The 72,089-nt window shown below is 34.1% G+C and overlaps 2 protein-coding genes, 3 long non-coding RNA genes and 2 pseudogenes across 8 annotated transcripts; 5 read left to right on the forward strand and 2 right to left on the reverse strand.

Moving 5' to 3' along the window:
- Positions 1-12,028: 12,028 nt before the first annotated feature.
- LOC144573821 (uncharacterized) lies at positions 12,029-12,815 on the forward strand. Its single transcript, XR_013518090.1, has 3 exons — positions 12,029-12,188; positions 12,287-12,349; positions 12,704-12,815. It is a non-coding gene; the product is annotated as an uncharacterized LOC144573821 (long non-coding RNA).
- A 575-nt stretch (positions 12,816-13,390) lies between these two features.
- Positions 13,391-17,553, forward strand: LOC144574279 (2-methyl-6-phytyl-1,4-hydroquinone methyltransferase 2, chloroplastic-like). Of its 2 annotated transcripts, XM_078324211.1 has the most exons (4): positions 13,391-13,583; positions 13,678-14,263; positions 14,757-15,063; positions 17,082-17,553. In XM_078324211.1, the coding sequence occupies exons 2-4, from the start codon at positions 13,731-13,733 to the stop codon at positions 17,235-17,237; spliced, it is 996 nt and encodes a 331-aa protein (XP_078180337.1). In that variant the 5' UTR covers positions 13,391-13,583; positions 13,678-13,730; the 3' UTR covers positions 17,238-17,553. The 2 variants fall into 2 exon arrangements, with proteins under 2 accessions (XP_078180337.1, XP_078180338.1); XM_078324212.1 differs by lacking the exon at positions 13,391-13,583 and having other exon boundaries at positions 13,594-14,263.
- A 4,231-nt stretch (positions 17,554-21,784) lies between these two features.
- On the reverse strand, positions 21,785-25,053 carry LOC144573776 (methyl-CpG-binding domain-containing protein 7-like). Its single transcript, XM_078323525.1, has 7 exons — positions 24,901-25,053; positions 23,837-24,043; positions 23,506-23,601; positions 23,076-23,207; positions 22,826-22,936; positions 22,397-22,543; positions 21,785-22,148 (listed from the first exon to the last, which is right to left on the reverse strand). Exons 1-7 carry the CDS (start codon positions 25,051-25,053, stop codon positions 21,936-21,938), a joined length of 1,059 nt encoding a protein of 352 aa, XP_078179651.1. The 3' UTR covers positions 21,785-21,935.
- Positions 25,054-27,595: 2,542 nt separating this feature from the next.
- Positions 27,596-28,814, forward strand: LOC144574340 (uncharacterized). The gene is made up of 2 exons (XR_013518190.1): positions 27,596-27,821; positions 28,361-28,814. It is a non-coding gene; the product is annotated as an uncharacterized LOC144574340 (long non-coding RNA).
- Positions 28,815-29,204: 390 nt separating this feature from the next.
- Positions 29,205-30,205, reverse strand: LOC144574339 (uncharacterized). Its single transcript, XR_013518189.1, has 2 exons — positions 30,010-30,205; positions 29,205-29,743 (listed from the first exon to the last, which is right to left on the reverse strand). It is a non-coding gene; the product is annotated as an uncharacterized LOC144574339 (long non-coding RNA).
- Positions 30,206-33,142: 2,937 nt separating this feature from the next.
- LOC144573715 (cysteine desulfurase 1, chloroplastic-like) lies at positions 33,143-41,560 on the forward strand (annotated as a pseudogene). The gene is made up of 11 exons (XR_013518073.1): positions 33,143-33,262; positions 37,083-37,316; positions 37,575-37,711; positions 37,783-37,941; positions 38,157-38,343; positions 38,667-39,356; positions 40,082-40,154; positions 40,243-40,317; positions 40,413-40,507; positions 41,121-41,273; positions 41,401-41,560. The product of XR_013518073.1 is annotated as a cysteine desulfurase 1, chloroplastic-like (transcript).
- Positions 41,561-51,214: 9,654 nt separating this feature from the next.
- Positions 51,215-56,658, forward strand: LOC144573716 (2-methyl-6-phytyl-1,4-hydroquinone methyltransferase 2, chloroplastic-like; annotated as a pseudogene). The gene is made up of 3 exons (XR_013518074.1): positions 51,215-51,393; positions 53,290-53,610; positions 56,230-56,658. The product of XR_013518074.1 is annotated as a 2-methyl-6-phytyl-1,4-hydroquinone methyltransferase 2, chloroplastic-like (transcript).
- Positions 56,659-72,089: the final 15,431 nt, after the last annotated feature.

Here is a 72,089-nt window from a genome sequence, read left to right on the forward strand (position 1 = left end):
TATTTTCAAAGTTTTCAAAGTCCAAACAGTCGATCCAAACCGTTCAACATAATGGATATTTTAAAATGTGCTTGCAGATCAAATTTTACATTTTTAAAATTTTTTTTACTATTTATTAAGATGGGTACAAAAATTCAATGGTCTGAATATAGCGATTTGGTTAAATACTTAATAAATAGTAAAAAAATTCAAAAAATTATAAAATTTTATATGCAAACACATTTTAACATATATATTATATTACTAGTATCGTGCCCGTGCGTTGCAACGGGACGAATTATAATATTTAACATAGAGATAATAAATAATAATAAAAGAAACAACAACAAATGATTGTTTTAATACGACAATATTATTTGCATGTCAGTGCATACATATTTTTTTACAACACAAATGAAAATATATACTTAATTTGAAATTTTAGATTGAATATCAATCCTCCAATCAAACTGTCTTCCTTCTTATTATTCAATGTATCTTTTTTATATTCTTTTATACGTAGAAATCTAAATTTAGTTAGACATGTACTGTCTATATAATATAGTTAGAATAAAAATTAAATAGCCTTAAATTTGCAGTGCTGCAATAAGAAAGCTATTGATGCTTTACCTTTTTTGTTTTCCTTCAATTTTTTTTTTTTAATCCTTACATCAATATATATAATCTAACAAATAAAAATGATATAAATTAGATTGCTACATTTGACATTGTGAGATGTAGTATTTCCTAAATTACCTTACAAATTTATTCACAGTGAAAAAAAAAAGAGAACAATGATACTGAAAAAAAGAGAGAATAAAAACGAATTTGCAATAGTTTAATTAAGATATTTTCAATATTTTCCGATTACAATATTTTCTGATTACAATATTTTCCGATCTTCGTTTCTTTCTTTTTTCAAATCTTCTTTCCTTTCTTATGCTAATCAAATTATTGATCTCCTTTGAGAAACTGTGCGCCACAAGAAAAAAAATAATAAAAATCTGACAATATTAGCAACTATTTTTCAAGATAACAAATGTACACTTCTATATTTGTCCGTCATCAAAATATAATTAATTGTTCATGTCATTAAGCACATGAATTATATGCCAATTAAAGCTGGAGATATATGGTAAAAAAAAATTTAATGCTAATTTCATTTGTTCAATTCTTGATATTACTTGTGACAATACGTGTGGCGAGTGCATCTCTAACTAAATTTAGACTTCTACACGTAAAAAAGATGCATTTAATTAAAATAAGACATATAATTTAATTGAAGGGCTGATATTTAATCAAAAAATTAATCTTTTAATCATAACCGTTGGCGGATCAGGACATCTACGTGCATAATATAAGAATGGAGATATATACATATATTATATTATATATACATATATATACATATATTATATTATATATACATATATATACATATATTATATTATATATACATATATATACATATATTATATTATATATACATATATATACATATATTATATTATATATACATATACATATATTATATTATATATACATATACATATAGATATATTATATTATATTAATTTTTCTTACGGCCATAAATCCGGATTATTTGTAGCAGTCTTTCGAATAAATCAAATTATATAGTATTCCATCTATTTAAAAAAAATATATTAAATATTTGTAATACTTCAATACAAAAAATAAATAAATTATAAAAACTGAAAAAAGAAAAAAAAATCCGAAAAAAAAATTTCGGAAAAAAAAAATTCCTAAAAAAAAAAATCATAAATCCGGAAAAAATTATTCCGGATTTAGGAAAAAAAAAATTCTAAATCCGGAAAAAATTATTCCGGATTTAGGAAAAAAAAATTCTAAATCCGGAAAAAATTATTCCGAATTTAGGATCCAATTTCCGGAAAAAAAAATTTCGGAAATTGGTATTGAAATTGGAAATTTTTTTTCCGATTTGGGTAGTTTTCGAAATAAACAAGAGGTTTGGTTAGTTTTTTAAATTTATATTTTTTTTGGATATAAATAAAAAAATCGGGTATATATATATATATATATACATAAAATTGAGAAAATGTTTCTGTCCACTGAGTTCTGTCCACCATCTGTCCACAAATCTTTTCCACTCTCATTTAACTAATTTTAACGGCTTGGTCCCACCTTCCAACGGGTATTCAAATCTTTTTCCAAATTTCGCTATTTAAATATTCATTATTCTTCCAATTCGATCATCTCTTTCTTTTTGTAATCTCATTTTCAAAACAAAACCTCTCATCTCTCCTCTCTCTCTCTCACCTCTGTTGATTTTGCTTTCAGTTTACCATGGACAGAGGAAGGACGATTTGAATTTACCTTCTCTCCTGAAGCTCCGATCGTGCGGTGCGAACCTCACTATTGTCTTTTTGATCTTGACGGAATGAATCTGATGGCAAGGAATTAATCTCGCACCCGATTTGCATTTGACTCTGATTATTTTTGTATCAGCGCCTGTAATCAAGACTTTTCCTTATCCTTCTCTTTTTTATTCTTTTTGAACTTATTTGGCCATTCCTCTTTCTGCATCTCCTTTTTTCTTAGGCCGATGGGCCTAGACTAATCTACCTCTTTTGCTCTCCTCCCTTGCTTTCACCCCACAGCTCCCTCCCGATTCTGATCACTTTGTCTGACAGTGTGAGCAGATAGTGGTCTCTTACCTCCTGGACACCTCTCGCCTCTCATCTCTCCTCTCTCTCACCTCTCTACCGACGGCCGCGACGACAACGAGAGTGGATAAGAAAGAGATGATCGGATCGGATCGGATCGAAAGAATAATCTGGATCGGCTGCGACGGCAACGAAATCGTAATTGTTGTTTTTTGTATTTACCTTCTCTAATTCATTTTTCCTTTGCAATGTTGATTTTAATTGAGATTATTGACTCGATCTCGTTTTTTATACATGATTGCAATGGAACCTTCAATCATGGAGCGCGATCGAATAGAAGTTGTTTTTGTTGAAGAGCAAGACAAAATTAAAATCTAGTAAGTTATTTCTGTTGAATTTGTTGTTTTCGTTGTATGCAGTAACAGATCTAGCATTTCAAATGAAATCTGGAAGAAAGAGATGATAGAGAGGCAATATAGAGTATTGATCTGTTAATTTTACTGTATTGCCCCGTTAATTTTACAGTATTCATCTTGTCATTTTATAGTATTCATCTTGTGGAAATATGGAGGAAATAGATGATAGAGAGGTGATATGGAGTATTGATCTGTTAATTTTACAATATTGCCTTGTTAATTTTACAGTATTCATCTTGTGAAAATATGGAGGAAAGAGATGATAGAGAGGCTTCTTACTCATCCGAACAATGAACACAAGAGGTTTTTAATGTAAAAGTTATTTGTTCATAGGTTTTTGTTGCTGTTATGCTATTATGAATGTTGCGGTGAATATTTTTATTCTGTGTTGAACATATGTTGTTTGTGGTGAACATATGTTGTTTTGTGGTGAACAGATTTTTTGTGTGATGATGGATGTATGTATAGATTTAGCAATTTTAGAGTATACATGGTATTATTTTATGGTTTATATTTTGCAATTTTACAGTATTCATGATTCTTTGTGTAGTTTAAACTGAAATGTAGCATTTGTTACATTTTATCTTACAGTATAGATGGTATTATTTTATGGTTTAGTTTTAGAAATTTTACAGTATACAAGATTCAATTGAAAATTTATAGTATTATGTGAAAATTTTACAGTATATAAGATTCAATTGAAAATTTACAGTATTATTTGAAAATTTTACAGTATACAATATTCAATTTTACAGTATACAAGATATAATTGAAAATTCTACTGTATACAAGATTTAATTTTTACAGTATACAAGATTCAATTGAAAATTCTACTGTATACAAGATTCAATTTTACAGTTCTGCTGATTCAATTTTACAGTATACAAGATTCAAATGTAAATTTTACTGTATAGAAGATTCAATTTTACAGTATACAAGATTCAATTGAAATTTTTACTGTATACAAGATTCAATTTTACAGTATATAAGATTCAATTTTACAGCATATAAGATTCAATTTTACAGTATACAAGATTCAACCCAGTGCGGACGCTAATAACTAACTCTAACTGCCAATAACTTCCTATAACTGTAATTTTCGAAAGTACAGTTTGAAAGTACATTTATTTTGTCCTGTTGTGAAAGTTGCAATCTTTTTCTAACTATCATGGGACCACTTCAAATAGTTGCTGGATGTTTTGTGATTAACTGATATATGTTATGTGATATATTGTATACTTATACAGCATGTAGAAGTAATTTTACAGTATTCGTTTAAGTCAAAGCTGTGGACAAATGGTGGACAATTAGACGCTTCCCATAAAATTATCAAGTCACATCTTTATAATTCCTAAATAAATAAAATTTGTAACTTATATATAAAAATTATTATTGCGAAAATTTGTATATTTATTCAGCTAAGTAATAATGTATTTATTTATTTCTTTACACGAGTCATTTTATTTTATTTTCAAATTCTCATTCTAATTATATAGTTTCATAATTTATTTATATCTCAAAATTTTTAGTTTACATTTTAAATTCATAATATATTTTCTGAACGTAAATTTTATTTTTAATAGGTTAAATCAATTACTTTAAATTGCATAAATTTAATTAATATATGTATAATATAATATATATATATATAGGGTCTGTATAAATTGCTGCTGACAGCATTTCAGTAGAGGTGCTGCCGAGGCTATATTTAGCCGTGTGATGTCCAAACAACAAATGCAAACCGTTAGATGTTTAATCTATATTATAATCTACTTGGAGACTAAATTTTACATTTTTTGGAATTTTTTTACTATATATTAAGCTGGTTTGAAAACCGCTGATTTCAGTAAATTTCTGCAGCATTGAAATCAGCAGTTTTCAAACCAGCTTAATATATAGTAAAAAAATTCCAAAAAAATGTAAAATTTGGTCTCCAAGTAGATTATAATATAGATTAAACATCTAACAGTTTGGATTTGTTGTTTGGACATCACAAAATAGAAAAATGGGCGGCAACACCGCCGGCAGACATGCTGCCGGCAGCAAATTAGCCACAGCCTAATATATATATATATATATATATATATATATATATATATATATATATATATATATATATAGGCTATCGGTTTGGATTTGTTGTTTGGACATCACACGGCTAAATATAGCCCCGGCAGCACCTCTGCTGAAATGCTGCCAGCAGCAATTTAGACAGACCCTATATATATAGAGAGAGAGAGAATGGCTAAGCTCAAATCGTTTGTTCCTGGGCTCAGGAACAAACGATTGGGTTCTCCAATTTCCATAGTTCAAACGGCCGATCCAAACCGTTAGATGTTTAATCTATATTAAAATGTGCTTGGAGACAAAATTTCATATTTTTTGGAATTTTTTTACTATTTATTAAGAGGGTTTGAAAGTTGCTGTTTTTATTAAAATTCTGCACCATAAAAAAACAGCGACTTTCAAACCCTCTTAATAAATAGTAAAAAAATTCCAAAAAATATAAAATTTTGTCTCCAAGCACATTTTAATATAGATTAAATATCTAACGGTTTGGATCGGCCGTTTGAACTTCGGAAATTGGAGAACCCAATCGTTTGTTCCTGAGCCCAGGAACAAACGATTTGAGCTTAGCCACTCTCTCTCTCTCTCTCTCTCTATATATATATATATATATATATAGGTGTTGGGGTTTCGCGGTGCTAACCAAAACCCCTTTTAGGCTTAAGGTGCGGAATGACCGTAGAACAAAAATTTCTATGGCCAACTTAAGCTCAGGATTAAACTGGGTATGTCAGGAAACTTTCCAAGGCGGTCCACCTTCAGTATTCCTTTGGCATCAAAACCCAATTTAATCCTTTTACAGATCTACTCCATGATTGATTTCTAAAACTTTAATCTACTTACCAATTAAATAGATTAATATAACATATTTATACTTTGTTTCCAAATCACAGTTGGAATGCAGACCGAGCGAGTAGAGCCTCACCAAGGAAGGAATCGACTCGGAGTATCACACGTGTGATACCTCTATCGGTTATCCACCAGGACTAACCAGAGAGCGGTTTGTTTCTTCTGCCAGAAATACCGTAAACCGCGGAATTCTGCAAAAACACTATTCACGGGGAAAAAGACGAAAACCCGTAAACACGAATTTTCGGTTGCTCAGTTTCATCAATATGCAAAACTGACATACCGCTAAATTCGGTAAAACACTATTCATTGATCCCGTAAATATACTCCACAACAACCCGCAAGATTATACGTCAAGTACGTATAACTTTCTTTTCTCAACCGAAACACTATTTGGGAGAGAAACCGAGAAAGAGAGAAAATAACGATTCGTTTCTGCACGAAAAGATACATGTGAATGTGCATATATATATATATATCTTTCTCTCTACCCCTCCACCCCTATTTATAGTGTTTAGATTCGGTTGCAAAAGACCAAAATGCCCTCCAAGTTCGGCCTATTTACAAGATATGTCATTGACACCTCATCCTTTTATATGTGAAATGACCAAAATACCCCTTCCACACCCTTCCACACCCTTCCACATTCTTCTCCATGCTTCTACACATGCAAGGTGGCATAGGTGTGAAATGACCATTTTGCCCTTGTGGATAGGATTGATGACATGTCATCTGGATAGGATCAATGACGTGTCATGCGGATAAGGTCGAATCTGAAAAGACCCGAATGCCCTCGGCCCGAACACAAATAATATTCGTATAATTATTCTGAACAATTATATATATATTTTTCTTTCGGTTATTTGTTTCGGTGTCGATGACGTGTCATCTGGATAGGATCGATGACATGTCATGCGGATAAGGACGAATCTGAAAAGATCCGAATGCCCTCGGCCCGAACACAAATAATATTCGTATAATTATTCTGAATAATTATATATATTTTTCTTGCAGTTGTTGTTTCGGTAATTTATACAATGTGTCCTGCACATTTATAAATTAACCGGTTAACTTTTATACAACGTGTCATACACGTTTATAAATTAATCAATGTTTTTGCTTGTTATTTTTACATAACATTTATAATTTAATTATAACATGTATAATTAATTATAACCATCTTATCATTGATCATAACCAATTTATAATCAATCAAAATAACATTCTCCGATTAACTCCTATATGGTGTGACCCAATAGGATCTGTGTTATGTTGGTAAATAGAGTTAAAACCGTTTTAACTTCTATAATCATGGGTGGCGTCTGGCAACACATCATGACCATCCAATTACACAGATGATGCTGTACTGTACAATATCACGATCCAGTAAACAATTTACTTGTGTCTGTTCTTCTGTCTCATAGCTATCAGATTAGTTTCAAGGTAGATGTGTGTCATCCTTGCTAACTTAATATTTTCTTGATCTTGAGCAGATTATCAAATATAATTACTCTTGTAATTATACCGCTAGCAGATAATCTTACTCTATCAAGGGGCCCAGTGATGTTATAGCTCGTATAGAGATACGAGGGACAAATAGTATTCTTGGTAAACTATCACTTCCTCAGCTAAGCTATACATATGGAAAAGCTACCGTTATGACTGCTTTTTACGGACAGCGGTAGATAGCAATCACACATACATATTTCTTAGTGTGAACGATAAATACCTCATACTTTAGAACGTGACACTGAATGAAAAACATTAATGACACGAACACAATTTTATTTAATGTTTCATTCGGGGTCTGTCAAATACCATGTTCCTAGAACATGTATCTATGTGATTAAAATGACATCTCGTGTCAGGTGGTTTGTAAAACTTAACCATCTTTTAATCCACATACTAACCTTATAGCGGTAATTAGTGTTCCTGCTAATTACCTTGGTTAGTGACCTTTTAAGATTAAGAGTATATATCATCTATATTATGGAGTTTCACAATTTCAGTCATGAACTCGAAATGATCCATAAATTCAATAATACTCAAGGCAACAAAATGATATTAATCATCCAATTCATGAACAAAGCTTTATGATAAATTATCGTATTATTGACTTCTAGATTATTACAAACTAACAATAGGTAGGCTAATATACAATCGATTGTTCCTGAGGTCCCGTACAACCAAGTCATTTTCTGATTTTTAAAGTCCAAATGATCGATCCAAACCGTTCATCTTGTTCTCCATATTAATATGTGCTTGGAGACCAAATTTTACATTTTTCTGAATTTTTATACTATTTATTAAGCCACTTTGAAAACCGCTGATCCAATGGTGGCTTAACAAAATAGTAAAATCAGAAGCCACCGTTGGATCAGTGATTTTCAAAGCGGCTTAATAAATAGTAAAAAAATTCAGAAAAATGTAAAATTTCTTCTCCAAGTACATATTAATATGGAGAACAAGATGAATGGTTTGGATCCATCATTTGGACTTTAAAAATTAGAAAATGACTTGGTTGTACGGGACCTCAGGAACAATCGATTGTATATTAGCCTACCTCTCTCTCTCTCTCTCTCTCTCTCTCTGTATATATATATATATATATATAGAGAGAGAGAGAGAGAGAGAGGGAGAGAGATGAGCTACGGTGAGTTGCGAAGTAAAACGCGTTTCTACTTCACGCTGTATTTTTATTTTGGAAGTCCAAACGACCGATCCGAACCATTAGATGTTTAATCCATATTGAAATGTGCTTGGAGACCAAATTTTATATTTTTTGGAATTTTTTTTACTATTTATTAAGCATTTTTGAAAATTGTTGTTTTACTGTAAACAGTGAAAAACAGTAAAATTTTCTGGACCATCAGATCAGCGACTTTCAAAATTGCTTAATAAATAGTAAAAAAATTCCAAAAAATGTAAAATTTGGTCTCCAAGCACATTTCAATATGGAGAACAAGTCGAACGGTTCGGATCGACGTTTTGAACTTTAAAATCATAAAATATGAGCGTGAAGTAAAATAGTCGCTTTACTTCGCAACTCACCGTAGCCCATCTCATATATATATATATATATATAGGGGTGATTAATGAGCGAGCATGAGCGAGTTAGGGTATGCTCATGCTCGCTCATTAAGTAAATGAGCGAGTTGTTAATGAGCGAGTTTAAATGAGCGGATAAATGAGCGAGTTGTAAATGAGCGAGCTTTTAATGAGCGAGTTATGAGCGGCTCACGAGTTATGACTTATGACTCATAACATAATTATATAATGTGCTCACGCATAACAAAATTTGTTAAAAGTCATCATAACAAAATCCAACAAATTATCATAATTCATTTAAATGAGCGAGTTGTTATGACTATTACTTGTTTTGGACTTTAGGCGGAGGTTTTGGTTCTGCCGATTTACAAAAAAAAATGAATATGAAACTATGAATATTAGTATATTATACATGATTAAATGTTACATTACGCTCACTATATTACACAATATTAAATATGAAACTATGCTCACTATCTATCAATCTTAATGAGGCAAGCTTGATGTTACACATAATTACATAGGATTAAATGTGGCAGGGATTAGATGTGGCAAATTCTTAATGAGCGAGTTATGAGCGAGTTGGGACATGCTCATGCTCGCTCATTAAGTAAATGAGCGAGTTTAAATGAGCGGATAAATGAGCGGATAAATGAGCGAGTTTAGGCGAGCTTTTAATGAGCGAGTTATGAGCGGCTCACGAGTTATGAGCGATTTACTCACCCCTATATATATATATATATATATATATATATATAGTGTGTGACTAATATTCATTCGGTAGCACTTCGACCGAAGTGCTACCGATTCATTTTCTGATTTTTAAAGTCTAAATTATCGATCCAAACCGTTAGATGTCATCTCCATATTAAAATGTGCTTGGAGGCCAAATTTTACATTTTTTAGAATTTTTTTACTATTTACTAAGCCACTTTGAAAATCGCTGATCCAACGGTAGCTTCTGATTTTTACTGTTTGGTAAGCCACCGTTGGATCGCTGATCTGATGGTCCTAAAATTTTTACTGTTTTTTACTATTCACAGCAAAACAGCAATTTTTAAAAATGCTTAATAAATAGTAAACAAATTCTAAAAAATGTAAAATTTGGTCTCCAAGCACATTTCAATATGGATTAAACATCTAACGGTTCGGATCGGTCGTTTGGACTTTCAAAATAAAAATACGACGTGAAGTAGAAACACGTTTTACTTCGCAACTCACCGTAGCCCATCTCTATATATGTATATGTATATATAATATAATACATGTATAATATATGTATATATATATACATATAAGATGAATGCTAATGTTATATGTTTATAAGTGAAAAAAAATGTTATATGTTAATAAGTGAATTATGTTATGACATATAAATAATTTCATCATCAAATTTTATACAATTTAAATATCATTAGGTGACATAACAACAACCATCAATTTTATATCATTGAAAGATTCAAATCATTTTATAAACAGTAAAACACACATCAAATTTTATTATTTTTATAAACATAATATAATATATATGCATCACATATATCATACCTATAATATTAATTTGTAATTTTGGACTTGATTATTAAATTTTATTATTTTGGACTTGCATCACATATATCACATATATCATACCTATACATATATCTATAATACATATATTGTAGGGGGTGGGGGGAAATTTTTTTGAATTTTGATTTTTTTTTTTTTTTAAAAAGGTACACGGGCACGGGCACGATGGGCACGGGCATGGTCAGGTACGGGTATAATTCGGTCCGGATATGGTCGGGTTTTTACCCAAAAAACGGGGGCCGGCCCGTTTTTTGCCCGTACCCGTTTACCCGACCTATACCCGGGCTCGGGCACGGGTACCCCGGGCATAGGGCACGTGCTGCCCTAAGCGGGTTTAATCAATACACTAGCCATATCTAAGCTGACAATTGACACGAGAAAGGGGCAGGTCCATAGTTCACCAGACTATGATAGACGACGATATCGGCCCCCAACATTCCAGTTCTGAAAATTTCATGAATCATCTGCCAAATACTCTTTTTTCTGATGCTATTTAAGTAACAATAATACAGAAATTATCGTCATTTCAAAATTTTCATTAGTAATTCATTTGTAAGAGTGCTAGAGGATTATTTTTCCGCCATCATCAAAATTTAAAAAAAAAAAAATTCGGTTAAATTTTATAATATTATATTTATACTTCTAAATTTATAAACTAACAAATTTACTCAATTCTTTAGATCAGGTGATTTTCGACCTATAAAAAAAAATATAAAATTTGATGTCCAAGTATATTTTTATATAAAAATTATTTAAAAATATTCGGATGAATTATTTAGACGTTTTAAATAAAGATATTAGTACAGACTATTTTACGCTTTGTAAATTGTAGCCTTACTCACTCTAAAAATTCTTCTTAGATGCAGTATTAACAAAATTTTAGAATTTCATTTTTTTTTCTTGTCAATAAGAATTCCAAATGTTAGTGTCATTTATTTTCTGAAATCCCGGGATATAAAAAACATTTTAATAAATTATTGTCCGGATTTGAACAATGCACAGTGCAAACATTTTAATAAATTATTGGGGAGAAGTTAGTCTTTTAATGACTATTGCTTCTATATTAGATCCAAGATTCAAAATGAATTTAATCGGATTTTGTTTCAAAAAGTTGTACCAAAGTCATGAGGTTGAGGCTCGTATTGAAGAAGTTAGAAGCAAGGTTGAATTGCTTTTTTAGAAGTATGAAAGGGATTATATGACTTCTAATAAATTACCAATTTTTTCAACCTCTAATCAAGATGGCACCTCTTTAGATACCCCACTCGAGAATGACTATTTTAATTTTGTGATTGAAAATCAAACCGAAGAGAATCCAAAAACTGACCTTGAGGTGTACTTAGAAGAAAAGGTTCTTGTTGTAGGCCAAGGAGAGAATTTTAATGTGTTGGAGTGGTGAAAAGTTAATTGTGTGAAGTTTTCAATTTTGAGCTTGTTTGCTCGAGATATCCTTGGCATTCCAATATCAACGGTCGCCTCTGAGTCGGCTTTTAGTGCCGGAGGTCGTGTATTAGATGATTATAGAAGTTCTCTAACCAAAGATATGGTTGAACTTTTGGTTTGTGGAGGTGATTGGATAAGGGCAAGCTCAACTATCACATTGCACACCTTACAAGTAAGAGACGATGCTTATAAATAAAATATCTATTAATCATTTATTTGAATATTGCAATAACTTTTGCACTTATATTTTTTTTTCCTTAATATTTTCAGCAAGTAGCCAAAGAAGAGGAGAACCTTGAAGTGCAAATACCGATGGAAAAAACTGATTAGAGAGTAAGCTCTTTAACCTAAGATATGGTCTAAAATATGGTGCCAAAACTGATTAGAAATCTGAATCTGAAACTGACCAGAAAAAAAAAATCTGAAACTAATTAGAGAGTGAAACTGATCAGAAATCTGAATCTGAAACTGAAACTGCATCTATCTCATCATAGTGGTGGCCTCTTACTTTTGTCTTCATTTTTTCTCTTTTACTTGTCAGCTGAAATCTGGGTAATTTGGGTAATATTTCTGAAATCTGGGAATGTTTATTTAATGCTAATTTGGGTAATATTTCTGATTTAGACTGTCCTTTGCACAAAATACTAATGAAGAAGATGATCATTCTGTTGGTTGTTTAATTTTCAGGTGGCAATGTGACAGCAAGCAATGTGATCGTTATGTTGGTTGTTTAGTATTAATTAGGGATTGTTTAGTATCAATTTGTGATTGTTCTGTTGATTTAAAGACATGATTTTTATTTAGGATAATATTTGAGTTTGTAATAATTATAAATCTGTAGTGATTGTTCTATTGATATTTAGATTGTACTTTGTTTGTTTTGAAAAACATCTGTGTAAGCATTTAATCGAATTGTTGGATAGATCTAGAAAAGTAATTTTGAATTGCCTCAAGAAAAGCATATGTATAAAAATATGCAGCCTAGTTTAACTGAATTTCAAATCTGCACTGAATTTCGAATCTGTTTCAATTTAACTGAATTTCGAATCAGCCTCAATTTCGAACCATCTGTGTTCAATTTCGAATTGCTGTGTTCATTTAACTGAATTGCTCTCAATTTCGAACTAATTTCGAATCAAATCGAACTAGTTCGAATTATACCGAACCAAATTCGAACTGGCCTTTCAGGTTCGAAATCTATTTCAATTTTGAATTGGATTTGATTCGAAATTATTTCGAATTCAAATTCGAACTAGGACAGATTCGATTTAGTTCGGTTCGTTTGCAGCCCTAAATGCACTTATGCACATCACATGCTCGTTTCAGAGCCCCACGCTCCGCAAGAAAACAAAAGAGAAGGCACAAAACAAATATAAAAAGAAACTGAGAGAAAAGAATCCGCTACTTCACTGAAGTCACACAATCACTGGGTAGCCTCCTATCTGATTTTTTTGTGGTGTGTGTGTATGACCGCTCATCGCTCCTCCCTTCTCACCACGCGCTCTTCTCTCAATTAATCGAACCTCCCTTACCTCTAAAAGTCACAATCTTCTCCGATACAAACGAGGTAGGAAAGAGACCAAGATTATCCCCTCTTCCCTCTTTTGATCTCTCTTTTTTTCTTTTTTTTTTCCAAACTGATGGTATTCTCTAAACTGTAGAGAGGTCCGATTCGAAGTATTAAAGCAAAAATCAGAGCTTTAATCCGAAATCAATGGCTACTTATATGCTCCATGGCACCGAAAACCTCACATTCACAAGGGCAATCTCTCCAACAAACCCCAAATTTTTCTCTTCACGTCGCAGTATAAATTTCGCTATCAAAAGAGCTCCAAAGCTGGTGGGGCTAAGGTGCAGCGCCTCCTCTTCCCGGCCTGCTTCTCAGCCTCGGTTCATACAACACAAGAAGGAGGCTTTCTGGTTCTACCGTTTTCTCTCGATAGTATATGACCATGTCATAAACCCCGGCCACTGGACTGAAGACATGAGAGATGAGGCATTGAAGCCGGCTGATTTGTATGACCCGAGATTGAAAGTTGTGGATGTAGGAGGCGGTACTGGGTTTACCACTTTGGGAATCATTAAGCACATAGACCCAAAAAATGTGACGATCCTGGACCAGTCGCCACATCAGCTGGCCAAGGCCAGGGCAAAGGAGGCCTTGAAGGATTGCACAATAATGGAAGGAGATGCCGAGGATTTGCCTTTCCCGACTGATTCATTTGAACGCTATATTTCCGCTGGAAGGTTGATTTTGGTTCTATATATATTCCCTCTTTTCTTAGTTTATTCGGTTCTAAGCTAGTTCATGAAGTTTGCAGTATTTATATTATATGTGTTGAGAACTTGGCGTTATGAAAGCAATATTATAAGTAATGGGTGTATTGGTCTAGGTAATCATAATGTTATGGATTGTTGGGTGATTAATGGCAGTAATGATTGGTAATGTATCTAATTACTGGGTAAGGAGATGAGACATAATCTGCTTAAAATTGAGGTGCTATTGCTATTTCTTGCTTATTGATACATGATCATGTCAGAATAAGGTTCAACTGTTCAATTTAATGATTAATCAATTTGCTTTATTCAAATTTGGTACTGATATCATATGTACTGGTGATAACTAGGACATCTTATACTGTCAGAACTGAATGCTTTGTATTTAGTATCAGAACAATAACAAAATTTTCATCTAACATGTGCTTATTATAACACTCTTCTTTGTTGTTTTTTTGTGCAGCATTGAGTACTGGCCGGACCCACAGAGGGGAATAAGAGAAGCTTACCAGGTGCTAAAACTTGGTGGAATTGCATGCGTCATAGGACCCGTTTACCCGACTTTCTGGCTCTCACAGTTCTTCGCTGACATGTGGATGCTGTTCCCAAAGGAGGAAGAGTATATCGAGTGGTTCAAGAAGGCAGGCTTCAAGGATGTCAAGATCAAGCGCATCGGCCCCAAGTGGTACCGCGGGGTCCGCCGCCATGGCCTCATAATGGGCTGCTCTGTTACTGGTGTCAAGAGAGAGAGTGGTGACTCCCCTCTTCAGGTGCCCTATCATTTGTTTTCTTATACTGTTTTTGAGTCTATTATATATCCTTCCCTAAAGTATCATATACTTATCTGAAGAAACTGAAAATAGTCTTGTGCTATTTAGTTTTCTATCTTTCTATTTTTTTTGTTTTATTAATTTTTTTCGGGGTTGTGGGGTGCGAGATTCATGGCATAATTGAGTATTTTTTTTCAAGAATTGATCTACTCCGTCTATTTTTTATGTTGGATAACTATATACTTCTAAGGGGATAATACTGTGGGGCTACGGATTCCAAGTATGGTAATTCATTGATTGGTTTGAACTAAAATTTGTATAATCAAACTTTTATTGGATTTGCATAAACATAAATTGAACTGACCAAATAGTTTGATCAACTGAATCACAAACCGAACCAACTTAGCTGAACTTAGCATTAAAATTTCAAATTACAACCGAGAATACAATTACTAACTCGATAACTTGTGTAGTTATATATTAATATTTGTAATATTACAATATTAGCATAATATTTGCCAATTTTGGTTTAATTGGTTTGATTTCAATTGTCAATGCCAAACCATAAAACAAAGATCAAACTACCATTATTTAAAAAAAAAACAGTTTCAATTGTCAAAACGGAAACCAAGCTACCATAAATTTGAAACTGAACTGTACCATAAACAAAACAAACAAACCTATTTATCCAAAATAAATTTGGTTTGGCTAACAACTAATTAGCCGAATGTACAGCCGCAATTCTAAGTGCAACATTTGAAGAATTGAATGGGAAGCTTTTCACTTCAAAACCAACTTAGGAACTGCATGATTCTCTATTTTTTTATTTTTTTGCATGTTCATTATTTACTTCTGTGCTTGTTTATGTCTCTTATGATGTGTGTAGTTTGGGATTGAATGTCATTTTAATTAGTACATCTGATTGTTTTTTTTTTTTTTTTCTGGGTATATGTTCAGGTTATGTTGGGGTTATTTAAATGTCGACCACATAAAAATGTGTGTTGATTTCCGTTGCATTGTATTTGGTAATAGGATTCATTCTTTATCTTGCTTGGGTACTCTCTGGTTGACTTATCAGACCCGGAAAACACACGTGGACCCAAAACCAATGAGATTAAATTTTCTTGAGCAGTCAACAACCAGAACCTCATTAAGCTAACTCTTGAAAAATCCACAATTAGGTCAGACCTATGGCCAACTTGACTCCTACAGGAAAAACAAAGCAAACCCTAAACATGAAGCTGTGTTTGACTGACCAAATTGGTTGACCCAACTCCAAAAAGACTCAGCCACAACTCCAAATCAATTTCCTTGATATGATGAGTAACAAAATTGGACTGAACCAAAAACAGCCAGCACGGGTCAACCCGAACAATCAAAGGCCTGAAATAACCTGGATTCTAAAACCCATAAATCCAAATGACCCAAACCTGGTTTGGCCTGGCTGTGCCACCTCTGCCTAGGGGCTTATCAAACAATCTGGATCAGGTGGTTGCAGGATTTTTTAGGTTGTTTGTGATGTATTTTTGGGTTGGTCCAAATTTTAGTCTTCTGATAGTTGATGTTGGCCAGTGTAGCGGATAAAATTGGGATTGTATTACAATATGCCAAAAATGTTAGCCTTTTCAAGCTACACCATTTAATATATTATTGGCATACATAAGGTGGTTCCAGGGGTGCACTTTACTGGTAATGTGGTAAAGGCATGCACATCTTATACTGGTACACCATCTGACAAGATAATAACAGTGGAAGAGTGATGGATCGGATTTAGTATTTGTTGATTTAGTTATTTCATAATGCATGGTAAGAAGTGATACTTGTCTTTACTATGTTGAGGTTTGTTCTTTTTACCAAACATACCCTATACCCTAAACCCTAAATCCTATTCTAATAAGACAAATGACAAAATGTTTGTTTACTATATGGTGTTTTTTCACTGCCTGGTTTTTCTGCTCTTTTGTATATTTTTTTAATGTGTTGTTTTGTCTCATTTTAATATATTTATGTTTATACAGCTAGGGCCAAAGGAAGAGGATGTGTCAAAGCCGGTAAATCCATTTGCATTCCTGATGCGATTAATTTTGGGCACAATTGCTGCGGCATACTATGTTTTGGTACCCATTTACATGTGGATAAAAGACCAAATTGTCCCAAAAGGCCAGCCAATATAAACAACAAATGAAAGACTCAATCGAACATGAACCGAGGCTCATATGAACTCAACTAAATAATTATAATAATAATAATGTTGATGATTATGTTGTTCTGTTGATTATATTCTAGTGGTATTTGTTTTAAGAGAGCAATTTGGTTAGATACTCTTGTATGTTGATCAGTACTTAGTTTGTCTTGTTAGGTGTATGCATTTTAATTTTGTAATCATCGCGATGTCATGGAGGTAGCTCAAATCTTTGGTTGTATGATAGGCTCCTTGATGTTTCCTTTCAAATGTTGTAGAAAAAACTTTGTTATTAAATCTCGCAAAAATGTAGGACTCATTTGTTATTTGTACAACCTTGGGGGATTGCAACAGGATTACATTCCCTGGTTAAAACGAGAAAAGAGGGTGGCCCACAAGGCAGGTCCTGGTTAGCTGATTAAAGAAGTTGTTTAATTTATAATTGCGAGAGAGTAGAGATTGATGTGATTCAATCGTTGAGTTTGGATGCCGATTTGTAGGATCTTGTGCAAAACATCACCTGGTCCAGACTATTTTTGTTTTTTTTTAGCAAAGCATACTGAGAAAATAGCATATAATAAAACCAAATGAGTCACTGCATTTTGGGGCCCAACTATCCAGTCTTTAAGACTAGTCAGCATTGAGGTAGACGGATTGCATGAAACTTGAGGATACGGATCGAAGATTAAATGCTTATGAATAAAATCGGATATCAAATAGACACATATATAATTGGAATACTTAATTTAAATATTGCAAAATTAACATATTATTCAAAAAAAAATTTATTAGAAAATAAAAATAATAAAACTATGAATCTAATTCGGATATTCAATTATTATGGTAATTTTTCTCATGTTAAACTTGTAATGTCATTACAAAAAATTTTGTCCTTGATAAAATTAATCACTAACATAACCATATTTTTAATAAAAAACAAAAGAAAATTCTGCTCGAAACATATATGATTCTAAAACAAATGAAATTATCGCTATTAATTCATATATGTATCTGCACAAACGGATGCCTGAAAAATAAAATAAAATGATAAAGATAATTGGATAAGAACATTATATGTATCTGCAGAAACGTATATCCAAAAATAAAAAATACGGATACAAAAAAGTATTTGTATTCGTATACCTAATCACTTCTGAAATATGAAACCGTATCCGCAAAATATTCATATCCGAATATCCGCAAAAATTTGAATATAATATCAAATCCACTTGTCTTTCTATGTCCAACATCCTATACAAATTCTTTTTAAAAAAAAAAAAATTATCAGTGACTGCGAAGAAGACCAATACAAATTCGTTTCGGAGCACCTTTATTCCGCAGTGGCAGTGGACTAGTAAAATTAATTCCACAGAAATTTTACAGCTCATGACGACAGTGCTTGCGCAAGCATTCTCTGCTTGATCATCTCCAAGCAGTACCATCCCTCCATCTAACTATATAAGAGTAGGGTTATAATGCACTAATGATTTTGTGTCCTAATTATATCTCATATCTCGCATCTCTATTTCCTCTTTTAAAATTCAAATAATCAATTCAAACCACTCAGTATGATGTCCATATTAAATTAAATTTACTTAGATATCAAATTATATATATATTTTGTAAAAATTTTAAGTTCTTTAGAAATAAGGACAAAATCAGTGCCTCTGGATCAAAATTTGCAAAAAAATATAAAATTTGACATTTTAAACTGCTCACATAGGGTTCTTGTAACTCGCTCGTTAATGGCTTGCTTTAACTCGCTCATTTACAACTCGAGTTAGTTGACTCGTTTAATAAATAAGATGAATCAACTCGCTCATTTATAATTTGAGTTACATAACATGAGTTTGCTGGTGCTTATGTACTAAGTTGTTGTATGAAAAATTGTTGAATTCTAAATTGTTGTTTGCTTTGAGTTGACTTATTATCTACGTGTTAGATTGTTTGTATTTATATAAATTATTACTAGGCCATTTCAATTGCTTGTGTATAGATAAACACATACTAGTGTATAACAATACCTAAGAACTTGACTGGTTAAACGAGTTGCGAGTCAAGTCGAATTGATAACGAGCTGAATTCGAATTGGCTCTACAGCTCGTTATTACCATCTCAACTCGAATTGACTCGCTCATTTATTTAATGAATTTAGTACGAGTTGGAGGTAACTCGCTCAAACTCGACTCATTTACTCACTATATAATTATAATACTAAGTTGGCCTACGGTCAATGTCAAATAAAAATAAAGTTTATGCAAGCAGTGGGACGTTGAGATTTCTTGCTCCGCTTGTCTTTGTGGAATGATTTGGAATAAACTCACTAATCGAAGTGCATCTCAGTTAATCACTTAATTTATTAGAAACATTTAGACACGTTCAACAACAATAATTTGATCTATAATCCAAGTTTTTTTTTTCCAAGTTTTTATTTTAAAGGAGCAATACTATCAAGGACGAACGCATAATTTCTATCAAAAGAGAGGCACGAATCAGATTCAAACTCATTAACTAATTGAGTATTAGATAAAAAACAATAAAAATATTATACTCTTACATAATAAAAACAAGAAAATAATATCATTTTACATATTAGAAAACAACAAATTAAGTTGATATGGATCCATAAATTTCTATAAAGCCAACAAAATTTCTCATTAATAGTGTTTTTGAACTAATCTGTCGGACATTCCAATTCAAAAGAAGAACAAAACAATTTTGATAGAGGAACAAAATGATACCAATCCGTAATTTTTTTCACTTAATTTCAAAATCCAAGGACTCCTGCCTCCTCCCCCGCGGTTCAAGATGGATCTGCCCCTAAATACTACGTCTTTGTAAACACAAAACCAACCACAGAGAACCTGATTAGTCATAGATTCAAGGAGCTGTCTTCATTGATGACCGCATATCATACTTTTTTGAGGGTTAGTGGAAAAATTCTAATAACATGTATATTGATTAATTAATAAAAAAGTATTCACAAAGGACGGCATATAAGGTGAAAATGAGGGTCCATCTGAACCGTTCATCTTGTTGTATCTGAACCGCATATCATACTTTCTCTGTGTTGTATGCATGGCTTAAATGAGGGTCGATCTGAACCGTTCATCTTGTTCTCCATATTAATATGTGTTTGGAGACCAAATTTTACATTTTTTGAAAATTTTTTACTATTTTTTTAGATATTTAGAAAATCACTTGATCTGAAAATTCTGGACCATCCAAAAACAGTGATTTTCAATAAATCTAAAAAAATAGTAAAAATTTTTCAAAAAATGTAAAATTTGGTCTCCAAACACATATTAATATGGAGAACAAGATGAACGGTTCGGATCGACCGTTAGGATTTAAAAACTCGAATATAGAGCCGTAGCACAGTAACAAATCGTAATATGCATATTATCATAGACTCACTCTAAATTCCAACATTTCTTTTTGACAATCAACACTTGTACACTTCTTCCTTATTTAAGCCATGCATACAACACACAGAAATCATATCAATTTCCCACAAACATTCATTCTCAGGTGAAAATGGCAGAAGGTGCTCTCAAACTGTTGGGAACATGGCCTAGTCCATTTGCAATCAGGATAAGAATGGCGCTACAACAAAAGGGGCTGAGTTAAGAGTACCTTGAGCAGGACCTTAAAAACAAGAGCGAGCTTCTTCTGAAACACAATCCGGTCTACAAGAAAGTACCGATACTTATCCCCAGCAATCGAAGTATTTCTGAGTCGTTGGTGATTTTGCAGTACATTGATGAGAACTGGTTTGGTACCGGACCTCCTCTGCTTCCTGCTGATCCTTACGAACGTGCCATTGCTCACTTCTAGGCTGCATATATTGACGATAAAGTACTTAAATTACTAATAATTTAATTTTACAATCAACCACAATATATATGAGTTTGGAGACGAATTACGAAAGTAACAAATTAATATTTCATTTATTTTTCTTGTGCAATTTGTACAATCATTTTGGGAAATCTTGAAAGCTGCTATGGAGGAGACAAAGACAGAAAAAATTGCCGATTTATTTGGTGTACTAAAGCAGTTGGAAGGAGTTTTCAAAAAATGTTCTGCTAGGACTGGAAAGGAATTATTTGGTGGAGACACCATTGATTTTGTTGATGTGACATTAGGTTCCCAATTGGCCTGAATTAAGACAATCGAGAAGATATCTGGGATGAAGTTTCTCGATGAAACAAAAATACCATTACTGATGAAATGAGAAAAATGCTTCCTTGCAGTAGATTTCGTAAAGAACACCCTACCCTGCCGAATGTGGAGCTGGTGAAAGAGTACGGGAGAATGCTTCAAGCCACAACATGGAAAGTTGCTTCGGTCAAATAATGAACCTTTTTGGCAAAGAAATAAATGATTGTTGTTATCTTAGGTAATATTTGGAATGTGTATGAGTGTTATTGTGGTGGCCGGTTGGTGCATGAAATAATGTTTGCAGTGAGAAAAAAATAATATTGAACTTCTTTTGGTGATATGAAACTTACTAATAAATTTACTGGTTTCAGAAACAAATGTTCTGGTTTCAGAAACAAATATGAACATTGATTCCACCATAACATAAGGTCCAATTAGCATTACAATCAGTGCTTCTAGGTTTCTAGCACAACTAACAAAAAATAAAACAAAATTATTTCAAACTGTTAATCTATCGACATTAGTCGATTCAATGGCCTCCTTGAACCCTTGTAGGATCTCCTTCCTTCCTCTGATCCTGTTCTCCTGTGAATATTGTTCCGGTGGGTCCCACGATATCATTTCCACCTTCCATAAACTCATCTGTGGGTCCCATCAAGACCTTGTTGTCGCCTTCGTCAATGGGTCTCTTCGAAGAACGTCCTTTTTTACGCAAATAAAGTCTTCTCGCGATATATTCAGGCTGAGTTTACAATAACATTCTATGATCAATGCTGGATGATGTTACATATAGTGGTAAAAGGGAAGAATAAAAACTTAACAGAATTGTTGTTGTCGTTGTTATTATTATTATTATTTTTGAAATTGGGGCAGGCCTTATTAGATCCTGCATTTGCATAAACTGAACTAAATCAAATTAACTGATTTGGAACTAAAATTATGTTAAAATTAGGCAATAGATGCCATACAAAAAGGAAAGTAATTCATTACCATTTCTTTGTTACTTTCGAAAGAATAGAAATCTGTGACACTCCATTGCGGTTTTGTTGCTTTTTTTGGTACTTCCCCAGTTTGCAGATATCTCTCCACTTCCTTAATAGAGCGGAAGACAATACCAGATTCTGGATCTGTGTAGTACTGGTAAAAGGAAAAGAAATTGAATTGTTGTATTGCATAAATCAACTCTCTTTTTTTTTTAACTTTTGATCATTAGCATCATATTTACAAATCTGTAAAATTTAATAGTGATTAACTTTCTTGTGCACAAGCAATTGAGTCGGTACATGCAACTGATAGTTACTTGTACAAATCACCTGATTTATGTAGAATTTCATGCAATTATAGACACAAAATGTTGTCCTAAATAGTCTATTTATGAAGTTTTCTAAGAGAACAATAAAACGTTAACTTTCAACATACCGGATCTTTTCTTATTCCATTCTTTGATGTAGCATAGTTGTGTCGATATTTCATTTCCTTAATCCACCCATCGGGAAGATTTTCTGGCGAATATGAAAGCTCAGCTATTATCTAAAACAGAAACAAATTTACTTCGTCTCACTAAAATGTAAAAAATCTAATTAAGAACAGGACTGAATAGAACAAAATCGAAATAATATTAACTGAGGTATAAATTGCGGAACACTTTATAAAAATAGTTGCCACTAACATTATCTTCACCCGTTGTGTTGCAGTATAATTTTGTGGTAGAAGCAGGATAGAGAGGCTTCCCCTCCTTTAGATAAAACTGCACCTCCTCTTTGGATGAGAATCTGTACTCTTTTGTAGGATCAACATAAAACTATACAAAATTGAAGAATTATTGTTTAGCTGATAAAGAAAAGGTGCTATTACCAAAAAAAAAAACAAAAATAACAGTTGAAGATGCCAATAGGTAAGCTAAGAAAATGCCAAACAAAGGATGAGAACAAGTATAATAGTACATGAACTACTTATATAAAAAAAAATGGTACTAATTATCATCATTAATAGTCTATTTTGCTTTATTTTATTTTAAAACAATGAAGTTTAAGATGTTCTGGCAGAATATAATTCATGTCGGTCAAATTGGAAATAAGTTATATATCTGCATGAAGTACCTTATAAATTTTTCCATATTCCCCGGGACCGCGTCTAATCTCAATTATCCAGTCAATAGGAATAGAATCAAACAAACCATTACCAAACTGTCCTCCCTGGATGAAAATAATATTAAGTTAATAGTAATACACATAATATTTCTTAATATAAACTTTTTAGATTGATAATTACATTGATTTCAACATTTGGTATGATACTTGGCACCCATTGATAAAAAATTGAGTCTGTCCCTGCCAAGCATAACCAATCAACACAGTATCCAGTGCAATAGCACTTGGTTCAGAGACATTGCTTCTTGAATGCAAATTATTTCAGAAGGGAAATAAAAACCTCTTTAGAAGAACCCGATTTCTGTCCATCTCTTACAGGTGGCAATTCATTTGTATGTCGAGGGTGTCTCGAAGTTTCCTGTTCTTGTTCATTTTGGAAAAATGTTTTTGATTTAAGAGGAGCATCTTCACATAAGAAAAGGCAGTGCCTTAACACCTCATCCTGTGTCTGAAGTGTAATTCCCACACAATTTGGACACGGGTAATACTGCAAAAGTTAAGATTTTCTAAATAATACATGAGAAAATATCCACCTAAATTGATAAAGTTCTATCTAGAGATTTTTTTTAATTCTAACAAAATAGTTGTAATAATAGGTGATGCTTAGTCTTGAATTTAAAGTAGATGGACCAATCGGTGTCTCTAAATAGATGACACAAAATGGTACAACAAGAATTCCCATTGACAGCCACTGCCAATGTATTTCAAAAAAAAGAATAATAAGAAATCAAACTTGTTTTGCCAAAGAAAAGAAATTCCATCAAGGCACACATTATTACGAATCAATACATACTATGGATCTATAACTCCATTTTCAAAGTTCAAACAATCCAAGCAGTTAAATATGATCTCCATATGAAAATGTACATGGAGACCAAATTTTACATTTTTTATAAAAAATTTAATTATCTTTTTACATTTTTTAGATCAAGTGATTTTCTACATATCTAAAAAAATAGTAATAAATTCTAGAAAAAGTAAAATTTGATCTCCATGTACATTTTCATATCGAGATCATTTTTATCGGTCTGGGTCGACTATTTGAACTTCCAAAAAACAAATGTAGATATGAATCCATAGCACAGGTCAATCTGTAATATGCATATTACCAATTTACCATAGATGCATGGTTATCTCTTAAAAAATATTCTCTTTTTGTTATTTTAACTGACATCTTTTTCTAAGATATTTTTCTATTTATCTTAGACTGTGCATGCAATTTGTTCTGAATTTCGATTTTCCTTTTAGAATAGCAATTTGAAATTTGCAATTTTAATCAGCAGGTGATCACAAAAGAACAAAAGAACAAAAGAAAATGAAATAAGAGAAAATTGGTAAATATACAAAGCTGATCATATCTTGATTGTTCTTCTTCCACCTAGAAACTGTTTCCCAGCCATCTGGCAGCCAACCCGGCCGATCCGAGTCGTCGGAGTTTGCATCCATGCATTCAGAAATTGTGATCACCTCTGCCACCTTTCTCCTTTTCATAGACATTTTATTCAGATAGAAATTTTGTTTCTATGATTAACTTTTTTCCCATTTTAGACTCTAATAAAAGGATCTCTATTGAATTTTGCTTTAAGTACTTCACTGTTGTACTTCATTTAAACCCATTGAGATTTTGAGACCGTGACACCTGACAAGAGATAGCTATCACCTCTGCATGGACATGTTCTTTCACATTTGTTATGAGCCTAACATGGATGTTCTTTCAATTTTTAATTAATTGCATGTACACTGTTATTCAAATAATTGTAATTATTTTTCAGGATTTCATTTTCATTGAATAGGTAACCTAGCATACTATTATAATTTCAATTTTTCAAAATTATACGATTTTACATGAAGTAGAGGAGACAAAATGCACACTGCATATTTGTCATGAAGGGACGGGTATCGGTCTACATTATATTTATTCGAACAGTTCTAGTTAAAAAAGTTGCATCCTTTCGAGGCCAGTAGACACGTAATTCGTGCTAGAACAAGTGTCAGAATTAACGGGCTTCGAAAAGAATGACAGGAAATAAATCAGCTGTTATTCTAAGGAGATAACAGGAACCTCTTATTTAAATCCCAACCGTTCCAGTTTTTAATACACGAATCTCAACTAATTTCAACGGTTAGAATGGGAATAACAGGTTCCTGTTATTTCCGCGGAGGAGGGAGGAGGGGAAGTGTGATAAGACCGTGGCGTAACGTGTAGGTGTAACCTTTGCATTCTAAATGGAGACGTGTCTTTGATCCCTGAAGAGCGCGAATATTTAGAAGACCGTAAGACCGTTCGATTCTCACTGCATAACATGCGATACAGCCAGGGGTGAAAACGGATCGAATACGGATCGGATAGTGACAAAATCATATTCGTATCCTTTTTATTTTCCGGATACGGATACGGATACGAATTGGATATTAATCGGATACGAATACGGATTGGATATTAATCGGATACGAATACGAATCGAATATTAGTCGAATACAAATATGAATACGGATATAAATCGAATTTCTAATTCAGATATATATATATATATATATATATAGAGTTAGGCTGGGGTGCTATGGATAGCATAGAGGCCTCTATGCTACGACTCAATATTCGAGTTTTCAAAATCCAAACGGTCGATCCGAACCGTTCATCTTATTCTCCATATTAATATCTGCTTAGAGACCAAATTTTACATTTTTCTGAATTTTTTTACTATTTATTAAGTATTTTACAAAATTGTTGATCCAACGGTGGCTGCACAAAACAGTAAAACCGTTGGATTAGCGATTTTCAAAGTGGCTTAATAAATAGTAAAAAAATTCATAAAATTATAAAATTTGGTCTCCAAGCAGATATTAATATGGAGAATATGATGAACGGTTTGGATCGACCGTTTGGATTTTGAAAACTTGAATATTGAGCCGTAGCACGGGAGGCCACTATGCTATCCATAGCACCCCAGCCTAACTCTATATATATATATATATATATATATATATATATGAGCTAGGCTACGGTGAGTTGCGAAGTAAAGCGACTATTTTACTTCACGCTCATATTTTGCGATTTTAAAGTTCAAAACGTCAATCCGAACCTTTCATCTTGTTCTTCATATTGAAATGTGCTTGGAGACCAAATTTTACATTTTTTTTTGAATTTTTTTACTATTTATTAAGCAATTTTGAAAGTTGCTGATCTGATGGTCCAGAAAATTTTACTGTTTTTTACTGTTCACAGCAAAACAACAATTTTTAAAAATGCTTAATAAATAGTAAAACAATTCCAAAAAATGTAAAATTTGGTCTCCAAGCACATTTCAATATGGATTAAATATCTAACGGTTCGGATCGGTAATTTGGACTTTGAAAATAAAAATACAGCGTGAAGTAGAAACGTGTTTTACTTCGCAACTCACCGTAGACTACCTCTATATATATATATATATATATATAGTAATGGAGTAAAGCTAGTGTGTGACATGCTCACCAAGAAAGTTTGGTGAGCATAACTCCAAAAATATATCGGATCGACGTCAAATGTCAAATCCAAACCGTTGAAATCCATGTACTTCATGAGTGATGCATATACATGCAAAATTTTGAAAGTTTCGAGTTTATTTGCTACACGGTCAAGTGGTCAAAGAAATGAACATTTTATTATAAGTTATTTTATATATTCAATTTTTATTATTTCTTTGACCACTTGACCGTGTAGCAAATAAACTCGAAACTTTCAAAATTTTGCATGTATATGCATCACTCATGAAGTACATGGATTTCAACGGTTTGGATTTGACATTTGACGTCGATCCAATATACTTTTGGAGTTATGCTCACCAAACTTTCTTGGTGAGCATGTCACACGCTAGCTTTACTCAGAGTAATGCTATCCTACTTCACGAATTAAACAACCTGTTTTAATTCTCGTTTCTGACCCTCCGATCTGATTCAAAAATCGTGCTGATCGGATCTAAAATTTGCGGAAATGGACGTCTCCAGTACAGCCCATTTACATCTCCTTGCCCAAATTAAAGAAACTGGACGTCTCCCATTAAACCCCGATGCTCCCCGACCCTCTCTTCCTCTCCTGCCGAAACTCTAAACCCTAGACGCGAGAGAGAGGCAGCCCCGACCCTCTCTTCCTCACGCCAAAACCCAAAGAGAGAGAGAGAGAGAGGGCGGCGGTCCTCTCCGGCGGCAGCTGTGGCGATCCTGAGCAGCGGCAGAGTCTTGGATCTGAAGTTATTCCCACAGCTGCCAGAGAATACAAAGTTCAGGTACTGCCAAATTTCCGGGTGTGAGTCTGTATGTTTCAAATATTGTGTTTCTATCTCTCTGATGTACTGAAGGACTAAAAGATCTTTGAATATTATTGCGCATTTGCATTTTTTTTTACCAAAAAAGGTTCTGACGATACCTCAGTACAATGGTAATGAAATTGCATCAACCTACCTGTCCATAAATGTTTCTCGAGTTTGGATCCGCTCCATTCTCCAGCAATAGTGCAACAATCTGCTATCAGTTCATATTACTCTGGCAAGTGAAATTGAGTAAATTTGAGTAAATTTACAGATCTTGTTCTGGTAAATTAATGACTTCTGTTTCCTGAAGAAATTGTTTCTTTTCCAGCCAGATACCCGATTGCAAGTATTGTTCATTGGGTTGTCCAATCAAAAGTCAAATGGCCCAGATCACTATACTATACTGTACCAGTACATCCAAAAAATAATTGCAGCCCTTCACACAACAAGGTTATTGCATGCTTAAGAGAATATGATGAAGTAATTTGTTCATTTCATTTTTCTTCTTCATGCAGTATTAGAAGCTGACTTGAAACATGGAATTGCAAACTATAAGAGTGTTCTAGAGGATATACATAATCTGAAGATTATCTTTGCTAATACAATTGGACATCGAGGTGCTTCTCATTAGCTGCTTGGTTTTGATAGATGTTTGCTTCTCATTTTGTATAAATTTGGTATCTTTTTATGTAGATGAAAATCTGTACGACAACCAATAGTTTGCTATAGAAAATGTAAAGAAAATCTTATAATATAGTTTGCACAATCATACCAAATTTAGCTGGTAAGAACAGCTCATACTGGGAAACATTTCATATATGAATAGGTTTCCGTCTGCATGCTTGTTGGTAAGTTTAGATGGCATGTAATTAGTTGGTACATTAGATGATCAGTCTTGTTTGTTTGGTTGATTATCATGGATATTTTGTTTTGTTGGATGTGTGAATAAAAAGTTAGTTTTTTCATGGACGTGATGTCTTGGTTATCATGGTTATTTTGTTTTGTTTATTTAGTTAATTACATGGATTTTTTGTTTGTTATGCTTTCTTGTCTTGGTTATCTTTTTTTGTTCATGTGTTGTGATTGACTTTTCATATCCATCTTTCTATGCCGGTGCTACGGTGACACATCAATTATGAAACTGTTTCATTCCAAAACCGACGCAAGGGATATTTTTGTTTATGCAACATGTGATAACAAACCGCGTTCTTTGATGAGGTAGTGCAACAAGATAAACAATTAGTTTAGTACAATTACACTACTACGTTTTTCTTGGAGAGGGGCTATGGTGGCACATAATTCATTCATTAGTTCAAATTCAAAATATTTGCAATGAAAAATCTAGAGACAGTTCAGTAGTAATATCAAATATTTGCAACTTTATTCATGAAAGAAGTTGAAAAGAACAAACCGGCCAACATACTAACCAACAATTACAACACAAAAACAAATAAAACGGAAAGATTACACTTTATCAGACACTTGACAATCCCCACATTACATAAATCAAGCTCAATTTAACAAACAATCCATGTTAATTACTTAGTAATTAATAGAATGACAGTTCTTCCGCACCTGGCCTTCTTACCCAGTCAAAGGCGAAATGTTACCCATTTTGACCATCGACTTCACGAACTACTCAAGGAAAATCTTTTCGTTCTCGGCATAGAGCTTAACTAAGGCCATCGTGTCAGGGCTCTTTGTAAAGAGAATTTGGTCTGAGCTGAGCAACCCTGTTCCATATAAAATGTTCTTGTAGTACAAGTTGTCAAACTTTGTGGGGCTCACCTTGTCGAGCAGGAAGAGGTTGTTGTCACCACCTGACCTCGGGCAGCCCCAACGCAACTTTGCAGCAAATGATTCCTCAAGGGTGTTATCAGCCAGACCATTGTATCTTCCTACATAATTAGTGATGGCTCAGTATCTACTGGTACCAAAATTGTATCTTCCTACCAGTACACTGTGTATAGTCAAATCTTGGCTTTAATTGAGGTTCTACAAATAAAAAAGGATATTTTGTGCTTATGCTGTCTTAAATCAGACGAAAGAGTGATCCTTATCAAATTTCCCCAATTTTAGTATGAGAAATCTAAGTGAAGCTCAATCCAATAGCTGGAAATAGGAATAAAAAACAGAAAAAAACAGTGATTTCCCAATCGGATACCTGTATAATACCTAGAAATAGGAATCTTCGCCAAAATTGCCAGTGGATGCCTTCGCCAACCTTCGCCAGTGAATACCTGTATAATATACTTGTTTAGATAGGCGAAGTACAGCCGCTTTACCCCTCTGCCTCTCTCTCGCGTCTAGGGTTTAGAATTTTGCCAGGAGAGGAAGAGAGGGTCGGGGAGCGCCTGGAGTTTAATGGGAGACGTCCAGTTCCTTTAATTTGGGCAAGGAGATGTAAATGGGCTGTACTGGAGATGTCCATTTCCGCAAATTTTAGATCCGATCAGCACGATTTGTGAAGCAGATCGGAGGATCAGAAACGTGAATTAAAACAGGTTGTTTAATTCGTGAAGTAGGGTAGCATTACTCTATATATATAGAGTTAGGCTGGGGTGCTATGGATAGCATAGTGGCCTCTATGCTACGGCTCAATATTCGAGTTTTCAAAATCCAAACGGTCGATCCGAACCGTTCATCTTATTCTCCATATTAATATCTGCTTGGAGACCAAATTTTACATTTTTCTGAATTTTTTTACTATTTATTAAGTATTTTACAAAATTGTTGATCCAACGGTGGCTGCACAAAACAGTAAAACCGTTGGATTAACGATTTTCAAAGTGGCTTAATAAATAGTAAAAAAATTCAGAAAATTATAAAATTTGGTCTTCAAGCAGATATTAATATGGAGAATAAGATGAACGGTTCGGATCGACCGTTTGGATTTTGAAAACTCGAATATTGAGCCGTAGCATAGAGGCCTCTATGCTATCCATAGCACCCCAGCCTAACTCTATATATATATATATATAGATGGGCTATGGTGCATTGCAATGCATAGGCCATGGTGTGCATTGGACCATAAATCACCGATTCAAAGTCCAAATGACCGATCCAAACCGTTCATCTTGTTCTCCATATTAATATGTGCTTGGAGACCAAATTTTATATTTTTTGGAATTTTTTTACTATTTATTAAGCCACTTTGAAAATCGCTGATCCAACGGTGACTGTTTGGAACAGTAAAATCAGAAGTCACCGTTGGATCAACGATTTTCAAAGTGGCTTAATAAATAGTAAAAAAATTTCAAAAAATATAAAATTTGGTCTCCAAGCACATATTAATATGGAGAACAAGATGAACGGTTTGGATCGGTCATTTGGACTTTGAATCGGTGATTTATGGTCCAATGCACACCATGGCCTATGCATTGCAATGCACCATAGCCCATCTCTATATATATATATATATATATATATATATATATATAGAGGTAGGCTAATATACAATCGATTGTTCCTGAGGTCTCGTACAACCAAGTCATTTTCCGATTTTTAAAGTCCAAATGATCGATCCAAACCGTTCATCTTGTTCTCCATATTAATATGTGCTTGGAGACCAAATTTTACATTTTTTTGAATTTTTTTACTATTTATTAAGCCACTTTGAAAACTACTGATCCAACGGTAGCTTCTGGTTTTACTGTTTTGTTAAGCCACCGTTGGATCAGCTGTTTTCAAAGTGACTTAATAAATAGTAAAAAAATTCAGAAAAATGTAAAATTTGGTCTCCAAACACATATTAATATGGAGAACAAGATGAACGGTTTGGATCAATCATTTGGACTTTAAAAATCAGAAAATGACTTGGTTGTACGGGACCTCAGGAACAATCGATTGTATATTAGCCTACCTCTATATATATATATATATTATAACAAAATTAATATAACAAAAAAAAATTCCCCGTTAAAAATAGAAGTAAAATTTAACATAATTGTATATCAATCATATTAACATTATAGCATATCAATTTATTCACTTAGGATATCAATCAAAGACTCTATCAGTTAATAGCAGAGATATGAGTAGAACTAGGGTTAGGGGTGTCAATGGGTACGGTACAGGTCGGGTGGAGACATTTTCATACCCATGCCCATTAAAATTGACCTTACTCATACCCTACCCATACCCATTAAAAATTGATCTTACTTTACCCTACCCTTACCCGTTAATATTACCGGGTAACGAAACGGTAGCGGGTGAATAACGGATAATATTAGTATAATAATTAATTTTATTATATTTTACAAATTAAACATCAAAAACTCATTCATTTTAACACATATATAATTGCATTTCTAATAAAAAATAAAATAAATGTGCAATCAATTCCAACTAAATTATTTTTTATAAAGAATAAAAATTCAAAAACACGAATATACATTTAAGTGGGTTGAAAATTGAATTGAGTATATATTTAAGTGGGTTGAAAATTGAATTGAATATATATTTGGATTTTATAATTACCCTGTAGGGTAACGGGTACGAAATAGTTATTACCCATACCCTTACCCATTTATTTAACGAAAAAAAATTCTTACCCATACCCATACCAAATAAGCTAACGAAAAAAAAACCTTACCCATACCCGCCTTATCGAATACGATATGGGTCGGGTAAACAGCTAAAAAGGTACCATTGACACCCCTAACTAGGGTGCTCTTAAGCTCACCAAAGTTTTGGTGAGTTTAACTCTAAAACTTATCACATCGATTTCAAATGACGAATCCGAACTGTTGAAATTCGCCTACCTTACGTGTGATGCATCTACATGTGAAATTTTTAAATATTCGAATTAATTTAGTATAAAGTCAAGCGGTCAAAATTAGAAGGTTAATAAATTAATTTTAGTGCATTCATTTTTTGAACGTTTTTGACCGCTTGACTTTATACTAAATTAATTCGAATGTTTAAAAATTTCACATATAGATGCATCACACGTAAGGTAGGCGAGTTTCAACGGTTCGGATTCGTCATTTGAAATTGATTTGATGAGTTTTAGAGTTAAGCTCACCAAAATTTTGGTGAGCTTAAGAGCACCCTAGTTTTACTCGCAGAGATATAACACCTAGTTATAGTTAATTAGTGTGGTTATCTGACAAACCTAATAAAGTTGTTTACCAATTTTAACATGGAACTTACAAGTATTGAATTTTAAATAAAGTTTTTCCTATAAACTTGAATAATCTTTAGTTTGCAATGAATAGTTAAGTACCAAAAAAAAACTTCCCGCAATATTATTAAGACAAAGGTTTTTCGACTTATATGTCAATTAAAAAATTTCAATGGCTTCTATGTCAAAACTAAAAAAACCCCTAAAAACCTCATTCCAATCCAACCTGTCCCAAAAAGCAGATATTGAAAGGCAGAGAGAAAGAGGTGTGTGGCTGCGTGGCATGGCCCCAGTCACTGGGTTTCGCCTAAATCAATTCTAGGATTTTGTGCAGTTCTATTTGTGATTTCCTGGGAGAGAAGTGTTGAGGAGCGGAAAATTGAGAATTGAGAAACAGGAAACAACAAAATAAAAATTAGAAACTCCAAAATTCGGATATCCGAAAAGACAAAATATCCGGATCCGGATAATTATCCGTATTCGTATCTGTATTCGCAAACTATCTGTATCTGAATATCCGAATTCGAAAAATTCGAATACGGATCCGAATTCGGTCGGATAATATCCGACCCGTTTTCACCCCTAGATACAGGTAGTGTTTTACAAACGGGCCGGTCGCTGGTAAAACCTGAGGCGGGCCACGGGTGAAACGGATACATGGGTACAACGGGTCGGGTATCACGGGTTTAATTTTGAAAACCCTTACCCTGCCCATTTCAAACCTGTGCCCGTCTCGAGTTCGGGGGCAGGGTGGTCCGAGTAAAGGGGTGGTCCGGTTCAGGTAAAGGGACGGTCTGGTCTGGGTTCACGGGTAGGCCGGGTTTGTTTTTCTTTGTAAACCAATAAATTTTTCAAATTTTTTTTTGAAATTTTAAAATTTGGTGGGAGAAACCAATCCAAATTTTTCAAAAAAAAATTGAAAATTTTTAAGCGGCACAGGTATCACGGGTACACAGACCGATCCGGATAAAGGCGGGTTTGGTCCCTAAACTTCGTGACCGGCCCGTTTCAAACCCGCACCCGTGTACCCATGCAAACCAGGGCACGGGCACGGTCCGGTCAAGTAACGGGCACGGACGGACCAAACCAGGATCAAACCCGCCGGTCTTTTTCAAAACACTAGATACAGGTGATTGGAGAGGTAAAGTAAAGAAATCAGCTAGGGCTACAAACGAATTGAACCAAATCCAACTTAATCAAGTTTGAGTTTGGTTTGAATTAATTTCGAATCAATTTTTTTACGAACTCAATTTCGAATTTTTTACGAACTTTTTTACAACAAGAAAGAGTGATCGTAGTCACCAAAAACAAGAGATAAAAGTCGTCTAGGATTTTAGAACTGAGAACGAGGATTACGACTTACGAATTATGACTTATGGCTGGGCAGCCTTATGTTTTAACTTTTAAGTCATCAGCGAACATAAATCATTAGCGGAAATCAACGATTCACGTTACTTTGAGATTCGAACTAGAATAGTTTACGAACCTATTTCAAACGAACCTGATCCAGTTTGAATTTGGTTTGAATTAATTTCAAACTATTTCAAATCGAATTTTTTACGAATTTTATTGAATCAAACTCAAATCGAATCACGAACTACAAATTTTTTGTGCAACCCTAAAATCAGCAATGCATCAGAGATTTTTTTTTTATACAAATTAATAAAAAGAAAGAGATAAATAGAAAGAGTACATCATGTTTTAAATTGGTAGAAAGATAGATAAAAATTCTACTTATTTTAATAATTAAAAAAGCTTGAATCCATAGAAAAATAACTAGAAATCTATCGATCCAAATCAATTATTTTATTTTATTTTAAATTATTTTCTAGTAAAACATAAAATATTTTAATAAAATAGATAATATCTTAAAATTTATTGCGTTTATTAATTTCTTTAGAAAAAAATTATACTGATTCAAATAATATCTATCGATCTAGATCACTTTATTTTTTATTAATTTCTATAGAAAAAAGATTCCCATACATCACGTTTCTTATCTCTCCTCTATATAATGCACCTTAAATTGAATTCGGCCATTTTTATTAATATCCCTAAAAAAAAAGAAAATTTTAAAAATGCCCCTGTCCCCCAATTTTTATCGAATATGCCCTGACCGCCTGGGCCTGGGGCGGCCCAAATAACCCAGTGAGGCGCCCCCCCCTGGGGCGCCTCACTGGTATTTGTTTTTTTTTTTTTTTTTTTTTTTTTTTGAGAAATCTGAGGATTTTGATTTGAATAATTTTGTTGAAAAAAGTGTTGGGTTTATGTGTATGTGTATGTCAAAAAATAAAATATTATGTATATGTGTATGTGTATGCTAAAAAATAAAATATTTGAAGAGTTTTGTGAAGAAAAACAGATTAATCTGGACCGCACATCTTAATGGGTAATTTGACTAATCTGGACCGTCGGTTAAAGAATTTTCATGCAATTGACTTCTCTGAAAATAAAATTCTCCGGGATAAACAGAGCGGTGCTTCGTAGCCTCAGACATCGCTCGCAGGGGGCTGCCGCCCCCCTGCCACCCCCCGCATACTCCTACAATCAGGTCACCAAATTTTATATTTTTTGAAATTTTTTTACTATTTTTTTAGATTTATTGAAAATCACTGTTTTTGGATGGTCCCGAATTTTCACATACACATACACATACACATATACACATACACATATACATATACATATACATAAATAATATACGGTTACCAATTTTTTTTTTAAAATACCAACCGTAAGAACAGAAATTACATAAAAGATCCTGAAAACGCTAAAATTATAAAGAACGGTCCAAAACTCCATAAAGGAAGACTTGGATCGCGAATCTGAGCCATCCGACGGTCGGATCGAGCTGGAAACGAAGTTAGCTTGGATTTGGGGCTGTGGAGCTCCTGTCAAAATTTCAGCACGATCCGACGGACGGATCAAAAGTTACACGCCTTTTCGTAGGACCATGTTGCATCATTATTTTTTTTTTTTACTTTTTTTAAAAAAAAATTTCATGTATATTTTCAATAGAAAAATAAAAAATATTAAAGTTTTTAAAAAAAAGTAAAAAAAGTAAAAAAAAAAAAAAAATTGGTAACCGTATATTATTTATGTATATGTATATGTATATGTATATGTGTATGTGTATGTGTATATGTGTATGTGTATGTGAAAATTCGGGACCATCCAAAAACAGTGATTTTCAATAAATCTAAAAAAATAGTAAAAAAATTTCAAAAAATATAAAATTTGGTGACCTGATTGTAGGAGTATGCGGGGGGTGGCAGGGGGGCGGCAGCCCCCTGCGAGCGATGTCTGAGGCTACGAAGCACCGCTCTGTTTATCCCGGAGAATTTTATTTTCAGAGAAGTCAATTGCATGAAAATTCTTTAACCGACGGTCCAGATTAGTCAAATTACCCATTAAGATGTGCGGTCCAGATTAATCTGTTTTTCTTCACAAAACTCTTCAAATATTTTATTTTTTAGCATACACATACACATATACATAATATTTTATTTTTTGACATACACATACACATACACATAAACCCAACACTTTTTTCAACAAAATTATTCAAATCAAAATCCTCAGATTTCTCAAAAAAAAAAAAAAAAAAAAAAAAAAACAAATACCAGTGAGGCGCCCCAGGGGGTGGCGCCTCACTTGTGATATGGGGCGCCACTGGGGGGGGCGCCTCACTGGGTTATTTGGGCCGCCCCAGGCCCAGGCGGTCAGGGCATATTCGATAAAAATTGGGGGACAGGGGCATTTTTAAAATTTTCTTTTTTTTTAGGGATATTAATAAAAATGGCCGAATTGAATTGGATGACAGAAAGTTCAACGTCTGGGATTTATTGATCTAAATTTGGATTGAATCTGAGCCATCTAAACAAATAATCTGTCTTCTTTTGATTAAATGCACATTTTCTCTGTGTAGAAATCTAAATTTAGTGAAAATTATACCCGCCACACGTATTGTCACACAAATTTTTCTGCCGATCCGTAAAAAAAAAATTTCTCCCAGCGAGCCGTCCCCTCCCGTCGAGTCCTCGACCCTTTCTTCCCAAAGCCGTCCCCTCCCCGTCCCTTTCTTCCCAAAAGAGAAAAAAACCTAATCGGAGTTCCTGAAGGAGCTGTCCCCTCCCCGTCCCCTAAGTCTTCCTGGTGTCTTACCGCCTCTCTCTCGCCTCAAGTATGCTACCCCCAATACCCTCTCCAGTTCCGGTTTTGCAAAAGCCACTTCTCATGTTGCAAAGCTATCTTCTTCTTCTTCTTCGGATGCTGTCCTGTCTAAAGATTTGGGATCCAATTCACTTGGGGATATTACCAGACTGTTTTTTCCGATCCTCAATAAGGTATCTTTTTAGTTGAATTCGTTCATTTGAATTCATAATAGTCAAGTTGAATTTGTGTTCAGTCGAATTTAAATGAGCACAATTTAATCTTCAGTGATATTGAGTTGTAAAATTTATTCTTTGTTACATTTCGAAACTTGTAATTTTGCTAATGGGGACAAAATTGGAATAATTTCCTGATTTGACACTTCTCTTGTATTGCTCTTATTACATGAATTTTGATGATTTGATCAAAATTATCTTTTGTGACGTATGCAGGATATACATGGGGTTAAATTAGTATACTTAGACAATGCTGCAACTTCTCAGAAGCCTTCCAGTACTGTAATAAAAACCTTAGATGAGTACTATCAATTGCACAATTCCAATGGACATCGTGGTATACATTATTTAAGGTAAAAAAAATATCTTATGCTTAATTCTTATGCATATTTATATTTTTCTTTATTTTTTTGCCTGTAAAAAGTTCAAAGGCAACAAATTTGTATGAAGGTGCAAGGATTAAAGTTGCAAATTTCATAAATGCACCTCAAAGTAGAGAGATTGTATTTACACGAAATGGAACGGAAGCAATCAACTTGGTAGCTTACACATGGGGCTACTCTAACCTAAAGCTGGTGATGAGGTACTGTCTCTATTTTTTTAATCCTTACTTTCTGAAATTTACTTCTTGGTGCAGTAGCATGCCTAAAGGATTTCAGTACCAGTTGCCAACCCTGCTTGGTACATAGGAGAACAGTTGAAAACTAACTATGTATATGGATAGTGATTGCCAATGGTTATCATTTTTGTTAAATTTTGTAATCGTTTGGGAAATTTGGCATCTTTCTTTTCTTTCAGGTACTATTGATGGTGGAAGAGCACCATAGTAATATTGTACCTTGGCAAATTATAGGTCAGAGGACAGGTGCAAAGTTGAAGTATGTTGGTCTAACAAAGGATGAGGTACCGGATATGGAAGAATTGAAGCAAATGCTGTCTGACAAGACCAAAATTGTAGTTGTACACCATGTATCAAATGTTCTAGGTAAAATTAGTTCTTTATTCCTTTTTTTAATTGCTATTAGGCAATAACTCAAGCTATACTATAAAAATAATTATAATATTGTCAGTGCCCTAAATAATGAGAAGTTTTATGCTTCTATAACACAACAAAAGCATCTTCTCTTTGATGTCTCCTTTCTTGATTTATTTTTTATGGCATGATTACCCCTCCTTGTGCCCTAATTTCTATTGAAAGAAACTTGCATTTCTCAGTTTGGCTTAGAAGCAAACCTGGTAATTTGACTTTTTGCTGGAGGATTAGTGAAATTATGCTTTATCTGAGCCATTTCCTTTTCTTTTAATTAGGTTCTTCTCTTCCAATTGAGGAAATAGTAGAGCTGTCACATAAATATGGGGCAAAGGTACTTGTAGCATCTGCCAGTTGATGTACAAATAGGGCTGTCAAAAAAGCTCGCGGCTCGTGGCTCGCTCGTGGCTCGCCTCTAGCTCGAGCCTAACAGCTCGCTCGGTAGTGGACCGAGCTGTTAACGAGCCAGCTCGGCTCAGGCTCGGGCCAAAATAAACGAGCTGAGCCAGGGGTCAGCTCGGACCGGGCCAGCTCGGCTCGTTAAGCTACAGTGAATTTAGGGTTTAGTCCCGTATAATTTCAAGTCCAGTCTCATTTTTAAAGGCGCAATTATGCAAAATTGATGTATTTTCGGTTTGGAAAGAAATGATATGGCTTTAGTTGCTTGAAGATGTGCCTGCTGGACAATTTCTTAAATTTTTTGAATGGGATTTCTTATTTTTTTTATTTTTGAATTTGTATAATAACAACCCAATAAAGCCCAACGAGCCAGCTCGTCAGCTCGCGAGCTAGCTCGGACTGGCTTGTCACAAGCTGAGCCAGAGGTTTTAGCTCGGGTGACCTAGGTCTAGCTCGCTCGGGCCAAAATAAACGAGCTGAGCTAAGGCCCAGCTCGGCCCGAGCCAGCTCGTTTACAGCCCTATGTACAAAAGCTTGGTGCAGATTTTCTTGTAGCATCTTCTCACAAGGTAAAACTGACGTGCATCCTTCTCTCTTTTTTATTTTTTAATATTATAATATTTATTTGATGAGTCTAAAGTCAAAATGGGTATGAAGTCTTTGTGTAGGTTTACTATTCTTTTCAAAGAAGAGAATATGTAGCTTTAATATGTGCTCTTTTGAAGATTTAATTGAGCATGATGGGCAAAAAATATTAGTTTTCTGGATTTCAAAAATGAGGAGGGTTCCAATGCCATGAGTTTTCGTTACGAAGAAAGTACCACAACCTCATTTTTCATTTATATTCCAAAATTTGAAAACCGGATGTCGAATCCAAATTGTTGATCTTCTTCATTTTCATGAAAGCTGTGTCCGTATGAATTTTATAAATTTTGGAGCTCATTTTATTCTAGATCATACGGTCCAAAAATGAATGCATTAAATTTAATCTATCATAGTTAATTAGATTTATTCATTTTCAACCACTTGATTTAATATAAAATAAACTCCAAAAATCATAAAATTTTAGGTTGACTCATCTCTCATGAAAATGATGAAAATCAACTGCTGGATTCTACATTTGAATTTTAAATTTTGAAAAATAAATGAAAATTGATATTGTTGCATTTTATGGTACCAAAACCTTATTGTGTTGGAACCGTCCTCTTTACAATAGTATCAATTAGCTTACTCTGGAGTATGTTATCTATAAAAGGGAACATAGTATTTAGTATATGAACTAAACATATCTCAGATGTGTGGCCCCACAGGCATTGACTTTCTCTATGTCAAGTTGGACCTCCTGAGCTCCATGTCCCCGTTTTTAGGTAACAAAGACATAATTTCCTTCAAACCTTAAACTTATTAATACACTTTCATTCTGTATCTATCATAATCATTTTTTTTCATCATTAGGTGGTGGTGAGATGATTAGCGAGGTGCTTAAAGATTACTCGACCTATACTGAACATCCTTCAAGGTGAAATCTATGTACTATGATGCCATTAAGGCATAACCACTGGTACTTTGTGTCACAATTTAGGTCATAAATATTGACTTTCTTTTATACGCTACATTTGAGGCAGGAACTCCAGCAATTGGGGAAGTTGTAGGTCTTGGTTCAGCAATTGATTATTTATCTCAAATTGGCATGCACAAAATCCATGAATATGAGATTACTGTACTGCTTTTCTTTTTCTAATTTATTTATTTAATTTCTTGCGTCAAAATGAAATAGTAACTCATGCATCCAAAATTATGTCAATCAGATTATGAGAATAGAAGATTCGAGACCTGTTTAATACGATGGAAGTACCCTGGCACTAACTAGATGTGTTTCTGGCCTTTATTTGTAGTTTTGTACTATTAAAAGGATAATTAATGTTTATGTCTTGTCCCTTCCAGACCTCATAGATGTATATGCTTTTGATAAATTGCATGGATAACCCACAACACAACAAATATTAGTGCTCCTGTTTCCCTTCGTTCTTTTGAAGATGCCCAAACTAACCTTTATGTATTTCTCTGCATATTGATGAAGTGAGAGGGGGTAGTGTTGGTACTTGATAATGTTGCAGAGGGGCAGGGTTTATAGCCTTCTTGGTGACATTTCATGTAATGTACATTGGTTTTGTGAGTGATAGATTTACCATCTTTGTTGGTTATATGTAACAGTTTCAGATTTAACTTGACATTTCTTTTTTGAAGTAAAAGGATGTTTCTATTCTGATAAATAAAATTGAATGTTCTCTCTTGTTGACATATAAATACCTTTTTATCTTTTGTAGAAAGAGTTGGCGAACTATCTATATGAAAGCTTACTGCCAGTGCCAAATGTTCGAATCTATGGGCCAGCTCCGTCAGTAGCTGGTCCTCAGGCATCTCTTTGTTCATTTAATGTTGAAGGCATTCATCTGACAGATATTGCTACCTTTATTGATGACCAGGTACCTTTCTTTAATTATTTTTATACTGGAAGTAAATTGTTGAGAAAACTATATTTCCCTTGAAGATGAGAAATATCATGCATAGTCCTATGAAATTGTTCTAATCTTACTGCACTCGGCATGGCAGATCTTCCAGGGGTGGAAAAACAATATGGCAGATCTTCTTTTCCTTTTTTGTGTGTGTGTGTGTGTGTGTGTGTTTCTGTATTGTCAAAGTTATATGTGTAAAAGAGGGTGTTTTCTCCTGATATTTAGTACGTATTATTTACTACACCAATTCATTCAAAGTTGGCGAAGACTTCTTAAAAAATGCATCTTTAATTATTATCAGATTTTGCTCCGTGTATATAATTTTTAAGTAATTTGGACTATTAGGACCCACATAATGAAGATTCAGTTTTCATTTGCGTGATAATTGTGGTTGTAGTGTCAAATACACGAATTCTTCATATTACGTATATATATGCTTCAACATGCAACAGAAAGAGAGCATTATGTAAATATGCAGTTGAAAACAACAAATCATCAGAATACAAGGCTATACTCCCCAAATAAAAACATCAAATATAAGAATTTAATTGTGTACTACAAGTCTACCCTCCAAAGCTATTGTACATCCAATTCGTCAATGTTGAAGAAAGCTATGGTCAAATATTACAAAACTTAAACAAATTAATATAACTAAAATGGTATTTTCATATTCTATTCAATCTTATAACATATTTCCGTTGCAACGCACGGTACGATACTAGTTAATCAATAATCATGAATAGTCCTTGAAGTCTTGAATTTTATTGCGATTCCACTTTTCCATATCTATCCAAAAACTTCCATTAATTACCTGTTCTTTAACGAAACTATCCTAATTATTGCGTTTGTACTTTTGTAAATCTATCCTAATTAAATCTTCCATTAATCACTTGTCCTTAATTAGAAAGGTTTGCTTGATTTACGACAAACAATTTAGAAAAGCAAAGTCCAATATTATCCACATTCATTGATTCAAACGTAAATGCAATTTTTTTTCTATAACTATTAGTTGCATAGTGCTATAAAGAATACATATGATTAACATGCACAAGAGATATGATTAGTTGCATAGTGATATATTTTTCTATAAGCAGTTTATAAGCATTCATTGATTTCAAAAGAGATATATTCACACCAAGTTTATAAGCATAATCAAGTTGAAAACAAAATTAACAGTTTCACACTGAAATAAATGATAAAAAACAAATAAAGAAAAAAAAATTAGCATAACAGTTTCACACTTATATAGATATTGGTACTGAACTAGTTCACAAGCCAAGGCCGGATTTTGGACAATGGGGTTCAATGTATACAAAGGAGCTATCAGCTATTGATGTTTACAAACATATACCCTGATACCACCAATGAAATAAGTGGGAAAAAAAAATCATGGGTACGTTTGGATCGTGCAAGGATTAGTGCAAAAATAGCGATTTTTGGGTTAGTGATTGAGAATAGTGCTAACCCAAATTGTTTGAGAATAGCACTAACTTCGAACTATTCGGATTAATAAAAATGTCATTTGAACTGTATGTTTGAAATAGCAATGGAGGGAATAAATAAAATAATAATTAAACTAATCTAATATTTAAACTAATATTATATTACATTTAATATTTAAACTAATATTATATTACATTTAATATTTAAACTAATATTATATTTCATTTAAACTAATATTTTCTAATACTAATGTAATATTTTATTTAATACTAATCTAATATAATCTGACACTCTATTTATGTAATGCTAATATAATATTTTATTTAATACTAATCTAATATTTAAACCAAAGGTTTAAATAGCGTTTATCGCGTCATAGCGGAATGACTAAAAAAAACAGTATTATACTCAAATAGTGGCGCTATAGTGCGAAATAGCGCGCTACAGCGCTGATAGCGCCATAGCTTTTATGGTCCGAAAACGCTATAGCGCGCTATTTAGAACCTTGATTTAAACTAATATTATAATACATTTAACATTTAAACTAATATTATATTATATTAATCTAATATGTATTTAATAGTAATTTAACATTTAAACTAATATTATATTATATTAATCTAATATGTATTTAATAGCAATCTAACATTTAAAGTAATATTATGTTACATTTAATATTTAAATTAATATTATATTATATTTAATATTTAATACTAATCTAATATTTAAACTAATATTATATTATATTTAATATTTAAAAAACTATAATTTGATTTTTAATTTAACATTTTATTTAATATTAATCTAGTTTGATATTATATTTATTTAATATTAATCTATATTTTAAATTAATATTATATTACATTTAATATTTAAAATAATATTTTATTTAGGAAGCAGCTAACAGTCCCCCAACTCCAGTCCCCCAAAAATCCCCGGAGATTTTCAACTAATTATGTAAACATCAATACTAAATCCTGTAAACTAATTCAACAAATCCTGTAAATATAAAAACACGTAAAAGCTGTTAAAAACGCGTGAAAGTTGTTAAAAACGCGTGACAGCTGTTGAAAACGTGTGACAGCTGTTGGGGACCACCTTCTGTGAACATACACATAATATCCTGTAAACATACACATATTATCCTGTAAACATACACATATAATTCTGTAAACATTACCTTTTATTTCTGTGAACATACACATAATATCCTGTAAACATACACATATTATCCTGTAAACATACACATATTATCCTATAAACATACACATATAATTTTGTAAACATACATAGTGTACTTGAAATTATAGCAGTTGAAATTATGGCAGTTGTGGCAGTTAAAAACGCGTCAGAACTAAGCTAAAAAATGAAGGCTTTTATACACGGGGATTTTTGGGGGACTGTAGCCCGGGGGACATTACATTTTCTCTTTTATTTAACACTAATCTAATCAAATATTATACTATATTTAATACTAATTTAATATTTAAACTAACTCTAATTGAGATGAATCAAATATTTTTATTAATATCACTAACCCCACAAGCTCTATTCTTGCTAACCCACCATTTCTATGGGTTAGTGGAATAGAGCTATTCTTGAGCTAACCTAATTTGCTAATTCATGTTTGGATCAACAAGAATTAAGAATAGTGGAGCTAATTCAAAATTAGCTATATTCTTGGGTGATCCAAACACACCAGAACTAAGCTCGCCTCAATACAACAGCGAAAAGAGGAAAATACTCAGCGACAAAAAGATGAAGTGGTGGGTTTGAGTTCGAATCAGGGGAGGATGAAGGGAGGTGAGGAAGCAGGAACAAGCAAGTAGGAGGTGGAGGCTAATTCTGGTCTAAGGATTTGATCTTCGGCGCCATCCCCGGAAAGAAGTGCGGAGAGGATGATTTTTGCAGAGAAAGGAGATGGAGCGAAGAGATGAGAGAAACAGAGAAGTTTCTAGAGAAAAAATCGGAGAACAGTGATATCATTCTGAATAATGGGACCCATCTGTCAGCGGTACTATTCATAATAATGTAGATGAATAGTACCCTCTGGATCAAAATTAGATACATAGATAGATTAGGGATGAACTACCACATGTTGGTGAACTACCTCCTCTTGAGCATCTTGTCCAATAAAAACTCAGTTTACAATTTTTTAATATACTACTTGCAAGCATTTAAATTTTGGTCTACAAATTTGTAAACTCTAAGAATAACTAGTTCAGGAGCTGGATCCCCTTGCTGAGGAGCTCCGTAAAACCAGGAGAAAAAGGGCGATTCAAAAAAAGGAGACTGGCGAAGCTACGTGGGATACCTACGGGGGGCGGTTGGCTCAAGGTAACGGACGTCTCCCGGCGCCGGCGTCAGCAGTATGGAGAAGGGAGATACCACCGCCGAACGGATCGAAGAGTACAAGCCCGGACGGAGCGGGCCAACTACCACGCGAAGCTCAGAGGAGGAAGTCACGAACAGTACCGATCTCTCACGCGCCACTCAATGTCACTTCGCCGCCCATCAATTCATCTCCTAAAACTCTTTCCACCAACCGCTACCTTCCTCTCTACCAGGATTTTGCTGGATTCTCAGACCAACGACCCCATTATTTATACCCAAATTGGAAATCAAAGCCACACAGCTCACTTATTTCCAAATTTCCCCAACTTCAAATTACAGTCAGAGAGCAAAAACATGACAAAAAACAAGCATTCCACCTCCACCACTACTCAACCACCTCGCCCCTCCCCTCAACAGCAACCGCCTCGCACCTATGCTCAGGCTGCCACCCCTCCACCCAACCCGTCACCACCACCAGCGGCCCCGTATCACCAATCCACATGGAGGTTCTACATGGACCAAAACCCTTGGACCCAATAGAATGCAACCAACACCCCCGCCTCAGCAATTGTCCCAAATACCCAAATCGAACTACCACTGCCACCAAACCCGTCACACCCGGCATGGAGGAACCGATGCTATATGTGCCTACAGTTCGGTCATGATCAAAATGACTGCTTAAGTGAGGATAGGGTCTGTGCAAGGTGCTGGAAAAAGGGCCATCTCGCTCGAGATTGCGGTCATTCCATGCTAGCCAAAAGACAGCGCTTTGACCCGTTGATTCCAAGAGGGAACATGGGTGAGTCAGGCCTTCCACCAAACCGGCCACACGCAGCGGTTGTCTTCATTCCGGCAACTCCTCACACAGTCCGAACCAACAACGAGCTCACATCAGCAATTGTAATTGATGCACGCCTGAGGCCTTACCACGACAGCAACGCAATCCAATTACTCCTAATGACCATATGCAACTCACACACTCCTTTTCCACTAACCCACCTAGCAGACACACGTTATATACTCCTCCTCACATCCATAGAAGAAAAGAACAAGTTCTTAGCAGATCATGATAAAGGTCTCAAAGCACTTGGTCTTGTGGCTTACCCATGGAGTGCCGGTATTGACGCGGCAGCACAATGCCTTAAATACAAGGTATGGATAGAGTTAAAAAGAATGTCTCCCCAACAGTGGAATCTTGACCACTTAATTCCCGTGATAAGCACATTTGGGGTAGTTTTGGAACATTCACCCATGCAGAATGTAAGATCTTTTGAAAAGATGATGGCAGTCGTTGCTCTCCCGGACTTGGAAAAAATACCAAGATGTATTATGATGTGGGAGAGGTGCTTTCGAAGGGATATTGAAGTAGTTGTACACTCATGGCTTGAAGAACCAATCATGATGACCACCCAGGAGGACACTACCCCACCCCCATCTCTCTTTGAAGAGGTACGTAAATCTAATTTCATATCACTGTCAGGGGCCACCTCTCTACAGGGGGGACAGGAGGTTGTTACTATCGGGTACGATACACTTCTGGCTATTTGGCAATCCTTGCCACTGGGAGAGCAAAAAGACAAAATCGAGGCGACACTCAGACAGAACCCGCAACACCTTGACCGGGAAGTTGCCCGGAACAGCGTGGTGTTACAAACTGGAAAAGGCAAGGCTGTCGACGAGCTCGGCCAGCAGCCGTCGGGTCTGTATGGCACGCCGGTCCAACATGGCCCTGAAATGGAGACTCCAATTTTGGGAATCAATGGAGATCAGGCGGGTCAGATTATCCTGGACAGCATTAATTGCAACCCAGAAACTGCCTCGAATTCCACCACGCATGCGCCAGATGAGCATAATTCAAATCGTGAACCAGGTATGCAAATTGATTTCTCTGATTTCACACAAAGTGGGGAGAAAAATGGCTCTGAGGGGGACCAAACAGGGCCTCTGAGCCCAACAGAGAATAACCCCAATATGGGCCTTACAGAGGCACAGCGCCTCTCATGGGCATATATGGATGATGAGTTTGAACTGGGCCTCCCTTTAAAGGTAATTCACTCTCAAACTGATCAAGGTCTTGGGGAACTTAATGAGAATTGGAGTCAGGATCAAGGCACAGGAAAATGTCAAGATTTGGGCCTAAATTCGGGCCAAGATATGGGCATGCAAACGGGTCTGAATTTAAGTCCAGAGAAAGGCTTACAAACAGATCCTGATTTGGAACAGCAAAAGGCTGATGACCTGGGTGAGAATCTAATGGGTCGGGTTAGGTTTCTCATGTCGGGTCTAGGGGAGGCTCCTATCAATGAGGGGGAGCAAGGCGAGACTCAGCCACCGAAACCAAAAAAGACCAGGCGTCGAGGCAAATCCAAGGCAGGTACACAAGCTACTATAAGAAGATCAGCAAGAATCCAAGAAAATGGCTCTTCAAGCCGGGTTTACAACACAAGAAGGGCACCGACCGATGAGGGAGACAAGGACAAGGCCAAAGAAATTAGGGAGAAAATCTCAGAGGCGGCGGTGCTACAAGCGCTACAAGATGAGGTATTGGCTCTTAACCCCTTACAGGAAAATATGGTTCAACAGGTTGATAAATACTGTGGAATCATAACTGTGCAACAAAGCACCAATGTTGAGGATGACCAACCAGAACTCGCTATCAGTGATGGCACCGAAACCATCCCGGCTGAAGCGGCGACAGAGCAACAACACAGTGACTCCGAGCCATTCGAATATGAACCGGACAACAACCGAGTTGAAGCTGACCATGCTGGAGGAGATGACAACGAGAACGATGGTGGCCAGGAGGGCGATGAGCCTTTTGAGTCAGAAGAAATAGAGGCCAGGGGGAACTATGAGGAAGACGAATCAGTGCTGGCGGCCTTTGACTTTGACTCTGGGAATGACTCCATGACTGATGGAGAGGAGGGAGGCTCGGCCTCTGTTTAGAATAAGCTGATGCTTATTTTCTTATTTACTGTTTTTATTTTTGTTTTCCTTTTTGGAGGTTCTAGCTAGTGATTAGCACTATATCTTTTGTGTAATCTACAATGTCGAATGAACCTAATGAATTTATCTTTCCTTTTAAATTGCTTAATTGGAATGTGAGGGGACTTGGGGATTTACAAAAATGCATGGTGATTAAAAACACGGTTTTGGACACGAAATGTGATATTTTTTGTTTTCAAGAGACAAAATGGAATGATCATTCTATATTTCGTGTGCGACAAGTGTGCTCGGCAAAATTTAACTCTTATGTTACCTTAGATGCGGAGGGTTTGAGGGGTGGGATATTACTCGCGTGGAGTACATCCTATAAACTCCTCAACTCTTATATTAGAACATATAGTGTGACAGTTATTTTGCAAAGAGGAGAATTTATTTTTATGTTAACGGGCACATATGGTCCTCAAGAGGATAGAGAAAAATTAATTTTCATGAATGAAATTAGACAACTCGGAGCTCTAAATTCATTGCCTTGGATTTTAATGGGAGATTTTAATATGATGCGCTCTCAACAAAACACAACTGGGGGACCAGTCAATTTGGGTATTGTATCTGAGTTTAATAACACCATACAAAATCTGGAACTCTATGATATCCCATTAGTGGGGCGTAGGTATACATGGTCTAGCAAGAGACCAACACCGACTTTCTCGAAGCTGGACCGAATATTTATTTCCCCACAATGGAACTCTTTCGGCGCTACCATCAATCTGAACGACGCCCCGGCTACGGCATCGGATCACATACCCCTGCTTCTCGATGTAAGACCCCATCTTAATACCTCAAAAAGAATTTTTAAATTCGAAACTTATTGGTTCAAACACCCAGAGGCACTTGAGGTTATTAAAAATGCATGGGGGGAATCACAAACAAGGCCGGATCCGGTTAAAAATATAATAGCAAAAATCAGCCGAACTAAGAGGGATTTGACTTGCTGGTCACAACGTATTTATGCAAATAAAGATGTATACTTGAAAAGATCAATGTGGGTTATCCAACAATTGGATAGGGTTGAAGAATCAAGGCATCTAAATTCTTTGGAATTTATGTTGAGAATCAGATTGAGAGAAAAGATTTTTAAACTATCAAAAGATAAAGAAGAAAAATGGAAACAACGCTCCGGAAACACGTGGCTTAAATTGGGGGATAACAATACCAAGTACTTCCATGCAATGGCAAATGGTAGGAAAAACCAGAATACGATCTCGGCAATACGGTGTGGAAATAACACTGTTAGGGATCAACAACAACTCAGACAGGTGCTATATATACACTATAGGGATCTTCTTGGTACCCTTGATCGTCCAAATATGCCTTTCGACCTGACAGACAGGATAGGTCCCAGGTTAACAGATACTCTATCTACTCTGGATAATAACATCTCAGACGAGGAGATCAAAGATGCGGTGTTTGGATTACCCAAAGGAAAGGCGAGCGGCCCGGATGGGTTACCGACAGAATTTTTCCAGAATTATTGGGAGGTGGTGGGTTCAAATGTGATTCAAATGATCAAGGCATTCTACAGTGGTAAGAAAATAGGAGCCATAAATAGAGCGGTAATAACTTTAATTCCGAAAAAAGAAGGGGCGCTGGATGTAGTCGATTTCAGGCCTATCAGTGTAATCAACACGACAGCTAAAGTCATAACCAAGATACTCGCCAATAGATTGCAGCCACACCTCCCGAGCCTCATCAGCAACACACAGACGACATTCATACGGGGACGCTCAATCATGGAATCTTTCCTCGTAGCCAGAGAATACCTCAATTACTGCCACAAGATGAAAATTCCTTCAATTTTATACAAGGTAGATTTCGCAAAGGCATTCGATACAATTGATTGGTGCTTTTTAATCAACTTGTTAATTGAACAGGGTTTCCCACCGAGATGGCTCTCAGCGGTCATCAATGTGCTCAGCTCTTCTTCTTCCGCAGTAAAGGTAAATGGTTCAATCACGGCTTTCTTCAAACATAGGCGGGGGCTACGGTAGGGTGACCCGTTGTCACCAATGCTATTCATTTTAGTAACAGATTCACTAAATTGGTTTATTAAAAAATCAATACCACTTATGCATGTGTCGATGATGATACCGCCGAGGCCAATACAATATGCCGATGACACTATCATCTTCGCCGAGGCCCATCCCACCACGCTGAGGATACTAGTTCGGGTGCTTTACATGTATGGAAAATTGACGGGACTCAAGATAAATGGACACAAGAGCAGCTTTGTGCCCATAGCGATCCCAAACCATCTGATTGATACCGTCCAGTCTATTATTCGCTGCACGCGCGCGCAACTCCTGATCACGTACTTGGGATTACCCCTATCGGTAAAAAGGCTAACGAAGATGGATTTCCAACCGCTGGTGAACTCGGTCAGAAATAGAATGGAAAGTTGGAGTTCGGCTATGCTCTCATATGGTGGTAGGGTAACGCTCGTTAAATCGATTTTGACTGCTTTACCGCTCCATTACATGCAGGCAATCAAAATTCCAAAAGGGGTGCTAAAACATATTGACAAGGCGAGAAGGAATTTCTTATGGAGGGGTAATAATACATGTCATGGGATCAATTGCTTGGTCGGTTGGGATACGATATGTGCCCTCAAAAAGAATGGGGGAATGGGAATACTATCGCTCGAGACACAAAATGAGGCACTGCTGACCAAGTGGCTATGGAAACTGGATAGAGATACTGCTGGGTTATGGGCACAGACAATGTCAATTCTATATGGCATCACGAATACGCAACAGCTACTTCCTAATATCAACTACTCGGAGTTTGTTCGATCAATCTGTCATTTACTACCTTTCTATAGAGTGGCCACTGTACCAGATGAGTTTTTTCCAATTATACATTGGAAATTCACAACACATGGGAACTTCACGACATCATCCGCGTATGCTGTGCTGCATGATAGAGGAATACGCTGTCCACTGAGTACTATCATCTGGAAACTCAAAGTGCCACACAAGGTAAGAATTTTTATTTGGCTATTGCTGCGAGGTAGACTTCTGACACAGCGAAGATTGTGATCACGGGGCTGCCAGGTGCCATCGGGATGTCACCTTTGCATGAATGCGGATTTGGAGAGTTCGAAGCATCTGTTTTTTCAATGTCCTTACGCAATGGGGTTATGGCGAATGCTGCTATTCAGATTCAACATTACATTTTCGCCAACTAATCCTACCAGGGTCCAAGACCTCTGGTACATGATAAGGAAAGACCTTGACAAGCCGGCTATTAGGATCTGGGACACCGTTTGGGTGTCAGGATGCTGGGCCTTATGGCGAGAACGCAACAGGAGGTTGTTCACGGGGAAAAGCAAGTCCATACCGGACTTAATCGGTATAACGGTGATAGAGATTACAAAATGGCATACAAACTTATGAAAATACATGACGGGGGGACACTGAGATTTGGGGGTGTAATTCAACACAATGTAAATATATTTTTTCTTTTTTGATATTTTGAACTTCTGAACTTTTGTAAATAATTTTCTTATATCAATGAATAGTCGGGAACACTGTTCCTGACCTTCAAAAAAAAGAATAACTAGTTCAACTCGTAACTATTTTTGTCTCTAAACCAAAAAATGAATGATCTATTTCTGTTTACACTATTTTTGAATATTTTTTTTACCACTAACTCTATACAAAATTAATTCGGAAATTTAAAAAATTTGTATGTAGACACATTACTCGTAAGGTAGACGGATTTCAACGGTTTTGTTTCATCATTTGAAATTAATCAAATAAATTTAGAGTTGAGTTCACAAAAAGGTTTGGAACACTCTAGTTCTTTTATCTTTGGTCTAAAACACCCTAGTTCTATTCACTGGGCCTGTTCGGTAACATGGGAATTTTGTGGGAATAGAAATTTTTAATATGGGAATGGAAATTTTAATTTGTCAAAACCAAAGTTATTTAATCCATGAGAAATTTTAGAATATAGGTGTTCAACAAATTTGTTAGGATGTTGGTTTGTTTTTTCTTTTTATAGGAGATGTAATATTAGAATTAAATTATACTAAGTGTATTAATACTAATCATTGATTATGAACAATATAATTGTGTTTGTTTAATTAAATGCTTAATTGTACAAGTTAATTTCATTTTAATTAATTAAAAAAGTATTGATTAGTATAATTCCTCTTTTAATTATTTTTATTTTATGTTTGATGAATTATTAAACAACTATCTAGCTTTTCGTCAAAATATATTTTATTTGTCTTGCATATTTTAGCTTTTAGTTCTTGGAGAAAAAAAACGGAGGTCCAAGTAGATTGTATATTTTCTACAAAAAATCAACGCAAAGAATGACAACAAAGTTCCCTTGGATATTAAAATAGGAAAATAAAACAATGCTCCGAACGGTTAATGGGGAGAATTAAGGGCAAATGTAATTTGCCTAAGAAAACCAAGGAAATTGGAGGCGCTGAACAGGCCCTAAGGGGAAACAAATCTGCTGTGATTCTTGAGGATCACAGGATCCTGCTTTTCCAAATCTACCTATTCATTTGTTTTGAGATTTGTGTATATAAAACAACAGATTTTGAGATTTGTGCATTTAAAAAAAAATAGAGGAGTGGATTTGGAAAAGCAGGCCCTGTGATTCTTTTGAGAATTGCAGCAGATTTGTTTCCTGGCATGAAATGATACACTTTGTTCCTTCTCAGTTTGAATTTCCTCCGTTGGATCAATGAAAGGACCAGGGACTCCAAATTCTTGAGTTATCAAGACCGCTACGGTTCTGATTGAAGAAGTTAATGATCAGCTGCGTTTTCTGCTGAGAAAATTGTGTTTTTTTTTTTTTTTTTACACTGACAAGGCCAAAACTTATATTCACTTTAACCCCTACCACTTGGTAATTCTTCAGTTAATGTGTTTCTTTTTCTTTTGTTATTTAGCTTTTAGCTTAACTGTTTTGACCGCTCTTTGCTTTTTAATGTAATGTTTCGACACTCCTGTAGCAATTGATATTAATGAAATATGGGCTTGACCCATACTTTTCCTCAAAAAAAAAACACACTCAATTAATTTCTTCCCATTCTTTCGTGTCCTCTCCTTCCATCACCAGTACAATACAAGTGACCAGTTATCACCAGAACTGAATGCTTTGTGTTTAGTATCAGCACAATACAAAATTTTCACATCTAACATGTGCTTGTTGTAACACTCTTCTTTTTTGTTCTTTTACCCAGCATTGAGTACTGGCTAGACCCACAGAGGGGAATAGGAGAAGCCTACCGGGTGCTAAATCTTGGTGGAATTGCATGCATCGTAGGTCCTGTTTACCCGACTTTCTGGCTCTCACGGTCACGGGGTCACGGTTCTTCGCTGACATGTGGATGTTGTTCTTAAAGGAGGAAGAGTATATTGAGTGGTTCAATAAGGCAGGCTTCAAGGATGTCAAGATCAAGCACATCGGCCCCAAGTGGTACCGCGGGGTTCGCCACTATGGCCTCATAATAGGCTGCTCTGTTACTGGTGTCAAGAGAGAGTCTGGCGACTCCCCTCTTCAGGTGCCCTATCATTTGTTTTCTTATACTGTTTTTGAGTCTATTATATATTGTTCCCTAAAGTATCATATAGCTAGTACCTACCTCAAGAAACTGAAAATAGTCTTGTGATAGTTAAGAAAACAAAACCAACTGTGCTACTCAAGCTTTTAAGTTTTAAGTTTGAATCAGTAAATTTGGTATTTAGCCGGTCGTTTGGTTTAACCCTTAATTAGTTTTTTTTATGTAAATATGAATTCAGATTATGTTAATACAGGAACTAAATCCGAATGGAAATTGAGAATCGAAATAAGAAAAATGTATATATAATTCTTAATAAAGGTTAAGATGGGTTTAGAGTTTGGATTATATTGTGGTCTGAATTTAATTAGTACTTATGTAATTGGAATTAGATACACCTTTATGGTGATATGATTTGAAAAAAAAAATTCCAAATACGTTGTGAATCAAGTCACCATTGCATATATATATTTTCCGTATAGAATCCTCACCATAAGGATTAAATTAATTACGGTTAAACTAAATCACCTAAGAAATTTAAAATCGAAATAAGATAATTTTATATTTGATTTTCATTAAATTAAGATGAATTTATCCCCGTGTTAAACTGTAATTTTGATATTCAGATATAATTTTAAGTTTGAATAAAACATATTAAGGTTGCATGTGCACCTAGTAGCGCATGAAAGGAGTGTAATGAGTTTTATTGTGCGTGTGTAATGAGTGTAAATATTTGATTGGCATGAAAGGAATGTCAATATTTATTGAAGTTGCATGTGCACCTAGTAGCGCAGTGTAATTTTTTGGTTTTACATGTGATTCAATATGACGTTTGTCGTAAGAAATTAATATTATCGTCCAAAGATAACTTATTATGGAAACCAGTATCGATCTAATTGTGTAATGAGTTCACCTTATTTTGAATTTATTATTATATATTTGTTAATAGTTGCGAGTAAATAGTATTTGTTTATTGTTCTCTTTTTAGCTAATATCAATTTTAGCATCAAACTTGAAAGAATAAAAAGAGAACTTGTTAATTAGTTCTTGAAGTTTTGGATACTGACATTGCATTATGAATTGATTCTCTAACACTAATGTTACGGATACTAGTACCTCGTATTATAATGGGGAAAAATATGATAGAAGTCAAAATACGCGTGTTATGATCGGATTCTAAACCCCATATATCCAAATGACCCAAACCTTGTCTGGCCTGGCTGTTCCACCTGTTCACTGGGGCTTATCAAACAATCAGGATCAAGTGGTTCCAGGATTTTTCAGGTTGTTTGGGGACCAAATTTTGATCCTCTGACAGTTGATGTTGGCCTGTGTAGCGCATAAAATTTTGGTCTTCTGATAGTTGATGTTAGCCTTTTCTAGATATGTCATTTAATATTTTATCAGCTTACATAAGGTGGTTCCAGGGGTGCACACTGACAGATGATTGCCATGATCATAGTCATATTGACAACATTACTGGTAACGTGGCAAAGGTATGCACAACTTATATTGCTACTATAAGTAGTCTTTATTTCGTGCTTAACTACTTACACACAATTATTATCATGAGTATAACTAATTATCTTTAAAGTTTCGATAGTGGAATTAAAAATTGTCAAAAGCAAATCAAAGATCTTAGAAATCAAAATCTCCACGTGTGAATCAATCAAATAGATTACATACCTTTGTCCATAATAATCTTTAGAACAACACTTGAATTGTTCTTCGCAAACCGTCAGAAAAACTGCAAAGCGATTTCTCTCCTCTTTCTCTTTCTCTTTTTAAGCAATGACAACTTGTTCTTTATAAAATATTGATGAAGAGAGGATCAACCTTACTCTTAGAATTTTCGTTATTTATGTCTGTCATTAAAGCAATCATTTATAGGGGCTGTTATCAGGTGGATAGCGTAGGATGTCAAAGGATGGATAACAGGGGAGATGTATTTGGCCTGTACTAATTATCGCACCCTTTAATCATGCCTGTTATAAATCGCATCCTTGATCCCTTTAATCAAATGTGAATACATACTGGATGCGCTTTAATCAGAAATTTGTCATTATGCAATGAATTCAAAGATCTGTCAGTCAACGCACCCTTTTAACTTGCGCATCTTTTATTAAGCAGTCTGATATGTATATGCACCTGCTCAATTAACCTTGGATGCATATCTTAACAAGTCAGATGCAATAGGGCCTTTAATAGCGCCTATTAAGTTAAGCCATTTAATTACGCCAATTAATTAGGCCTAATAAAATCAGCCCATTAGTTTTATTTTGGGCCACATAATTTTCTTACAGGTACACCATCGGACAAGATGATAATAGTGGAAGAGTGATGGATTGGATTTAGTATTTGTTGAATTAGTTATTTCATGGTAAGAAGTGATACATGTCTTTACTAGGTTAGAGGCTTGCTCTTTTGTACGTTTATTATGCGGTGTGCACATATTGTGGGAAATAATATTCTGAAACAGTTAGCGTACTCAGCACGTTGAGATTTAATTTGTTGCTGATGAAGTGAGCTTTATCAGGCTTTTTCACTGCCTGGCTTCTTCTGCTCTTTTGTATATTTTTTAAATGTGTTGTTTTGTCACATTTTAAATTTATGTTTGTACAGCTTGGGCCAAAGGAAGAGAATGTGTTGAAGACGGTAAATTCATTTGCATTTGATTCACTTTGGGCACAATTGCTGCAGTATGCTTTGTTTTTGTACCCATTTACATGTTGATTAAAGACAAAATTGTCCCGAAAGGCCGGCCGATATAATCAACAAATGAAGATGCTGTAGAATCTGAATCGAGTTGCATATGAACTCAACTAAAACCCTCAAAATAATAATAATAATGATGATGATGGGGGTGATTATGTTGTTATGTTGATTATCTTCTAGTGTTATCTGTTACAAGAGAGCAACTTGGTTAGGTACTCTCCTATCTTTGTCTTATTTTTTGTAAAGACCGTAGCAGATGGTGCCAGGTTTACTCTTGTATCTTGGTCACTTGTTAGTATGTAGTTTGTCTTGTTAGGTGTTTCAATTTTAATTCGTGAGCTTTCACATAGAAGTCATGTGCCTTTTCAACTAGATCAAAGACTGATTATTTGATATCAATATAATCTTAATGAATTAAGATGAACTGCTGCTACTTTTGCAGAATTCTCTGGATGGCTATTTTTTCTTCCATGTAAGTATGTAACATGCACATCGAGTTTATCTCAAACAGTATTCACCTAAAAATTGTACTATTATTATCTGAAGTTAGTTAGCTCTTTAACAGATCAACAAGCTCAACAATTTGTTCTTTACTAAAATCAGGTGCTTGTTGTCAGCCCGGCCCGGTTTGACCACCGTCTGGACATTACACTCATCCACAATTAGAAACTAGAACCATAGAACCCAAAATCCCTCTTTAAACAACGATGTTGCATTTTTAATAGTAACGTCTGAAATTGTATTTTCCGTAAAAACGATGGAAAACAAATTTTTGTCCAAGAAGAAAGGATGGGCTTAAAAACTCGGTGGCTCGTGGTTAAGTTTGAAATTGGTTCCGAGTTTGCTCGATTCTGATTTACTTATTGTAATGAGAAAAAAAATATTTGTCAATTTATTCACTATTTTATTTATGATCATTATGAGAAATAAAATTCGTTGCAAGAAGAACGTGAATTTTCTTTTGCTTGTGATTTAGACTCACAACATCAAATTGATGAAATTCTATCATCTATTTAGCAGTTCACAATACGAACAAGCTGACTCGATTTGGCTCGTGATTAACTCGTCTCATTTAGACATGAGCTCAGTTCAAGCTTTGTTTTGTTCAGCTTGACTCGGGTTGTTGACATTGGGTAGTGGAAGTGAAATAGGAAATGATTATAAGGACGTGTTTGAGAGAAAGAGAAGAGGTCGTCATTAAAGAAAAAGGAAAGGGAGAGGAGGTGAAGAGTGACCAGATATCTGTTTAAATTCCTTGTTTGAAATTTGAAAACAAATATATGATTTATAAATGTATATCATGATAGGCTTATATGAGCACAGCATAGTCTGACTTGTAGTCAAGATAGAAATTATACAAAATTGAATGACTCATGTAAGATCCATGCACCTTAACATATTTCGATAATAAATACTTCATTTATTAGTACATACTTTGTTTTATTTCAGATGAAGGTACCTCTATAAAAAATAATAAAAAATAAAACTGAAATGGAAGTTGTGAATTTCTCAGCTCTGCACTTGAAGTTCCTCTCCATTTGTACGGCGGTAATTATGAACCCTATGATCTGAAACAGACGGTCATAACATATCTATATCCATGGAAAGATCTCCGTACAATTGGAGAGGATCCGAACCCCATAGCAATATAGAGCAAGTACAACAACTAGGAAGGTAGTTGTAGGCTGGTCCTGCTTCTAATCTTTTCTTTTCTTTTCTTTTCTTTTCTTTGTTAAAAAGAAGTTGGGTTTATTTTCTTTTTCTTCCATAAAACTGGCAGGGAAGCGACTAGCAAGTAGCAACTAGCGAGCATGCAGTTATGGCATCGCTTTTTGCATCGCGTTGGCTCAGTGCTCGAGATTTGAACGGCTCCTGCGTATATTTTTCTTGAAACTAACAATTTTCTTCAGGTCTCTCTTAATTGCTCCTGTCCTGTATTTTTGTCTCCCTCAGGCTCAGGCTCAGGCTCAGGCTCAGGCTCGTACTAATTTCACTAGACTATGCCTATTGCCTAGCTAGTTTGCCTACTCCTATAGTCCTATGTCCTATCTATCAAAATAAAATTATTTGGACGGTAGCATATAAAAGTTGGAGTCGGTATAGCAATATAGCATGCATGGACATGAGGTCACTGACTGGACTGCACCTCTTAATTAATTTATTCTTTAATTAACAATCGCTACCTCGATAAACTTTTGTTTCGAGGAAAATTATCAGAGAATGATCATGAGACTGTTGTTGTGAAGTGTGAACTGAATTAATAATGTCTGTTTTGTAATCAAGGTTCTAAATAATTGTGGCAGAGCTAGATCCTACGTACCGTAACATATATATTTATGTTATGAGTGAATACATAACATGTCCTTCCGTTGAAAATATAGTCAGAATTAATTTAAATCTTGAAATCACCTTCCATGTAAAATATGATGGCTTAATCGAGTCTACTAGACATGATTATGTATATGTAGTTTATCTAAATCATTATTAAAATGTTTATTTTGAAGTTCTCGATGAAAAAACTAATTGGGTCAAACGGTCAAATCTGATGCATAAAGGCTAATTACGAGTTTATGGGCTTATGCCTTATGGTATTGGTATTGGTATATATTGTCTTCCAAGTTCCAATCAGGCAATCAAGGTTCAATATCCAACAGGCAACAGGAGATTGGCTTGAGATCTAGGAATTAGGAGATAGTATGGACTATGGCCTATGTCCATGGATATATATGGGCTTCAAATTCTTTGGTTATTTAATGAGAGGTTATTAATGCTACTACAGATTTGTATCTAAATATCTGAATCCGCTGTTCATTGGTGTTGGGAAAAATAAATGAAAAATAAGACAAAGTTTGGATAGTAGGAATCAGGTAATCTGCTAATCCGGTGTTAATATCAGCACATTATTATGAGGCGGTCCTTGCTTTGCAACAGAGAATTCAAGACTATGAAACCAAAATCTCTAGTTAGTTCTGCCTGATATTGTATTTATTTCTCTCCTTTTTGTTTTACATATCATACTTCGACATAATAAATAAGGTCTGACCAAAAAAAAAAAAAAGATAAGTTCTGACAACAGCAGCTAGCTAGCGAAAGAGATATGCTGTCAAAGTATCAACCGAATATATACTGCTCAATTCAGTCTGCCAAGGGTCACAATCGCAAAAAAAAAAAAAAAAAAAAAAAAAAAAAAAAAAAGGACAGCTAAGACCTGTACGTATTAATTGTGAAAAAAAAAAACATTTTTGTTTACAAGAAAACAATAACTAATTTAGATCAGCATGAGTTTAAATATCGAATTTTAATGATTAATACATCTCATCAAGTCATCATTCATAACTTGCTAACATAATTTTTAGTTATGCTTGGAAACTTTAGAAATGAGTCCATTAGGAGTCACAATTTTAAAGTCTACTCAACTGTCAACATTTTATATCACTCGTTAATTATAATTACATATATATTAAGTAAAAAATATATAACTGTTAACTACTGAAATTTATTTGTTTTATATGTAATTCTATATAAATATACATATAAAACGATCGACTAAATCTTAGTATATATTCTACTTAACAGGTAGCTACTTGTAGTTAATAAATATTTTACTTAATTAACAGGTACGTACACACCAAATGGTTCTCTTTTGAAATTTAAAATTAGTGTTGCTTATGATCATAAATTCATGGTGGAAGTTCTAGATCTCAAATATATCCAGCAATTAACGCACCCAATAATTGAACTGTTTACTGGAATGTTTAAAAAACTGACAGTTCCTCTTGAAAAACAGTCAAGACTCAAAGTTTGTAAAAGATCTCAACCCTAACTTCATAGACAATGATATTTTTATGTATATGGTCATCAAAACAAACAATTATATGTATATATGTACATCGTATAGGAAGGTCTGTCTATTTTGTTGTCAAATCAAGTATACAGTTTACTGCTTATTATCGTAATACTGAATATATATTCACTAACTGGTAAATCTATGTACTCACATAGTATACAGCATGGTAATATCACAACACAGAAGCAATAGGCCTGTATAATATTGCTTATTTGTACAACTGTTTTTTCAGCTCAAAATATATCCGAAAATTATGCATTCATTTTCAAACGAAGAACTCAGAATAGATAAGAATAAAACTATACGAACTAATGGATCTATTGTTTCTCAAATTTTGAGGGATCAATTGGTAAGAGCAATAAAATACTTGAGTATGGGAAACATACAATTTTTAAATTTTGATCTCATAAAAGCTAGCACGCGAAATAAAGAAGAACATCGATCGAACTGACCCGACAATCTAACAACTAGAACCGTCAAAACTAACATAAAATGTTTCCTCAAAAAAAAAAAGCAAAAAGAAACCACTAACATCAAAGGTGCATGCATTTTTCAAAGCTAACTTATCCCTTGATTGTTTACAAAAGGTTCTATATTCTTTGATCATGGAGCAAACTATTGTCCAGAGAAGAAAGGTAATTTGGACCACAAGCCAACGAAGCATGCACCATTAATCCTGGACCACCTGTTAATGCTCTTCAAGGTCTAGCCATCTATGGGTTTTGTTTACAATTTTCAATTTATGATTGATTGAGAACCGAAGAAAGTATGTTTTATAGATAGATATAAATAATCATATCATTGTCTCGTTGGGTAAAGATTTTATCATAGCAGTTAATTAATTTGGCTCTTGCAGTTAGGAACGAAGACAAACTTTCAAGTTATGAGGTTAAGATGTTACTTCACAAAATATATGAGAGTCGATTTTATGGTGCTCATAACATTTTGTACTCTAAACTATAAAACAAAATTAACTACTTTTGAAAAAAGAGCGGGGTCAATCGACCCCCTATTTCTCCTTATTAACCCCCTTGCATGCAGTGTGCAAACTATAGAATCAAAACAACGCGACATTCGGTTCGTGTGCTACATGAACTCAAATTTCTCAAAATCCTTACCCTTGATATCTCCTTGTTAAATCTGCACTTGCAGTGCACAGACTATAGAATCAAAACCGCGACATATGGTTCGTGTGCTGCATGAAACCAAATTGCTAAAAATCTTTACCCGTCTAGTTCGGTACGTATCAACCAAAGCAGCAATGTAGTATGTCTATTTGGTCCATATACGTATGAATACGGTACATTCTATGAAATGAGGAAAAGTTTGTAAAAGAAAGTCAATCCATGAATCTACAATTCCTATCATGATTCCTAAAAAAAAAATACTAATAAAGTAATATTATTAAAAAAAGAAGGTTATTTATAATATTGTGTGTATTTGATAAAGTTTAATCAATAATCTGTCAAAAACTTGACACAGTGGTTCAATTTTTTTAATTTGTATATGGAATACGGATTAATTTCATATGCAGATGTACTGCGTATATATATAACTCAAGTAACTGTTAGGAAAAAGAAAAGAAAATTTCCCAAACGATGATGAATTTTTTAAAAAAAATTGTCCAATACAATGATGAATTATAGCAAGTTTGAGCAAGCAAAGTTCTGAAGTGGGACCAGATGCAAAGAGGCGGTACTGTCCCTTTCTACCGCTTTCTACCTCCTTGTGTCCTCTGTTCTGAACTAGCTGTAGCCTTTTAGAGCGAGGAAGCGTTAAAGGGCGATACTAATGCATGCTTGTATTGGACCACTTAGCTATTTCTAGCTAGGTTTTATTGCTGCCAGGGAAGCCATTTTGGAGCTCATTTCCTTTTCTCAATCCTCTCCTAAGGGTTGACTGTGTAGCGAGTCAGCAACAGTACTGTACACTTGATATGGAGTTATTATTTGTTTAAATAATTGTGATTAAAATCGTTCAATATAGATATTCAGAAAGCAGTAAATGTTATCTATGAACATTTTCAAGTTGCCATGTATACTATAAATTCATATCATTCCTACAAAAACTTTCTTCTTTATATTAAATATAGTAAGTTAAATGGATCTGGTTGTTTGTGTATCATTCCTACAATATCTTTCAAATTAAATAAAAAAAATTCAAAATAAAACAAGCTGTTAATCTTATTGGTTGTTTGTATATCAAGTTTAATTCAATTTGAAGAATAGAACTAGGGTGTTCTTAAGTTCACCAAGTCCTTCAGTGAACTCAAGTCTAAAACCCGTCAAATCAGCTTCAAATAACGAATCCGAACCGTTGAAACCCATCTATCTTACGAATGATGCGTCTAATGTGAAAATTTTAAACGTTCGAATTAATTTAGTATAAAGTCTATCGGTCAAAATTAGAAGGCTAATAAATTAATTTTAATTCATTTATTTTATGAATGTTTTTTGACCGCTTGACTTTATACTAAATTAATTCAAATGTTTAAAATTTTTACATGTAGATGTATCACTCGTAAGGTAGACGAGTTTCAACGGTTCGGGTTCTTCATTTAAAGCCGAATTGACGGGTTTTAGACTTGAGTTCACCGAAGGGTTTGGTGAACTTAAGAACACCCTAGTTCTACTCCGATTTGAATATTATCAATATTTTGTTAAGTTTCAACATGGATAGCGGTGAATTTTAAGCTGTTTGATGATCAATAATGGAAGTTTTATCAGATTTCATCATTGTTGACGTGCAAATAAATCATGCACATAGTATAAATTACATTGTAAATATTAAAGAATAAACAATATGTTCTCTTCATTTGATATTAGAGCAGAAAATTCACATATATATCAACTCACTACATGAAATGTTGCTTGTCCCTAAGACCCTAACGGTCGATTATAGCGAATCGGAATCTATAGATCCTTAGCTAGTGTTTTTTTCTCAGAACAGGGGAAACTGTACATGGAGGATCACAGTGCAAAGTGGTTAGTCTCATCACCCAAAAGGTTTCTCCACTGATTCTTTGAACAGATTTTGCCTATATCTTACTCAAAGATTTTTACCAGTACCTCTATTTCTTGTAGTCCACAGTACTTGTCTTTTTCCGCCACTTTTTTCTTTTCTTTTGTCTCTCCAGTATATGTTTATTTTCTTAAGAAAGAAAAATTAGGGTTACTAAAAAAATGATGAAAACGTGGTCTGAAATCCAAAAAAGTTAGGCCTCTCTTGGCCATACAAAAATTATTGTTGTAAACAAGTAAATATTGTTAGTTTGTTTAAAAGAGATGAGAGAAAATAAAGAACAAAATAGTGTTCATCACGTTATATAACATTACGAGAAGGAAAGAAAGAAAAGAGTTTAATTATCCTCTCTAATCTCTATCATTCAAGCTGAAGCATCTTTTTGAAAATATAGAAACTTCTCCTAATTAAGAAGTGGATGACAATAGTCCTTTAATTAGTATGTCTAGGGAATTAACATAACACATCAGAATTATATATAGATCATGTTGACCTTAATACATTCATGCACCAACAAACTTCTAACTATAAATTAGTATAACAGATAGTATCTTATATAATGTAAGAGAGATAAAATTGATAGAATGTAAAATGAAAATTTTCAAAATTTTAAGTGATAGAAACTGTCTCGTGAAAATAATAATACAAACAACACTAACAATTATATATTATTAAATTGTTTTCTGATAATTTCGTATCTAAGCTTTGGCGGTACAGTCAGGCAAACATCATGTCCATGCCTTCCGATCCAGTAATTAACTAAATTCATATCCAGAACTGACGCAATAGAAAACTAATTAACAATTCAATTCTAGACATTGAAAGATTCACGTATGAAGGACAAAACCATGCTTTATATAATTTTTACCAAGCAATTGATGAGCGGGATTTCAGTAGTTACCGTTATAACAACATCAAAGGAGGCATAAGATTTAAAAAAAAAAAAAAAAAAAAAAACCTACATAAGTGTTGATTTAGCGGAATATCTTCGTGAAGATGAATGAGTTTGAAGGAGTATATATATATCCTACTAATTAAATTACAAGAGAGCTCAAATTATGATAAACCAATTTAAAAAGAAGTCAGAAGTTAAGTCATGGCCAAGTTGATGGAGAAAGTAATTTTTGCCTCTAATTATTGAGCACTGTCTTTGCCACTAGATCAAACGTTGATTCTCAAATATTTAACGAAAATTGTCTTCATTATATCTAATTTCTTAAAGATAATATTTAACATGTAAATATTTGATTATGAAATATATTCTATTAAATAAAAAAACCAGCTTATAACAGAAGTCCAATAATACTTATTTTCCTCATTAATTTAATTTTAGTAGAAATAAACCCAAGTCCAATTTTGACTTGAGTCTGAGTGGCCTACTGATAGATCTGATCTGACCAGAAAAAGAAAATGACATGACCGGACCACATTTGTTGGTAAATGATTAAATGGTGGAAATTTTTTATCAATAGAAATTATTAAATCCAGACATAAAAAAATAGAAAAAAAATGTTTTGTTTTCAATAAATATAGAAATATTAGATTCATTGAGTCCGATTCAAATATTATAGATCGGACTCAATAATTTAGATCCAAATATATTATGTTTTTATGAGATCATATGTGAATCAGGGCTTGACTAATTGGATGGTCCGAATCCAAACTCAAAAAGAAAGAAAAAAGCTTGACTTTGAATCATTGAGACCAATTCATAATATTTGAATCGAATTCAATAAATCTAATCTTTCTATATTTATTAAAAACGAGACACTCTACAATCTATTACAATCTATGTACATCTAATTTAATAATTTTTACCGATAAAAAGATTTCCCAAATGGTAGCACAGCTTGCACCGGCTATATATATATATATATATATATATAGAGGAGGGTTCAAATGCCTCCATGTTTTTGTGTCTCCATCTATCTCCATCATTTTCAAAGTTCAAACAGTCGATCCGAACCGCTCAATCTAACCTCCATACTAAAATATGTTTGGAGACCAAATTTTATATTTTTAGGAATTTTTTTGCTATTTTTTTAGATAGGTACAAAAATACTATTTTTAGATGGTTCAGATTTACTGATTTTGTACCTATCTAAAAAAATAGTAAAAAAATTCCTAAAAATATAAAATTTGGTCTCCAAACATATTTTAGTATGGAGGTTAGGTTGAGCGGTTCGGATTGATTGTTTGAACTTTGAAAATAATGGAGAGAGATGGAGGCATGATGGAGGCACAAAAACATGGAGGCATTTGAACCCTCCTCATATACATATATATATATACGATTTGGCTAATATGCTATGGGTAGCTAAGAGGCCTCCCGTGCTACGGCTCAATATTCGACTTTTCAAAATTCTAACGGTCGATCCGAACCGTTCATCTTGTTCTCCATATTAATATGTGTTTGGAGACCAAATTTTACATTTTTTGGAAATTTTTTACTATTTTTTTAGATTTATTGAATATCGCTGTTTTTGATGGTCCAGATTTGTCTGAAAAACAGCGATTTTCAATAAATCTAAAAAAATAGTAAAAAATTTCCAAAAAATATAAAATTTGGTCTCCAAGCACATATTAATATGGAGAATAAGATGAACGGTTCGGATCGACCGTTAGAATTTTGAAAAGTCGAATATTGAGCCGTAGCACGGGAGGCCTCTTAGCTACCCATAGCACCGTAGCCAAGTCCATTATATATATATATAGAGAGAGAGTAAGGCTAGGGTGTGATGTGCTCACCAAGAGGGTTTGGTGAGCACAACTCCAAAAGTTCATCGGATCGATTTCATATGCCGAATCCAAACCGTTGAAATCCATGTACTTCATGAGTGATGCGTATACATGCAAAATTTTGAAAGTTTCGAGTGTATTTGCTACACGGTCAAGCGGTCAAAGAAATGAATATTTTATAAGTTAATTTATAAGTTATTTTATATATTCATTTTTTATTATTTCTTTGACCGCTTTACCTTGTAGCAAATAAAATCAAAACTTTCAAAATTTTGCATGTATATGCATCACTCATGAAGTACATGGATTTCAACGGTTTAGATTTGACATTTGACATCGATCAGATATACTTTTGGAGTTGTGCTCACCAAACCCTCTTGGTGAGCACATCACACCCTAGCCTTACTCTCTCTCTCTATATATATAGGTCTATAATTAACGAACTTGGACTTAAATATGTTTCACTCCAGTAGTGTTTGTTCCTCTATCTCCTGTACAGTTGTCCTAAAACGTGGGATAATGCCAACAAATCTGGAGCGTTGATTTGAACTTGGACAGTCCATATATAATTAAGGCAGCTTTAGGGAACTATAAAAAATCACGTCGTGATCAAATATGTCATGTCACAATACGGCATGCGTTGTGATCATTTTCCGAGATAAATGGAATGATACGACTGAATATTAAAATACACGATTGTAGTAAGTGTGATTTAAACCCAAGACCTCTCAACAATTAAATAGAGCTCTAACTACTAGGCTACAACTAAATATATGTCATTTATTGAGGGTGGCTAGACTATATAAAATTCAATTAAATTTCTATACGTATAATTAAAATTTTCAAATCATAGAGGTGGCTTAATTAACCACCTTTAGCTAAGTCTTAGATCCACCCATGAATATGACAAGACACACGAAAACTTAACCTTATTACCAGACTTGTAATTAACATGAATAACAGTGTAACTAGTCACGATTAGTGTATTGAAAAAAATTGGGCAGGTCAGACCTGACCCGGCCGAACCGAGGACCGCACCCAACCCGGACCGACCCAAGCTAGACCCCTGGACCAACCCTCGGGTCGGGTCTAGCATGGGTTTGGTTCAACTTTTTTATTTTAGACCTCTGAAAGCCCGACCCTAGCAAACCCCCGACCCGGCCCCCCCTAAACCCCTCTAAACCCGTACTAACCCAGACCAAACCCCTCTAAATCCCCCCAAACCCCCCATGGACTCGGACCAAACCCCCACAGACCAGTACTAACCAGTACCTGGACCCCACAGACCTGGCTCCCACCCGACCCAGACTGATCCGTGCTAAATTTGGACCAAGAATCTAACACGGATTTGATCTAACTCTCCAAAATAAGACCCGCCAGACCCGAGCCGGCCGAACCCGGAGACCCGCTAGACCTGTGGCCCGGGCGGATTCGGACCGTGTGGATCCAACCCGACCCGAATTCGAAACACTGGTCACGATATTAGGACACTAACACAAATTTACATTGCTAGACATATTTTGAAGAATTACTGGTCAGACCTGACGTGCTTGTGAAATAAGAAACGTATGATTGGAGAGGATTCGATTTGCGTAATCACTGGAATAAGATTATCATCCGCATATGTCCAAATTAATGAAACAATAGTACGTCTTGTTATTTTTATCTGCATGTGGCGAAAGTGGTTGATGAAATATTCTCCCGTCTCCTGTTAGGTGCATCCACGTGGCAAAGCATGCTTGCTTTAAATAAATCAGAAACAAGGACTCCCCGCTCTCACGCTCACACGCACCTTGAGACTAGAGAAGATAGAGATTAGAGAGGCACGCCTCAATGCCTCATCATCTCGTCTCGTCTCTTGTGTGCTGTTTACAAAAGACAAGATCTTAAAAGCCCTTCCAATCCTCTTCTCTCAATCAATTCATGATCAAAGAGTTCTCCTCTGCTATTCTCTCCTTTACAATATAATATATCAATATGTACGGGTTTTCTCTTTTATGACAAAGAAAGAAGTGCTCAAAAATCAAAATTACTTGGCCTTTTTTATTTTAAGTAAATTCAAATCAAATATTATATAAGGAGTCTAGCGTTCAAACATTTGGATAGAAGCTTATATCCAAACAAGTGATTTTTACAATTTCAAATTCAAATAACCAATTTGAAGCTCTCAATGTGTTCTCCATAATAAAATGTGCTGCTTGAAACTAAATTTTACATTTTTTGAAAACTTTTGCTATTTTTTTAAGATTTTTTTAAATCACTGTTTTAATATAATAAAAAAATAATAAAAAAGTCATCAAAAAAATGGCAAAAAGTTTTCTAAAAATGTAAAATTTAGTTTCCAAACACATTTGAATATGAATAATTGTTTGAACTTTGAGATCACAAAAATGACTTAGTTGGATATATGTCGATCCAAATGTTAGACACCAGCTGAACTCATATCTTGAAAGTTAGATGTTAAACCATCTAATTATTTAATAAATATTCACAGTGGATCTCATATCTGGTTTTCAAACATTTGACCTCCCATACATAGGGTATTATCTTTGCCACTATATCAAAAATTAATTTTCATATATATGCAAAATGTTAATCATGTTTTAATTTTAGATTGAGAGAAATGTTTTACAATTTTAATTAGCTCGTCGAGCCATGAATGACTAATTAATGAGTCGTGTGAAGTATACCATGATTGTAGTTAAATTTTTTTATAAAACAATAACTGTGCAAAACTAAAAATGAACGATTTCATTATTTGCCTCAGGTAATCTAGGTTAGCTTGGAGGGAGCCACAATTTAATTAGGTTATAATTAGTAGTTCCCTCGGTTGGAGAAAATCTCAGTTTCACTGTACTTTAGTCATATGTAAAGTTTCTAATTATTTCATTTTTTTTCTTAAATCATAACTCACATTCTTGCCAATGCGTACATATTCTTAATCAACAACTAGACTAGACACTATTCTTCATATTTTTCACATTCTTATTATTTGTGTTGTTTTTCACTCGTATATAACTCACTCCTATATATGCTCGTGTATATATAACTGTAGTCACACCCGAAGAAAGGACTTTCTCGTTGCATGCGCACTTATTACTAGAAAACATTGTAATATTTGTGTATGTAAAATAGATTGAAAGGTGCTACTTCTATTCGTATAGTAATACAGACTGTTCTTCGAGTAGAACTAGCTAGGGTGTTCTTAAGTTCACCAAGTTTCTTAGTGAATTCAAGTGTAAAACCAGTCAAATCGGTTTCAAATGATGAATCTCACATACTTTACGAGTAATACGTTTGTATGTGAAAATTTTAAACATTTGAATTAATTTAGTATAAAGTCAAGCGGTCAAAAAACATTCAAAAAATTAAAAAGCATCAAAATTAATTTATTAAACTTCTAATTTTAACCGCTTGACTTTATACTAAAGAGTTTGACTAGTATAACATCAGTGTCATTTCAATCTATATAACATCAACTCTAAAACCAATCAAATCGACTTCAAATGGTGAATCCAAACCGTTCAAATTGATCTACTTCACTAGTTGTGCATTTACATGCAAAATTTATAACTTTTCGAATTTATTTAGTATTAAGTCAAGTGGTCAAATGTGCGAGTTTTAAGTTAATTTTAATACATTCATTTTTCAATATTTTTACCGCTTGATTTGATACAAGAATAACTCGAAAATATAAAAAAAATTTTATGTAAACGCATCACTCATAATGTAAATCGGTTATGACGATTTGGATTAGTCGTTCGAAGTCGATTTGATAGGTTTTAGAGTTGGTGTTATATAGGCTAAAATGACACTGATGTTATATTAGCCAAACTCTATACTAAATTAATTCGAAGGTTTAAAATTTTGACATGTACATGCATCACTCGTAAAGTAGGCGGATCTCAACGGTTTAAATTCGTAATTTGAAACCAAATTGACGGATTTTAGATTTGAATTCACCAAAGAACTTGGTGAACTTAAGAACACCCTAGTTCTACTCTTGTTCTTTTTATTTATTTCATTCTATTTGTGTTAGTACGAATCCACAATACCGATATATGCTTTTTTTTGTTTTCTTTCTTTCTTATATTTTAGTGCTACTAGGCTACTAGCAAGCTTAGGATTTCTAAATAGTAAAGTATGTGCATATCAAATTCTAGCGGACTTTAACCTGATTTCAATTGAGCCCTTTTAATATTCCCATGCTTGTTTTCTTGTGATCTAACTAACCTAATCCACACCTTTTGCATGGATTAATATAATCAGATAAAGGTAATTTAATGAACACTGTTACAACGACGTATGAAAAACGACGGATACAAAAGCCGGAGAACCTTTTTTTTTATGAAACGCAACAAGTCAAAAAAATACATATCCAGTTCTCTGAAATTTTGGTAGCTGTGTATATATATAACTTGAGATTTGTGTAAACAAGTGCACTTTTCGCTTTGATGCACATCTAGGTGATATAAGTTATGTCATCATATAAAAATGACATCATAATGAAAGAAATAATAAACATAGAGTAATGATTAAACGGAGCCACCAACAACATATATGCAATGTATTCAATAAAGTTTTTGATAATAATCAAAATTTGAGAATGTGAAAAATTAGAGTAGAATGGGTTGTTGTTAATTAAGCTCGCAGAGTTGTCAGTGAGTTCAACCTCAAAATTTATCATATTAATTTTAAACTAAGAATTTAAATCGTTGAAACGATTTCCTTCACAAGTGATACATTTACATGTCAAACTTATAATTTTCAAATTAGTTTAGTATAAAGTTAAGCAATAAAAATATAATGAAAAAACAACACATTAAAATCAACTTATAAACTTTTTTTTTAACCGCTTTAATTTATGCTAAATTAATTTGAAAGTTGATACATTTGATATGTATACACATCACTCGTAAAATAGATCAATTTAAACGGTTTGAATTCGCTCTTTGAAGTTATTCTCATAGATTTTAGAATTAAACTCGTCAAAAGAATTGACGAGGTTAAGAGAAATCGAAAAATTAACATATAATTCATTCGGATATTTAATTTGAAAATTCTAACTTTTATCTTATTTTTAAAAAGTAATTTAAAATGTTATTGTACAGAACGTTATATATATATATCTGTAACCAATCAGCATTTGAACGAATTATTTGCAGATCAGTGTATATGAACCAGTCCACGAACTATCAAACAACGAACTTGAACAATCTTTTAAAAAACTTAATACATATTTATCTGATCTTTTGTTGACCAAAGGATTCCCAAATCTCAACAAACCCAGTACTTTATAATTAACAACAGAATACCATAGTACAGTAAAGTTGAGTATGTATATATATATATACAATTTCAAATGGTAAGTCCAATATAAAACTTACTATTTTCTATCACTTCAAGATTCCCCGCACAGTATATATATATATATATATATATATATATACATATCAAGTTACAATAATTTTTGAGTTACAACAACTTAGAATAATCATTTTTTACATTTTTAAAATCCAAATTATCGATCCAAACCGTTAAATGTGATCTCCACAATAAAATATATTTTCAGACCAAATTTTAACATAAAATCACCACAAAAGAATGAGGTTAAAGGTCTTATCCAAACAATTTGACAGAAATGAAACATTTTAACATAAAATCACTGTATTTAGTTTATGATAATAACTTAGTTTCATAAATAAATATGTCGTACTAATTGAAAAAGTTACATTTGTAAGTTATAAAAATACATGACATATAAATAATAAAAGAATTAATAAATTTCAAAGTAACTAAGAAGAAAAAACATATAGGCCCTGTTCGGCCGCGTTACCGTTCCTGTGGGGAAAAAAAAAAGTGGAAACAGTAAAAAACAGTTCAAATTTTCACTTTTCCTATGCCCACACTCATTCCCATCAGTGCGCCGAACAGGGCCATATAGAAAACTATTGGATGTATGTTCAAGCACAAATAATACTACAATACATGATTTATAAAACTTATTATCACACACTATCAGTCTATCATAGAAAAAAAAAGTGAAAATAAGTATTCACTGAAATAAATTGGAATAAACGAAAATAAACGGGAATAAACGAACGATTCAAGGTAAAACGGTCGACTAATCGGAAAAATGGCCGATTATTTATTTTCATCT

This window comes from Carex rostrata, chromosome 22 (assembly GCF_964058835.1).
Source record: "Carex rostrata chromosome 22, lpCarRost1.2, whole genome shotgun sequence".
In the NCBI taxonomy this organism is placed as follows: domain Eukaryota; kingdom Viridiplantae; phylum Streptophyta; class Magnoliopsida; order Poales; family Cyperaceae; genus Carex; species Carex rostrata.

Coding starts and splice junctions, on each gene's coding strand:
- LOC144574279 (XM_078324211.1), top strand. CDS start 13,731: ATGGCTACTTATATGCTCCATGGCACCGAAAACCTCACATTCACAAGG. Junction 14,264..14,756: donor CGCTATATTTCCGCTGGAAG/GTTGATTTTGGT, acceptor TTTTTTGTGCAG/CATTGAGTACTGGCCGGACC. Junction 15,064..17,081: donor GTGGTGACTCCCCTCTTCAG/GTGCCCTATCAT, acceptor ATGTTTATACAG/CTAGGGCCAAAGGAAGAGGA.
- LOC144573776 (XM_078323525.1), bottom strand. CDS start 25,053: ATGTCTATGAAAAGGAGAAAGGTGGCAGAGGTGATCACAATTTCTGAA. Junction 24,044..24,900: donor ATCAAGATATGATCAGCTTT/GTATATTTACCA, acceptor TAACTTTTGCAG/TATTACCCGTGTCCAAATTG. Junction 22,544..22,825: donor ATGGAATAAGAAAAGATCCG/GTATGTTGAAAG, acceptor TCCTTTTACCAG/TACTACACAGATCCAGAATC.